Source organism: Astatotilapia calliptera, chromosome 7 (genome assembly GCF_964374335.1).
Source record: "Astatotilapia calliptera chromosome 7, fAstCal68.1, whole genome shotgun sequence".
Taxonomy (NCBI): Eukaryota; Metazoa; Chordata; class Actinopteri; order Cichliformes; family Cichlidae; genus Astatotilapia; species Astatotilapia calliptera.
The window spans coordinates 20,674,678-20,734,617 of NC_137428.1; the positions used below are offsets into that span (position 1 = coordinate 20,674,678).

The 59,940-nt window shown below is 42.9% G+C and overlaps 2 protein-coding genes across 6 annotated transcripts; one reads left to right on the plus strand and one right to left on the minus strand.

The window, feature by feature from the left end:
- Positions 1 to 2,641: 2,641 nt before the first annotated feature.
- On the minus strand, positions 2,642 to 4,132 carry esm1 (endothelial cell-specific molecule 1). The gene is made up of 3 exons (XM_026176911.2): positions 3,620 to 4,132; positions 3,189 to 3,332; positions 2,642 to 3,003 (listed from the first exon to the last, which is right to left on the minus strand). Exons 1-3 carry the CDS (start codon positions 3,924 to 3,926, stop codon positions 2,909 to 2,911), a joined length of 546 nt encoding a protein of 181 aa, XP_026032696.1. The 5' UTR covers positions 3,927 to 4,132; the 3' UTR covers positions 2,642 to 2,908.
- Positions 4,133 to 4,786: 654 nt separating this feature from the next.
- Positions 4,787 to 53,178, plus strand: LOC113025617 (putative E3 ubiquitin-protein ligase HERC1). 5 transcript variants are annotated; one of them, XM_026173550.2, is made up of 80 exons: positions 4,787 to 5,309; positions 8,000 to 9,014; positions 10,002 to 10,097; positions 10,193 to 10,375; positions 10,754 to 10,966; positions 11,441 to 11,539; positions 11,691 to 11,787; positions 11,891 to 12,034; positions 12,174 to 12,301; positions 12,626 to 12,770; positions 12,875 to 13,046; positions 13,226 to 13,360; positions 13,455 to 13,620; positions 14,414 to 14,539; positions 14,956 to 15,177; positions 18,428 to 18,580; positions 18,752 to 18,884; positions 19,123 to 19,326; positions 19,435 to 19,653; positions 20,749 to 20,922; positions 21,103 to 21,220; positions 21,357 to 21,474; positions 21,689 to 21,887; positions 21,997 to 22,297; positions 22,390 to 22,438; positions 22,528 to 22,573; positions 23,049 to 23,302; positions 23,429 to 23,623; positions 23,763 to 23,883; positions 23,973 to 24,213; positions 24,334 to 24,491; positions 24,597 to 24,749; positions 24,849 to 24,946; positions 25,100 to 25,195; positions 26,877 to 27,044; positions 27,157 to 27,396; positions 27,486 to 27,569; positions 27,821 to 28,046; positions 29,171 to 29,459; positions 29,804 to 30,564; positions 30,927 to 31,140; positions 38,466 to 38,635; positions 39,286 to 39,369; positions 40,093 to 40,279; positions 40,371 to 40,498; positions 40,624 to 40,832; positions 41,052 to 41,311; positions 41,430 to 41,482; positions 41,582 to 41,779; positions 42,316 to 42,481; positions 42,583 to 42,832; positions 43,303 to 43,531; positions 43,618 to 43,892; positions 44,393 to 44,520; positions 44,695 to 44,822; positions 45,162 to 45,389; positions 45,646 to 45,773; positions 45,991 to 46,190; positions 46,299 to 46,404; positions 46,529 to 46,660; positions 46,812 to 46,910; positions 47,051 to 47,224; positions 47,313 to 47,597; positions 47,701 to 47,766; positions 47,878 to 48,003; positions 48,096 to 48,234; positions 48,454 to 48,635; positions 48,866 to 49,021; positions 49,114 to 49,236; positions 49,324 to 49,426; positions 49,671 to 49,840; positions 49,930 to 50,068; positions 50,157 to 50,326; positions 50,442 to 50,611; positions 50,841 to 51,006; positions 51,105 to 51,181; positions 51,278 to 51,530; positions 51,689 to 51,841; positions 52,213 to 52,518; positions 52,624 to 53,178. In XM_026173550.2, the coding sequence occupies exons 2-80, from the start codon at positions 8,031 to 8,033 to the stop codon at positions 52,807 to 52,809; spliced, it is 14,424 nt and encodes a 4,807-aa protein (XP_026029335.2). In that variant the 5' UTR covers positions 4,787 to 5,309; positions 8,000 to 8,030; the 3' UTR covers positions 52,810 to 53,178. The 5 variants fall into 5 exon arrangements, with proteins under 5 accessions (XP_026029335.2, XP_026029339.2, XP_080160300.1 ...); XM_026173554.2 differs by lacking the exon at positions 4,787 to 5,309 and having other exon boundaries at positions 7,710 to 9,014; positions 46,532 to 46,660; XM_080304174.1 differs by lacking the exon at positions 4,787 to 5,309 and having other exon boundaries at positions 7,711 to 9,014.
- Positions 53,179 to 59,940: the final 6,762 nt, after the last annotated feature.

Below are 59,940 nucleotides of genomic sequence, written 5' to 3' on the forward strand. Positions count from 1 at the left end.
AGTATTTTCTTGAAATCTTTTTATTGTCCTGGATGTCGTGTAGTTATTTTTTTAAAATCTCCAGCAGAGTTAATGCTGCTTTATGGAGGATTACATATGATAAGTATCTAATCAAGTGCCACATATAATGAATGATCATTAATGCCATGAGGATTCCTTACGATTTTAAAGAGAATTAATTTAAATTTTCATTGAACTGTCATAAGTGTTATTAAAAACATGTATATATATATAAATTATATAAATTATATAAATTATATAAATTATATATATATATATATACACATAAAATATATATGTATATGACTACTTTGACATTTATCTCCGAGTATTACATTATTGTTTTCAAATGCTATCGTGAACTCATATAGTTAAAAAATGTACACAAATGTTGAGCCACCCCTCATTTCTAAATATTTTGCTATAGACAAAGGTGCAGCAATATAATAGAACACATGTAAACATGCACAGGAAGACAGTATATAAGGCTAAAACAGGGTTTGAACAAGTCTTGAAAATCAATATTTGGTATGACCACCGCTTCAGTAATGTTGAGGTCGGGGCTCTGGGGAGGACAATCCACACCTCATAGTGTTCAGTTGTATGTTTTTCTATCCAGGTAAGTTTGTACTGCACTGGCAGCGTGTTTGGAAACATTATTGTGGTGGAAAAAGAAGATGTTGCCAATCTGATGCTTTCCAGATGGTATTGTATGATGGATCAAAATCCATTTTTCTGTTCTCAGTTCCATGAATTCTGATGAGATCGCTAAACCTCTGGCTGAAATACAGCCCCAAACCGTGACAAGGCCTCCACCGTGTTGGTTTCACAAATTTTGTCCCTCTGTCCTGATCCCCTCTGTACATAATGATAATGATTTGAATTCAAAATTTCAGACTTGTTGCCAGTGATTTGTCAGTATAATTTGGCATACCACAGCTTTTTTCCTTTGTTTTCTTGACATCCACCCTTCCACTGAGACTATTTCTAATGAACAGTAGATGATCAAATAAAGGGCTAAATGCATCTCTCAGGTTCTTTCTTCTTTTTTTCTTTTCTTTTTTAAGGACAGACTGCCCACACTGCAGACATATGCTAAGTTTGTTGCTAATACCTCAGTGGGAATCATATTATTTATGCAAACATCACTATTTTATGCCTGTCAAATTGGGTTATTTTTAACATTCATTATGGATTCAGCTAAAAAATGGAAACAAATGAAATGTTTTGTGATAGGCTGCTAATAAAAGCAGCCTGTCTCCACTTGGGAGCAAAAAATAAAGAAATGAGGGGTGGCTAGTACTTTTACACAACACTGTTTGAAGTGCTTTGTATAATCTGCACAGAATTTGTTCCACTGTTTTTCTGTATAATTTTAGGATTTAAATAAAATTGTTAAATCTAAAGTTAGATACCATTTTCTGAAAAGGGTGTATTCTTAATGACGCTCGCTGAATTAAAATTTGTGTCTATCTTCTCTGGTGTTTAAAGAAACCGATGGGTGAAGTGGAGAAGAAAATCCAGTAAATAAACAATATTATAATGTTTGCTTTTCTTGTTTTTGTTACAAAACTAAAAGTCTGTGTCCTTCATTACATAGACTGAGAAACCTTCCTTCTTTGAATCCTCTCTTTCCTCCTCCAGTTTTTCTTTTGCGTTTTTGGATTAAAACGTTTTTCACTGATTGAGAGTTGTGTTCTGCATGGGAAAAAAGCATATTTTCCCATTTTTGAGAGCTAAGAAACTAGGGCACCCAAAAAATGTGAAGTCAAAGATGTCTGTAAAAAGTCTCAGCAATAAAATCCATTTTTGCTCCTGTGTTTGGATACATCATGTCACATCATCATGGGAAACCACACTGGCAGGAATTACTTCTGCTCAAAATATGCACTTCTCATCAGACTTCTTGATAGTTTTGCAAGACCCCTTTCCCTCCCTTAAATAAATGCCAAGGTTTCTATATGCGTGACACTTTGGTCCAAATTTACAACCATATCTGGACAGTAAATTTTCTACACACAAACATGCTCTGGGAATAAGGAGAATGCTCATCTGAGATTAAAAAAAATGATGTCTTGGTTTGTGGAGTTTTTTTTTTTCTGGTGGAACCCAGCCTACTGCAAAAAGAGAAAAACCCAGAGGTATATGAAGAAATGGCAGAGCTCCCTGCTGCAGTAATGTGGCGATAAAGCACACAGCCAAGCAAAGCCTGGAGAGGCTCCTGGCTTACAGTGATTAATCTGCTGTGTCCAAACAACTCTGTCGCCTTGCACAATGTACTTACAGTTAACAACATGAATGGATTCCACTTATTTATGGGCTTATTTGTCCTTTATATTTAATTAGTTTAATCTACAACTGCACAATATGTTAATTACCATGCAATAATTAATGCTTTTACAACATACCCACTCAGTGTTTCATGTCTGGCTCGATTTAACAACCAAGGCAAAATATGTATTGCTAAATTAGGCAATTAAATGATAACCTTAAGTGACAACTTTGGTTTAATTGCAAATGCATTCTCTACCACACCCAGTGTTGTATATGATAATGCCCATTTTGGATCATTGTACAGGTCAATTTTGACAAACAAAGGCACTCTAAGTGACACTGAAGCTAATGGGAAGAGACTGCAGGGTCATTTTCATTAATTTATTGAGGAACAAAGAAAGATCTGGAAAGAATAACATAGTCTGCATATTTCATTAGAAAAGATAATGGTGTCAAACAAAAACCAAGCAAACCAACTAAAAACTCCAAAAGCTGTAACAAAGTGTTTTTTCTTTCTTTCTTTCTTTCTTTTTTTAATTTGTTATCTGGCGTATTCTAATAAAATATATCTTTCAGTTAATTTATAAGTTAATGCTACATTTACACTGAATAGATTCAGTCTTGTCAGCACTTGTCAGCGAGGGTTGAGCCGCTTTGGAGCAGTGGATCTGTTTGTGTTCTGATCTGTGTTCTGCACAGCGTTCACTTCTCCCGAGCCCACCTCAGTCCCTGAGAATACAAGTAAAGGAGACCATTAGCCTTTCAGTTCATGCAAATGATACATCATATTCAGAATTTTAATTTAGTCCACTTGGCAAGACATTCAGCTTCTACTAGCCCATTGAGAAGTTATTACTAATTACACAAAGGCTTCAAACCTTCAACTTTAAATGAAAATAATATTTCTCCTTTACCTGCTTGTGGTTCATTCTTAAGCTTGCGGGCGATTTTGGCAAAGAAGGTGAGGGTGAGACAAGCTCCGGTTTCTCTGTCACATATGCCTCCCTTGCAGTTGCAGGTCTTACGGCACTCAACCCCATAGGTTCCATAGAGACAGTCTGTAAAGAAAGAAAACATTTATTATTTAGTGGATATTGCTACATCATAAACTGCAAGTCTCAGATTATACAAGGTATGATCATCAAGTTAAATATTCAGCAAGGATGTCCGCATCTGCACATGCTCACAGATGTGTGCCGTTATTTGGGAGAATTTCTAAAACCTTGGGTAAAGGCTGTAATAACATAAATGGATACTGGGTTTGGTGCAGTAACATCAGTGTTACCAAACTGCAGCATGCACAAACAGCTCCCAGATTTTGTAAGGTTATTTGATGAGAAAATACCTTTGCAAATTCCATATTCGTCTCCATAGTCGTCTTCATCCTTGTAGAACTCGCAGAATAATCCCGGTCCGCACTTCACTCCGTGCATCCCCGACACTGTGCGGTAGCAGTGCTCCCCTCTGCCGGCTGCACAGACCTGGCAACAGCCGCAGTCATCCAGGACCGTCCGAGAGCACCGCTGCGTCCCGCCACACCGCTCCGCCGTGCATCTGTCGGGGCAGTTCACCGCGTACTTCACACTGGCGCTCCATGCCTCAGCATCATGCACCACGAGTGAACACGACACTGTGATAAGCAGAAAAAACATCACTGCACGGGAAGAAGCGGAATGAGCAGAAAGCTTGAAAGGGGTGATGCTGTCTTTTGGATGAGTGTCCTGGTGAGACTAGAGAAGCTGAGCACCCCTGCGAGACTTAAGCGGAGTGACCTGTGGTTCATCAGGTTGCATGGTTATCTGCAATGAACAACTTTGTTTTGCACATGGCTTGCTCTCGTCAATTTCCTCATTCCGGTGTTGTTGTCCCCCCCTTTTTTGTCAGTCAGTTTTGTCAGTCCCTTTTTTTAGAAATCCGGCTTGGAAGTGGGATTAACTCTGGACCGCCATCCAGGAATTGAAATTCGTGTGAACTGATGTCACAAGTTTAGTTTGGTTTGTTTTTGTCTGAGTGGGAACCCCCAGAGGTCCGATTGCATTAGGTTTGTCGCCACTGATTCAACTTTAGTTTTGTGCTAGTTACTGGGCCTGTAGCTGTGTGAGAACTCTCATTCGTTAACATGTTACACAATTGGAGATACGTCTTTTTAGCCCCCACAACACACGCAAATTAGTTCCTTGAATTCAGATTGCAATGAATTTTATGTGCACCTGAAATCACAGAGGAAATGCTTTCAAAAATAAATTCATATAAATTTACTATAATGTTTAGCTCCTTGTTAAATTTACTGCATTAATATTGTTGAGTTTTATAGTAAGAAAAGGGGAAATTGAAACGATTCTGATGACAAATCTTTGCTCCCTTGTTATTTTTTTTAAGTTAAAAAGAGCTCCTTACGTTTCTATTTTCGTTTAACCTAAAAAGTAAGGCTGGAAAAATACTATTATTGGACATCAAGAGTAGCAATCATTACAAGATACTAGACATAAGCGACTCAGGAGAACAGAAATGAAACGTGAGAAGGAATTAACCTGGTTCCTAGCCACAGGGTCTATACAGATCCTACATTTCCCATAATGCAACAAAGTTTCAGAGGATCATTCGTCTGTGTTTCTTGTTAATTTTCATTTTGCCTAATTAATACTATTAAGTGCATATTTCCCGTCAGTATTGTATCTTTATAAAACTTCTATAATTTATAATAAGATTTTTTTAAGAGCGGTTTAATGGGGTATAATCATTTTTTCTACAACTGTGGTTTAGGGAATTCAATGTGGCTACAGCCTGTCTCTTGTTTATCCACTTTGACTTTTTCTCTGGCCATGCAGATTTTTTATTTTTATTTTTTTAACAAAAACTCAAAGGTGTTAGTGACGTTAACGAGCTTCGCTCCGAGACACACGGTGGCGGTAACGCGTCGACCAAACACCGACTGCCATCGGGGATTAAAAGTCGTCCGAAGAAGAAGAGGGAGAGCGAGGAGAAGGGTGATGATGATATTTGCGTCCAAGGGAGACCTCACTGGGACACAGCAGGTAACGCAAAACATTCACTGGCGGTGTTTTTTACTGTCAATGTGTCTTATATGTCTTTTCATTTTAAAATTACCTTTACGACGTTAGCGACCCACGCGGGGGTTTATTTTACCGGGAGCTGACAGGCACCAAGTGGAGGGGCTTGGTCGGGTTTTGACAGCCATGGAGCAGACTAGCAACTGCACTGCAGCCAGCGTTAGCTCAGCTGTCACCGCAGACGCAGAATAATGTTACCGGTGTTTGTGAATGACACGGCGGAATCTGCGCTTCACGTTTGTCGGTGTTTTTATTGGTGCAGGTCGGTAGCTACTATGTAACAATAAACCAGAGAGCCACGTAGCAGTAACGGTACTAAATGTTGATATAAGCTTTAAAGTGAGAAGCCAGGACTGTGTCATGCTGTTAATTTAAATACTAAATGTCCTACCGGGTTGTCATAAGCGTGGGTGCCCAAGTCATTTATGCTAGAATTATTATTATTAAATTGTATTCTTCATCATCATCATCATCATCATCATTATTATTATTATTATTATTATTATTATTATTATTGTTGTTGTTGTTGTTGTTAATAAATTTAATGTATTTTTAACCGGTAGCTTGTATTATGGTGAACAAATTCTCTTTGTTATCCAGTCCTGGTTTTGGTTAACTGTCATTCAAGTATTCATTATGCTTTTAGTGATGGGGTTGTCCTGGCAACAGCAGCCCAAACGTTCCTTAATTGGGTCGGCAACTTCCTCCAGCTCATTCTCGAAAACTTCCAAACCCCATCGTGCCGAAAGGGCGTCCTAGTGTCAGCTCACCTCATCCAGCAGTCAGTATGAAGGAGGTTGCGTTTAAAGTCTTGATTATTTTCTTGTGCACGGTAGCTGAGCATAAGCTCAGCTACCGTGCACAAAAATGTAGTCTTAAAGTAAAAATTAAAGAATAAAATAATAATAATAATAATTAAGAAAAATGTACAGATTACATTAAAAAAGATTTTTATGTCGGGAAAGTTGTATTGTTTTATGTGAAAAGCATTTGTTTGTTCCATAGAAAACACATTTAGTGAAATTGAAATTGTCAGATTTTTATCATCCTGGTCCAAAGATTTTGTTTTTTTTTGGAAAATATCACTGCCATGCATGGGAGTTACTGATATACTGCTGCCCCCCCCCCCCCAATTGCTTGATCCCACCTATGGCAGTGGCAATTTTATTTGTATAGCACATTTCTATATACTTAAATTCATTGCATTTAATGCAGAAAAAATCAGAAAAAACAAAACCAACAAACTATGTAGGTTTATTGAGCCTTTGTTTTCATTTTAACCAGTTGGGATCTTTGGCCCAAACTAGTATCTGTTCTAAACAATCAGGAATGGAAGAAGTGTTTTGTGTGTATACTCTAGATACTCTAGATAATGTAGATTGACATTTGCTGACTGAAGTCTGAAATGAGCTGCTTGAAATGAGAACAGAGAACTAAATTCACAACGTGTCCTGAATGTTGATATCCTTAAATACCAGACGGTCTGCAGTGTGTGATGGTTACGTCTTACACTGCTGGCAGTTTCTTGTTGTCGTCTGACCATGGAGCTCACTACTATATCAATGCCTGCTGTTATTTTTGGCCAAAGTGGAAACTATATAGCCCCATGGGCCTCAGGGACAGCAAGAGAAATGAGAGTCTGTGACAGGACTATGGATAAATTTGTGGGCTCACATGTTGAGCAACCGTTAGTTTGGTACAGTTAGAACCAGTAGGGTCATCCGATAATCAACATAATGGTAATCAAGATGGCTAATATCACTGTTTTGTTCACCATTAACTAGAAGTATTAGTTCATGTATGTTTAAAATGATTAAAAAATAATACAGTAAATGTACGAGTGGGTATCAGGTCTACTGGTTAACCTGCTTTAGAATATTTAAGATGAGTGTGCATAAGCAGTGTTTCAGGGGAATGTCATGCCTACTAGTGCTATGAATATGACCTTCGTATTGTGACCGTTACAAGGACTGTTGTGGCTTAGCTTCTGTTATGAATGTAATGACTTTCAAGGGGGTGGATGCAGTTAACCAGCTGGTGTCTGATTATCTGCAAAATATTATGAGTAAAATCATTATTTTCCCCACTAGCTGGAAAGCTGCTTGGCTGGAGATGCATCATTTCCAGGCGACAGAAACAGACACGCTCTTATTTTGGTTGGAAAGCCAACAAAAATGCAGCAGATCACTAGGTGAGGATGTGGGGTTAGGGAACCAACTTTAAATGAATGAATTATGAATTTAAATTTGACATGTGCTATTTTGTATTGCATCCCTTTGTGCTTTGTGGCGTAATAACTTGTAAGACAAACACACCCTCCTCATTAGTGTGGGTGTGCTAGTTAGCTGCCATCATAGGGTGCGCTGACCTATTTCAGTGATACCCACCGGGCCTATGGCAATATCCTGGATGTAGTGTATGTTGGACAAGTGCCGACGCTAAGGAGAAACCCGACACCTTCACACTGAATGCACTTGGCAGGAAAACGCATCAGAACACTGGCTTTCTGCAGCAAATGTTGCCTGTAAATTTGTGATGAAGAGAGATGTGCAATTCTTTGTGTTAATCTGTACTGGAGTGGATATGTGTGAATTTTCTATATTAGACTTTCTTTAAGCCTCATCCTCTCTTTTGATATGTTTTTTTTTTTTTAGGTATACATCAGAGTATAGATAATGCTCAGACATGGTGCCTTGTCAGACCCATGTGTTGCTGAAGTGGCAGGAGCACTTCAATAGCTCCTGGGCGGCAGAGGACAGCCTGCAGACAGCCAGGAGGCATGGTGCTGCCGCGCTCTACGATAAGCTCCTTCACAACAAGGAAGTGGTGACCCTCGCCCAACCTGTTCAAGAACTCGCAGGCCCACGCCTTCCGGACTTCGAATGTGAGTCCAGTGCATCTGCGGAGAAGGAAGAGTACCTGTCCTCCCTGCTTCGTAGCCAGCGATGGCTGGCTCACCGCGTGCTGACGCAAACCTCCTACACCGTGGATCTCCACCACAGGCTGGTAGTTCTACAGAGGATCTACTATGCACTTCACAGCAAATACCATGACAAATTCCGTGTGCAGCTGCCCTCCCACTCCAAAGACAGCGGAACTGAATGTGGGCAAATTGAGCCGGCCTCAGAGCCTTTCCTACCAGGGGGAGCATCCAAAATCAAGTCGGGTACAGATGTTCTAATAGAAATGGGTGTCAGGACTGGCTTGAGTCTGCTCTTCTCGCTACTGCAGCAGAACTGGAGATACGCAGCTTCTATTCATCCAGAGTCTGTGCTTTGCAACGATGTGCTCAACACAGCGTCCTCTGTCCTGACTTCGCTGCCACCACTCTCTCTGGCTAATGAGAATAAGATCCCGTCAGTGGGTCTGGACTGTCTGGCACAGGTGGCTGACTTCCTGAAGAAGACATCGGTCAGCAGCGGGAACGGTGGCGCAGACCCGATTGGTCGGAGGCTGGCGCTGGAGCTGCTGCTCGGCCTGGCCATGCAGAGAGGCTCCCTGAAGTTTCTGCTAGAGTGGGTGGAGGTAGCCTTGGCTGCTTCCATGTCCTCTTCCACCCCTACACTGTCTTCCTCTTCCTCCTCCTCCTCCTCACTGAGCTCCCAGCAGTCAGCCGGTGTGGGCTTTGATGTCATCCATCAAACTCTTCTCCAAATGAGGCAATATTCGGTATGCGACTTGTTTTCATATCAGTCTTTGGAGTAATCGTACTTTTTTAATGTTACACTCGGTCACTGATGGTATTTCTTTAATTGCCTGAGATAGATTTGTCCTGCAATCATGTGATATATTGGACATATTAGTTTACAGAAGTTTAAGTACAATCAGTTCACATGCTGTGGCTCTGTTCCACTTTCAGAGTGATTTGAATTAGAGCCACGGTTGCTTCATGCGTTTATTTTTGGTAACTTTCACAGCCTTTCATGAACATACTGATAAAAGCCCCATTGTCTCTAAAGTAGGAAAATGGCTTTTCACGTTCATGCTTCTGTAGGCTGTCCTTTTCAGAAATGAAGTGTGTCATTGAAGCTTGTAGATGGGTTAATGTGCAGATAAGGATTAGGATTGAGTCAGCCTTGCTGTCCTCTATAGATATGCACATTGAGTCATCCTTTAGCAGGTTAATCAGCTTTGTAATATTTCTGTACAAATGGCAACCAGAGATGGCCGTTGCCAATGACTTCATTATATTGCACATTATTTATCACGTAGAGGTGGTCAAATTCAGTCTAAGTATTGGAGTCATAGCTGGTGCAGCTAGGCTGAATTACATTTAATTGGCCTTATCTAACAAAGTGGCTGGTGAGTGTAAAAGATGAAGATTGCTCATTTGTTTCTAGTGAGACAAATACAAGTTGAATACAGCCTGCTGCTTTCTCCACTCACTAGTGTGCCTACAAAGAGCTATGTTGTTGCCTGCTTGTCTTCTGTCTCTGTTTGATCATGCTGTGGCATGTCGCTGTTCTTAAGGAGAGAAATGTTTTTCCTTCTGATACATCAGGTTTTGAAATATTTGGTACCGAAAACAACAGGCTGCAAATACAAGTTCATTTTGTTATAAATCCAAATCTGCATGCAACATTTACATACACTGAATGTCAGGTCAAAGTGAAAACGTACTATGCTGAAGGATCAACAACAACTATTTATTTCTAGGGTTTTCGTGGCGATCCCGTCAATACTCAGGTGCTTAAGAAGGATGCAGATGGACATTGTCGACTCTCCCAGGCAGCTCTCTGCTTATTTGAAGAGGTGAGTGAAGTCTTATTGACATGCATATCGACACTATTAAGAATTCATGGCCGTTTACAGTAACTGACCTGAAAGGCTTCTCTCTACGCCGACAGATTTGTAACCTAGCGTCCTACTGCCTGTGCTCATGTAGCACGGATGCAGCTGCTCCCGGCACTGAGAGCAATACAGTCATGGTGTATGTGTGGGGCAGCAACAGCAGCCATCAGCTGGCAGAGGGGACACTGGAGAAAATCCTGCTGCCAAAACTGACACAGGGCTTCAGTGATGCCCAAATGGTATGACAAGCCACAAGGGTAGGGCTTAAACTAATTCAATGAAATGATTAATGTTCCTATTATTTATTGAAGTTTTTACACTTGATAATCTCTAATTTTGTGGTGGTATTAATAGATTTTCCACATGCCTCACACTTGAGGTGGGTTTTGTCTTTTTAAAAAATGGTTACAGATGTTAAAAATCCCAACTGTGCTAACAAACCAAAAATTCCAAATAAAACAGGTGAAAATGCGGTCTTTGATTTGAGTGCTGTATTGAATGTGTTGTTGTGAGTTTATAAAATTGAAAGCACACCAGAACTACATTAATAAATCATTAGAATTATCTTAGCGTGCCAGTTTACATTTCCTATGCTGTCCACTTTAATCTTCTGTTAGATTGAAGCAGGCCAGTACTGCACCTTCTCTGTGTCTGCGGATGGCTCAGTGAAAGCATGTGGGAAGGGCAGCTATGGCCGTCTGGGCTTGGGGGACTCCAACAACCAGTCTATGCCCAAGAAGCTTGTACTTGAACCACACAGGAACATTAAGAAAGTGTCCTCCTCCAAGGGCTCCGATGGTCACACTTTGGCCATCACTGTCGAGGGAGAGGTAAGAAGTTAGAATGACTATTAGTAAATATTTTAAAGGTTTGCATGCGGGATTTGTGACACTACAACTGCCATATAATATGTATACACTCACTGGAGATTTTATTAGGTACATCTTTCTGGTACCAGGTTGGACTTTTGTCTAGAAACTTGCTTTAACTCTTCATGGCACAGATTCAGCAAGGTGCTGGAAATATTTATCAGAAATATTGTCCATATTACCACCATAGCATCACACATGCATTAATGAGCAGTTGAACAGGTATACCTGATAACATTGTGAAAAAGTGATGGAGCTTTCCCACTTTTCAAAGGCCAGTTTGGTAATATTTTAAACTTCCCACATTTCACACCCACTCAAACATCCGCATGTGTGGGTGATGATTTATACTTGTTGTAATTCACTGTCTTCCACTACCACTGCATTTTAATTAAACCGATTAATAAGGTGTAAATTGTCAAATATTTCTTTCAGGTCTTCAGCTGGGGTGATGGAGAATATGGGAAACTGGGCCATGGCAACAGTGCTACACAAAAGTATCCCAAAATCATACAAGGACCGCTGCTGGGCAAAGTAAGCAGGAAATGGCAGCTTGTAGGGAAAAAAATGTTGGTAAAATGTTATAAGCCAATTGATTTTAGCATAATTATAAATAAATAGTGGTGTTTTTTGTTGTTGTTGTTGTTGTTGTTGTTGTTTTTATTTTATTTTATTTTTTACACAGGTTGTTGTTTGTGTGTCTGCTGGCTACAGACACAGTGCTGCTGTGACTAATGATGGAGAGCTTTATACATGGGGCGAAGGGGACTTTGGCAGACTTGGTACACAGCTTATTTTTCAAATTGCTCGATCTTGTCTCAGCCACTTCAAAGCGATGTCATTCCTCTGGTAGCATAGCAACAACCTCTGATGTCCTGTGTCCAGGTCAAAGTGACAGCCAAAGTCGGAACATGCCCACACTAGTGAAGGATATCAGTGGTGTCGGGCAGGTGGCCTGTGGCAGCTCCCACACCATCGCTGTGGCTCAGGATGGGCGTACTGTGTGGTCCTTTGGAGGAGGGGATAACGGTGAGTGGATGGTATACTGTTCGATTTTAACACAGTTAGTGTAATTTAAGTACTTTCAAAGCAAGATTTCATGTGTGTGACAGTGCCACAGCAGTATATGTTGTGCCCTATCATGCTCAGATATGACTCATCCTTGCAGGTAAACTGGGTCACGGAGACACCAATCGTGTGTATCGGCCCAAGGTCGTAGAATCCCTGCATGGATTCATCATCAGGAAAGTGTGTGCTGGTAGCCAGTCATCTCTGGCCCTAACCTCTGCAGGACAGGTGAGATGAAGTGTTTTTGGTTAGATTTTAATTAATTAAACCACCTATTGTGTGTGAAGTCTTTGAAAAAACACATGATCTAAAACTAATTTGTAGACAAAAAAGAAAAAAACTATTTGGTGAAGGCTTTTATTTTAAAGGGATACACCAAAGTCTTATTAACAAATGTTGCTTTCATTCTCTATTAGCACTTCTTTAGTATAAAGTTGTAGTTCTGACCATTAATTCATTAGTGTTTACCACATAATTACTACAGACAAATATTCTGTAGATGAATCCGTCAGTAATTCATAGATTTAAAAACAAAACATTTTCTTTCTTTAGGTGTTTGCGTGGGGCTGTGGCTCATGTTTAGGATGCGGGTCCTCTGAAACAACAGCTCTGAGGCCCCGGTTGATAGAAGACCTGAGCATCACCAAGATTATTGATATCTCATGTGGAGACAGCCACTGTTTGGCCCTGTCCCACGGTAAGACATCAGCAGCAGCTCACATTCCCTTAACAGATGATTATTACACTTACAATAAAAGAAATGTGCTCCAGCTGCAACGTACCTGGTTTTCTTTTCATCAGAGAACGAAGTGTATGCATGGGGAAATAACACCATGGGCCAGTGTGGGCAGGGTCACACTTCTACACCTATTTCCAAACCCAAGAAAGTGCTTGGTTTAGAGGGCATTTCGATACAGCAAATTACAGCTGGCACTTCTCACAGTCTGGCTTGGACCGCAGTTCCAACTGACAGGTAATCCCTTAGCTAATCATTAAACCAAAGTACAGTGTACCTCTGTTGCTCTGTGCTGTCCACCCGTATGATTTTAATACAGTTTGAAGCAGAATGTAAAGAAATTGGTGGAGAACCAACACTTTTAAACAGAACCGTGTTTCATATTAGTTATTAAATATTTGTGCTTCTGCTTTCAGGCAGCTTGTGGCGTGGCACAGGCCCTTCTGTGTGGACTTGGAGGAGAGTACGTTCACTTATTTACGCAACTTCCTGGAAAGCTATTGTGATGGAATTAGTAACGACACCCCACCAGCTCCCTTCGTTTGTAAAAGGTGTGATATTTACATTCAGTTGGCAAAAACATACTCATCTACCTCAAGGAAATTTCATTCAAACTAAAATTATATGAATTTCTCTGTGCCTCAGGGACCACCATCATTTTATTTTGCTGTGCATGAAGCTGCTGTCCATCCACTTGTCCCTGGCCCACGCTGGAGGCACTGGTGCTATGGTTCTGGGTGCTCAGGGCAGGCCCCTGAGAAACCTACTCTTCAGGCTAATAGACACTGACATGCCAGACTCCATACAACAAGTAAGCGGACTATTTTTTGAAGTATTCCTACAGTGACAGCAGGTTTAATACAGCAGTAGGGTTGTGCTGGTGCTGGTTTATAAACCAGAACATTATGGAGCTCACCAAGAACCCTATTAATCTGAGATTTTCAAGCTTCCTGGTTGAATTTAACCACAAGTCCGTTTCATGAAATATTTTGGCATGGATATTTATTCCGTGCCAGGAGCAGGGGCTGCACTCCAAGACCAGGCTTATATTCTTACCAGTTCCTTTTTCAAGTAATTCAGTTCTTATATATATTTTACTTTATTTTTGTTAACCTGCATTAAAAAAAGAAACACACCGGTACATATTTCCATTCAGTCAAGTACTTTTACTAAACAATTCATTTCAGTTTTATTTCTCTAGCACCAAATCACAGCAACAGTCCATTCATAGTGCTTTATATTGTAAGGTAAAGACCTAAAACATAGAGAGAAAACTCTGTTACCATTATTTTTTTTCTAACTCTTCAAGGGGTATTAAGGACCTTATTATATATTTTGTCTTGTTCTGTGTGTCTGTGTTATATGTGTTATTGCAGGTTTGCAGATGATTGTATATGGCTGTTAAATTGACATCAGTGGTTAGGGCACTATATAAATTCCAGTATACATGTATATAAACTTCATTGGAGAAAAAGTTTTACAAGCTTCCATTCTGTGTAATCAGACATGTGGCCAACGTGTTTATTTATTGAAAGAAGCACTAACTGTTGATCTCATGTATTTTGATGATGATGATGATTGTTACCCTTCCTATCAATCCTCAGGCAGTTTTGAACACGCTGTCTATTGGTGCGGCCCTGCTGTTGCCTCCACTTCGGGAGAGAACGGAGCTGCTCCTCTCACTCCTTCCTCAGGGCCCTCAGAGTTTGAATGTTCTTTCCAAAGGACAGGTATGAAGGTTCTGTTTTAGCAGCGCTGCAGTGACAGGATGTGTATTTTCCACATTTGTGTCTTAGCTCATTAGAAATAGTCTGCTTTGAATTTTTAACCACTGTTTATTTTGTGTATTTAAACTGTTTTAAATAAGAATTCATCCATCACTGCTAGTTTTTCCTGGTTTTAGTAATGACAGTGAACTGGATAGCTAACAAATGGATGGATATTTGGAGCCAGATAACAGTGTCTGCTAAATTGATGTGCTTAGTTGGAGTGTTGCTTGGCAATGTGTTGAAGACTGCTGGAACGCTGTGAAAACAAGTGATAGTGAAATTGTTAAGACTTCTCTGCAGCAATGTTTCTGATAAATTCACATTTAAATTATGAAGAGCTAGACCATCTGTTCTTCTTCACTCTGTGTCTTTTAAAGCGTCTTCAGTTAGACATGGTCCTCAGCAGCCTTCAGGACCAGAGCCACGTAGCCTCTCTTCTAGGTTACAGCAATTTTGGAGAAGTGACAGCCCTGGGGCCTCCAGTGACTCCTTTGTCAGTCCGACAACCCTCTTCATCCAGCTCTGTTGACGCCTGTGACCCTCTGCACTTAGCAGAGGTGCTGCTGAGAACCCTGCTGCTTAGCATAGGATTTTACACGGTAGGAAATAGAGGCATTTGTGTGTGTGTGACTTGTCTGTGAGTTAAATGGGGAAAGATTTCACTTTAGGTTGAATTAGTGCTTTCAGGGTTAATTTTGAACTTTTCTTTCCCATGTCAAATTTTGTTTTCCTAAATTTTGTATTTATGTTTTTTAACTCTGTTACGGATGTTTGTACTGAACTGTTGAGGTAAAGGGAGCATAGCTGAAAGCTTTGAATTTACTAGGCCACCTACATCCCAACCCTCACCTATGGTCATGAAATCTGGGTAAAGATCAAAAGAGTAGGATCACAAATACAAGCGTTTGAAATGAGTGCCCTCTGTAAGGTGGCTGGGCTCAGCCATAGAGAGGAAGGTACTGTAAGAAGCATCCACAGAGATCTTGGAGTACTGCCCCTGCTCCCGTATGTCAAAAGGACACAGATGGTTTAAGAATCTTAGGTTTAGGATTAGTCCTGGGTGCCTCCCTTTGGAGGTGTTCCAGGCACACTCAATCAGGAAGAGACCCCTGGGTAGACCCAGATTATGGATGGATGTTTTAATAAATAAAGACTTTAATCAATAGTGTGTCAGTGGGGTTTGATAAGTAGTTTTGTTTAAAGTTTTAGCAGGTTTTCTGAATATTGTGCACATTTTTACTGTTCAGTCAGACTGTTCCATCCATCCATTTTCTTCCGCTTTTCCGGGGCTGGGTTTAGGGGGCAGCAGCCCAAGCAGAGAAGCCCAGACCTCCCTCTCCCCAGCCACCTCCTCCAGCTTATCCGGGGGAACACCAAGACGTTCCCAGGCCAGCCGACAGATATAATCTCTCCAGCGTGTCCTGGATCTGCCCCGGGGCCTCCTCCTGGTGGGACATGCCCGGAAAACCTCGCCCAGGAGGCGCCCAGGGGCATCCTTGTCAGATGCCCGAACCACCTCAACTGGCTCCTTTCGATGTGGAGGAGCAGCGGCTCTACTCTAAGCCCCTTCCGAATGGCCAAACTTCTCACCCTATCTGTAAAAGAGACGCCAGCCACCCTTCTCAGGAACCCCATTTTCTGGCGCTTGTATTCGTGATCTCGTTCTTTAGGTCACTACCCACAGCTCGTGACCATAGGTGAGGGTAGGGGTGTAGATCGACCGGTAGATTGAGAGCTTCGCTTTTATACTCAGCTCTCTCTTCACCAATCCGTCTGTCGATCTCCTGCTCCCTTCTCCCATCACTTGTGAACAAGACCCCGAGATACTTAAACTCCTCCACTTGGGGCAGGGTCTCATCCCTGACTCGGAGTAGGCACTCCACCCTTTTCCGGCTGAGGACCATCGCCTCAGATTTGGAGGTGCTGATTCTCATTCCCACCGCTTCACACTAGGGCTGCCACAAATGATTATTTTGATAGCCGACTAGTCACTGATTATTTTTGCAATTAGTCGACTAATCAGATCATCATCCATTGGACGTAAAACGTACAGCTTATTGCACCAGCAGCATCTGCTCTTATATAACTATCATTAGCTTACAGCTTTAAGTGTTTAAGGTATGTGCTAACTAAAAATAAAGACAAGATGATAGTTTATTAAATTTTAATGAAATTTGCAGATTGTTTCGGTGAAGTTTAATAAACTCCTTGCTATCTAAAATATAACAGGACACCGGAGTATATTGTGAGCATTTCACACTTCTGATAATCAGTTGTCTGCTTCACGTTTATTCAGCTGTGTAAAAACTATAACTTTAATCTCAGCCAAACCAATTTACTCAGGAACAAATAAAATACTAAAAAAAAGCCAAATAATATCATTTTTAAGTTATCTAAGTGACTTATGTATGTTTAACCTGAGTAGCGAAAGACGGTGGTGGGTTTGAAAACGATTTGCTGGGAGTCCGGTGTTCTCACGGGCTCCAGTGAGCCTTGCCCCCGGCTAGCTATCGAGCTAGTGGGTAACAGACGTCTCCGAAATCATCTGAGCGATTTTGAAAATATGTGGTGTCTTGATAAACTGAGCAGATATTTGAGGTTTACACAGCTACATTCTCACCTGAAAATATGTCAAACGTTTATTTTGTGACCCAGAAAGAATAATAAGAGTAATATTAAAACGAAGTAGCTGCCGTTGGAAACTGAGCAGGGCTGCGCTATGAATTCTGGGACACAGCTTCTTCTTCTTCGGGGTTTAACGGCAGCTGGCATCCTTGTACATGCAGTGCTGCCATCTTCTGTTTCAGTCCGTTATTACACTCTTAAATCCTACTACTTATTCCTGCGTCTTTTGGGATCTAACAAAGCTTCAAACGACGCGCCGACTATTAAATCAGTCGTCGACGATTTTAATAGTTGACGTAATCGTGACTAGTCGACTTCACACCTAGAAATTCTGTCCATAAAAATTATGAACAGAATCGGTGACAAAGGGCAGCCCTGGCGGAGCCCATCACCCACCAGGAACAAGTCCGACTTATTGCCGGCTATGCAGACCAAACTCTTGCAACGGTTGTATAAGGACTGAATGGCCCGTAGCAATGGGCCAGTCACCTCATACTCCCATACTCTGATCTCCACGCACCATTGCAGAGACATGTCAACCCAGATAGCCCTACAACATCCAGAGCCTTCAGGAACTCGGGGCGGACCGCTTGGCCTGTCGGTACCTATCAGCTGCCTCCGGAGTCCCACAGGCTAACCAAGCCCGGTAGGACTCTTTCTTCAGCTTGGTGGCTCCCCTCACCTCTGGTGTCCACAATTTGGTTCGGGGATTACCACCACGACAGGCACAAACTACCTTGCGGCCGCAGCTCAGTGCAGCAGCTTCGGCAATGGAGGTGCTGAACATGGTCCATTCGGACTCAATGTCCCCAGTCTCTCTTGGAATGCTATTGAAGCTCTGCCAGAGGTGTGCGTTGACGATCTCACGGGGGCAACTCCAGACTGAGACAGAGTCCAGCCCCTCTCCAGGAGACTGGTTCCAGAGCCCAGGCCATGCGTTGAGGTGAGCCCGACTATATCTAGCCGGTACCTCTCAACCTCGCACACTAGCTCAGGCTCCTTCCCCACCAGAGAGGTGACATTCCATGTCCCAATTGCCAGTCTTTGTAGCCAGGAATCGGTCCGCCAGGACCTCCGCTCCTGGCCGCCGCCCGACTCATATATATATTTTTCTATGTTTACATTTCATTTCAAATCATCTATTTTTGTATTTAGCTATCTCACACACTGATCCTTTGTTCCCGTTCTTCCTAATGCTTTCTGTTGGTCTTTATCTTCATACAGGAGCAGCAATTTGGGGAACTGGAAAAAAACAGCGACAAGCAGCTTGTTGGCGATAGTCAGGGACAAATGGATCCTCCTTCTCACTTTCACCAGCTGCTTTCTGGACTTCACAAACACCTGCTTGCTCATTGCTACATCAGTTCCAGCCCCGAGGTAAACAAGGAACTCTGCCAAATGTGAAGGAAAATGAGTGGTACCTCATCAGAAATGAGCACTTCAATAGAAAGCGAATGACACATTTCTAAATGTTTCAGGGTACAATGTGCTGGCATACCAAACCTTAGTATTGCAGTTGCATTTAAGTTTGCATTTTTGGCTCTGTAGGATGACAGCAGTGTAGCACTGCTTCGTGAGCATCTTTACCTGCTGCTTCCCTGCGCTACTGAGACCCTCAGGAGATCAACCAAATTGTTAAAGGAGATTGCCCCAGACAAACAAATCATCAAAAAGCTGCAAGGTAAGAAAAATGGCTTTAGTGTTTGGCAAGTGTGCGCTATTTTCACCTAGCTACACCACTTAAAAAGGGATTTTCTGCTGCTCTTTTATTTACAAAAAACACAAAATCACTTCCCTTCTAATCATTTATATATCTGAAAAGTAATTTTTAATCTCTACTTGGCTGCTATATTTATTGTTTATATTTATCATCACTTCAGTTAGTTTAATCCCTTTACTCCTCTCACCTCTTGTCCCAGTGGTGTTATACAATTCAGTGTCTGGCAGCCTGCTGTGCCAAGTAATGTACTCCTTGCTCCTGCTGCCCCTGGGCACAGTTCAACCTTTGCTGAGCCATCTACTGGGCTTGCTGGAGCAGCTCAATGACTTCAACAGGTTGCTGCCAGAGACTGTCTTGCTGGAGGAACAAGAACTAGGAGTGAAAGATCAGAAAACCTGCTCAGGTAAGCTCAATGCCCCTTAGATTTATGCTGGACATTTATTTCTTTAGCATTGTTTGCTGCATTGTTACACTAGACCAATCTAACAATCTCAAGTGATATTTCTTATAGATAAAAGTGAAGAAAACACAAGCATTGGGCCGCAGGAGGAGGAGGAGTGCAGATGGGCCTGGCTGTTGGACCTGGAAAGGTCTGTAGCGCTGGCAGTTGGCCGCTGCCTCGGTGGTATGCTGCAAGGCTCGCCGCTGTCCCTCCAGGAGAAAGTGTCAGAGGTCTGGCTATCAAATGTCCTCTTCAGGAATGGCCTGGAGATGGACTTTGAACAGCTGGGTAGGAAAACATGCTGCTGGCTCTTCAGGTTTTCACATGTGCAAATGCTTCGTAAATCCTTAATGCAAGATTTATTTTGCACCATATTACCATGATCGGTTTGGTAATAATAAAAGCCTTCATTTAGCTGTGCCAAATGGCATTAGTTATTTTTAATAGCTCCAGGCCAAGAGGATATTACAGTCACGGCAATTGTTTTAGTTTTAGGCTACGTTCACACTGCAGGTCTTAATGCTTAATTCCGATTTTTTGATCAAATCCGATTTTTTTGTCTGCTTGTTCACACTACAATTAAAATGCGACAGCAGAACGCGCTCTACTGTGTGAATGCTCAAAGCAGCCCGCATGCGCAAAAGAAGACGTCACACACAACGCGCTCTGTTTAGACCCAGAGCAAACTATATTGTTTGACTGACGGCCCTTAATATAAAGACTTCGGATTTTACGTTTCCCAATTTTTGCTTTAAGTTATTTTGTTATTTACATAATAATGTAAATAACCTAATAATGATCCTTATTGCTGTTTTAGAGGAGCGGTGCTTCAAAGGATAGTTGCAGATTTCTGTCAGAATCTGCAGATTATACAGTACAAATAAAATGTTCACGTTGTCTTCCCAACAGTTTCACTAACATCTACACTGGATGGCCAGGAAGCGTTCGTGATGTCTTCTCGGGCGCTGATAATTGGCGTCTGTCTTGTGTCGGTGATGTAAAAGACGGATTTAATGCGACATGACCGTTCAAACAGCAGTCGCTTTCTAAAACATTGGATATGTATCGGATTCAGTACCACATACGAAAGTGACCCAGATCGGATTTGAAAATATCGGATTTGTGCCGTTCAAACTGTCATACCATGATCGGATATAGGTCGCATAGGGTCAAAAAAATCGGATTTAATGCGCTTCCGCCTGCAGTGTGAACGTAGCCTTATTCACGATAAAAATATATACATTTAAGATACTGTGCCACACAGAAGCCTGACCTTTTTAAATGAAAGGTATCATTATCGTTATTCTTAAAGAACAAAGAAAATAGTCTGAGTTAATCCTGAGCAGTTTTCATTAACATTCTACATGTTGCTTTAATCTGTAGACTCAAGCATGACATGGCTGACCGAGGTAGTGCTGCTGGGCAGTACTGATGCCAGACTCACTGAGCTGAGCTTGACTGAAGAAACCCGGACTTTACTGGAACTGGCACTGGGCTCATCCAGAGGACTTGCAGGTGGCATATGGCAGAAGATGGAGGATTATGCTCACGGCAAAGGTACTTGTGCTTGTTTATGTGTATAATTTTGAAAGTGTATATTGTTAATAATACAGCTTATATTGAACTAACTTCCTATTTTGAGAATCTTGTTTTTAAGATGTATTTAAATTTTGGTTAAATGTGGAAAGTTTTTCTTTGTGTCTTTTTAAAATTGATCTGTATTGATTGCTTTGATAGCAGAATGGGAGAATGGAGGCTCTTCAGGTGATTGTTTGCTGCAAATTGTGTGCCGCTGCTGTCTGGCTGCTCTCCTGAAACACACGGGCCTGCAGAGTGAGGCCTGTTGGCAGGACAGGTCAGTTTACTGAAGCAGTCAAAGATCTATTGGACAACACTGAAGGGGTTTCTAGTATGTCAAACTTTTTCTTCCTGCCTCAGTGTATATTATTGTATAACCTGTTCCACTGTGTTTATCTACTCTGCTGAGACAGCCATGAGCCCTGTGAGATGCTGTTGTATATCTATGAAACAGTTTATAAAATCAGAAGTGCTCTGATGACCCTCAAAAGCAGTTCAAGGATGACACAAGTAGAAGCATCTACTAAACAGGTACCATTACAGTATAATTAAATATATGTAATCCTGATTTCATTTAACAAATTTGTAAACACTTTATCTAAAATGTATGTTTTTGTAAATACTGCTGCATGATTGTGATTAGCTTCATTTCTGTCCATTAATTGATTTTTAACTTATAGTAATCTGATCATTTTTATCAGGTAAAATTACAGATATGTATTTAAAGCATTTACTTAAACTGCAGATCTCTCAGTCTCCTCAAAGTCCTGATGTGGAAAGGCAAGAGCCATGTACCTCAGTGGAGCAGGTGGGGAAGGATAATGAGCAGCAATCAGTAGGACACTGTAGCCGGGAGGTGCAGGTGCCCCCGTCACCCGCAGCAAACCACAACCAGGAAGAGGTTGCAGACGATGACAGATTTGGCAGTCGTGTTTACCTGTCAGGTTAGAAATGCAAACTGTATTTGTTCTTATTCTAATAAACAGCACAGCCACACACACAGAAAGAAATATGACACATCTTATTTTCACACATCTTTCGATGTCCCTGCAGAAGTCCTAGAATCATTCATGGCCACTCGGGAAGCCATGCAAGTGCAGCAGAATGTGACAGTCTACGAGTCATTCGGCACTTCCACCCTTCAGAGCAGCGTGGAGAGCCCAGTCAGCCCTGAGGGAGAGCCTGATTCCAAGCAGCAGTGGGAGAAGAATGGGGAATCTGAGGAAAGCTTGTCTTTCCCTGCTGTCTGCCATCTGGTGGTGTCCCGATGCCTCTTCCTTCTGCTGGGGGTCAGGCCTGCTTGGGTGGAACCCAGCGAAAGGGAGAACGTTCAGGCTGTGAACACTGGAGGGAGGTAAAGACTGTGGTATGCTGTGTGTGTTTGTTTTAGTGTATTTGTGTTCTGTGTTAGCAGTTTTTGCACTAACTGTCCACAACATCTTTCAGGAAATTGTCGGCAGAATCCCTTACAGTCACTGTCAGTGGAAGAAAACAGGTCAATATTGTACTATCAAAATCTTCTAACAGAATTTGGCTTTACAGCTCTTCATCAGTATTAATGTACTGCTCTTATGTCTCATTTAGTCTGATCAGTCCAAAAACACCTCTGGATCTGCAAGGAATAAAATGGGTAGGTGGAAAGTTCAGATCATCTACTGATTATGTTATAACCTACATTTTCAGGCAGTTCTTTTGTACGCTGTCGTTAAGAGATTGTATAGACACTGATTGTTCTACTAAAAACACAAACCCAGACAGCTCAAGTCTGGGTTTGTCAGGTAAATTATTGTCAGGTAACCCTTGGGAAACAAGACCCAAGTGCTCTTTTGCACAAAATGGGACTTGGAGATTTGTATTTTATCATTTTCTTTAAAAATAACATAAGAATTTGTAGCAGGCAGAATAAATAAAGACTGATCACATTAGGCAAAACATTTTGATCAATATGACAGCCTGACTGTTTTAACTGTTCTGCATAATCTAATAATATTGAATAATTTAATAGCTTGTTGCCTGTCAAGTCAAGATAATATCCAGAAAAAGATGTTAAGAGAATGAATGAGATGTTTTATAGTCCTTCATACAAGAGCCTCTCTTTGCTCTAGGTTTACCTCTGTGTTCTTTGGGGATAATGAAAGATGCTTGGGATCGCCTGCGACAGTGCATCAGCCCATCCAGCACCATGTCCCACTACAGCAACAACACTTTGCCTATTCTTAACCAGATGTTTCATTTTGTCTATGGAAGCCTGCCCCATTTATCGCCCTCCTCAACGGTGTTTTCCCCTGGTCAGAGTTGTAGTCAGGCAGATCCAAAGTCTATTACTTTTGCCATTATGCAGCAGCAACAGCGGGCTGAGGTAATTCAAATCTTTCTTTTATATGACAAATTATTAATTGATGCTGTTTGTTGTGGGCCCGAAATGGTGTTCTGTAAGGAACTTGAAAGTCTCTTATGATCTACAAACTCTGTCTGTTTTGATCAGATGCGGCTGGAGGCCTTGTGTCAGATGTCAGCCTTTCTGTCTAAGATGGAAGAAAAGAGCTGTGAATCCACAGCATCCAACCCGTTTCCTGCTTTGCTGCAGTCTGTGCAGCTGCAGTTCCTGTCTGGATGCTTTGCCTTAGGAACACAAATCATTGGCTCCCACTCTGCTAATTATGAGACTCAGCACTACATGGTACATCTTATAGCTATATGGAAAGACGTTTAGAAGTAATGAATATGCTTTCTAATCTGGATGGAGAAGAGAAAGACACTGAAAATTGTAACCATGCTTCATTTGGCTGTCTTTTTCCCCCCCTCTTTTCTCAATGCAGTGTGGCACACATTCAGCTTCTTTGGATACACAGAGAGACTTACAGTCTGCAGCCCACACCTTCTACCAGCAGGTGGTGCGTGTTCTTAAACAGAGAGTCCTGTTTGAAAGAAAACATCCAGGTAGGTTTTTTCTTACACAGTGTTGCAGTGTTTAGGTTTTAATATATATTTGATATTTATATTTAACATATTGTCTCTGTCACACTCAGGTTCTTGCCAGCACCTTCTTCTTGCCACAATGTTTGCACTGAATTTCCGTTACCAGCCTGTGGATCTGGTGCTAGTCATCAAATGTGGCATCCTGGAAATTCTTTCCACGCTGACCAACAACAGCTGTGTGCTGATCAACCAGGGCTGGTTTGCAGCTACAGCGTCTGGATCTATGCTATTGGGTGGAGCCGTGAGGCTCGCTTGTGCCCGCCTGCTTCAGATATTGACTGTAGCTGCAAGGTGAGAATGAAGAGGTTATAAAAACATAAATAAATAAACAAAGTATATATAAATTACTAATTATTTTCTTTTCTTTACCCTTGTCTAAAATTTTCATAAAAATTTAACCTGTGCTTATAGCTCGTGTGAGGATTTGCTGCCTATCGATGTATCCCAGGCCCTTATGGAGGTGATGTGTGAGCAGCTCCAGAACATCTTGTACAATTTCCACCAGCAACAGATAGCAGAGATGGGAACAGCCGAGAAAACCGATGTGGAGTCCTACACAAATCTAGTCGGTGGGGCAAATTTAGAAATAATAAAGGGTGGATATGGCATTTGTAAAACCATTAAATCAAGTCACCCCTCTGAGCATGTTCTTCCTTCTCTTTATGTTGTTTTAGGAGCAGAAAACAGCAAAGTAGTTGAATCCCAGCTTGCAGATTTCTTGGTGTTTCTGAGGCGTGTACTGTCATTAAGAGTAATGAAAAGACTTTCTACATTTATAAGATGGATCGATCCACTCATGGCCATTATTTCACACAAGTGCTCTTTAGGTAAGGCATATTTAAAAAAACAAACAAAAAAATCTGTGTTAATACTGTTAAGACTGCACTTTGCTTTTAAAATGAATATCACAAAACTCTACTCTTCAGGATCTCCACGCTTCCAGAACCTCCGCACTAAGCTTCTGACCTTCCACGTTTTAGAACGACTGTTACCTGCTTGTTCTGAGCCCGTTCACATTGAACAGGTATGATGTAAACATGTAAATATAGTAAATGCAACAATTGAACAAAATAGGTCAAGAATACTTGAGTGTTCTGAACAGTACCAAGTTGGCATGACATGTTAAAGGTGATGAATGCAGGATTACCCACTTGTATTTTTCCCTGTTTTCTTGTAGATTGTTAAACAACTCTTTCAGCTCTTGTCTGTTTATATGTGGGAGGAGCCTCTAAGTCAGAGCAACCATGAAGAAATGCCTGAAAAAGACAAAGGGGTAAGACATTATGAACACCATGTACTGCATTACATATTAATAAAGCAGCAGCTTCTTATCGGCTCATCTTAAGCATGTGCACTTCTCTGTATGTCTCACTTATGTTTTATTATTTGTGTTTTTACTGTGATCTGAAGTGATAGGAGTCATTTTTTGTTTTTTTTAACTGTCCTTTCCCTGCACTGTAGACTGATAACCTTTTGAGAGAAACGGTTACACAAAATAATACTACACACCCTTAAACTTGTGTGTTTTTATTTGCTCGTGTTTTATACTGTCTTGATTTGCAGAAAAGAAATCATGTCTGTTGCATAAACAATCCTCATCTTTGTATTTAAAACATTAGATCACATTTGAGTATTTTTGCAGTCTATTAAATTTTTCATCCAGCCAAACAAAAGCCACATAAAAATGTCAAAAAGTGCCTTCACTTTTTCTCTGTTGAAAATAGCCAAGGATAGCAGTAATCCAAGAGGAAATGCTGTTTACGGCAAAATGAAATGCTTTCCTGGCAGCAATGAAACTGAAAACAGTGGGGCCACTCGATGGAACAGATGGGCCTGTTCTCTGTGGTAGGCTGAGATGAAAAGTGTCAGAGGATAGTAATGTACAAGTAGGATTAATTATCAAAATTATTACATCAGGATTGTGAAATGAATTTTAATAATTCAAATAAAACTAAACTCTGTAATGTTTTATTATTGTATTTATTATTTCATGAAAATGGGATTTTCCTGTCTTTGTTTAATTTCAGTTTAACTTTCAGTCATGTACTTCTAGTTTTTTTTTCAAAATTCTATTTTATTTTATTTTTTTAGAATTAATGTGAGATTTCTGATTTGTCTTAGTGTGTTGTCCACAGCAGTTACCACCCTCTGTATGCAGAAACACTTCATCGTTAACATCTTTTCATTGACACACATTATTTTGCAATATTTGCTTAAGATTACTTTTGCAGAGGAGGTTATGTTTTTAGTAGAGTTTGCGCCTGTGCGTGTCACTCTATGAACACAATAGCTCGAAAACTTTGGAATTCATTCTGATAAAGCTGCAGGGGTGTAGAGGGGTCATGTTAACAGTCCATTGAAACTTCACCTCTTGGTAGAAACGTTTTTTAAAAAGCCTTAAAACTTCCATTCTTCCAAGTGTGATGTGTATTGTCAACATACAGAAAGTACTGTTTAAAGATTTAAAATATCATGTCGCATTTGACTTCTGCGCTCTCCTTGTTGAGGTCAGTGGCTTAATCCGAAGGTCAAAGTTATAATAATGCTATGTAACGTTATATATAAACATTAATTTGGACCTCTGACCTCTTCTTCAAGGTCTGTCTTTAAAGTCTGTGGATCTTTAAGACTATCCGTCAGATTTTACTGCCTCTCTTTGTACTGGCAATGTTTAGGAAATGATACTGGAGTATGTGGTTTCCAAATACCACATTGTAGTTTGCACCACAACAAAAAGATTTGACCTCTGATCTTACTTTTACATTTCACATCTGCCTGTATTTCAAGTTGATCCCAAAATGATTTTTTTTTTACTCCACAACAAACTTCTGTAAGTGCAATTAAGAAGAACAAAGAAAACAACATTAATATATAAATTAAGTGTTTAATACATAACATACATGTTTAATATTTTATCAAATGTTTAATTATGTATCAAATCCATTGTTTCGTAGAATCCTGGCAGCAATGATGAATGTATTCCCATTGGAGATTTTTCCTTTGACCCACACAAACTAATGTGCTGTTCTCTGGAGAGCGGGAACATCCTCTCACATGGTTCTGGAGGGAAAGGCTACGGTTTGGCAACCACTGCCATTAACTCTGGCTGTTTTATATGGAAGGTGAGTACTAGTTTACTCTGTACATGGACCACAATTACACAGTTCAAAGTTTGTTATATTAATTGTAGTTTATAAATTAGAATTTACCACACTATGCCGCTTCTCTCCACAGTTCTACATTACCAAAGAGAATAGAGGCAACGAGGGAACGTGTGTTGGTGTTTCTCGCTGGCCAGTTAGAGATCACAACCACCATACAACTACAGATATGTGGCTGTATCGTGCTTATAGTGGCAACCTTTACCATGGAGGGGAACTGGTGCGCACACTTCCCTCCTTTACACAGGGTGACACCATCACCTGCATCCTGGACATGGAGGCTCATACTGTATCATTTGCTAAGAATGACAAGGTTTGGTCAAATATTTACTGTCAGTATTCCTCAGATTGAGTCCTGTGCTCTTGTTTAATCTTTGTCTGCCTGTTTTCTTTTTCTTTTAGGAGCCAAAGTTGGCATTTGAAAGTGTGGTCGCTAATGAACTATATCCTTGTGTGTTATTCTACAGCAGTAACCCTGGAGAGAAGGTACTCGGTGTACTGCACAGATTTATTATTTATTTGAATCAGATTTATAATAAGCATGGGCAACGTTAAATATCTGGAAACACAAGCAGCTACGCATACAGGCTTTGCCCTAACATCATATTACTGGATAATTGCTGCACTGGGCTATACATGGAAAAAACTTGTGTTGTTTCACATACTGCACAATATGTTTCAAAAATATTTTGTACTGCAAAACCCCCCAAACACGTGAAATTCTGTACTCGTCACAGGTGGCTCTGAGTGATCTCCAGATGAGAGGCATGCCCAGCAGTCTGCTTCCTGGAGACCCTCTCTGCAGCCCCCGGGCTACTGTGCTACTCGAGTCAACAGTGCATCTGCTGCGTCGGCTCCACCAGTGTGACCAGTGGTCCCCGCACATAAACCAGTATATTCATACCCACCTGGAGCTCATTGGTCCCCTGCTGAGAGAGGATAACTCAGGAAACTTCAGTACAGGTCATTTACCCCCTTAAATAGTGATTCTGCCTCTGTTTTCTTTTAGGTTTTTAATCTTTTATTATGATAGGACAGTGGGGAGAAGACAGCGTGCTCAGCGGTCACATGTTTAACTTGCTCGCTTTTAAACACACCTAACTTAGGTTTTCTTTAAAAAGTTAAGTAACACTTTGCTAGTATAGAAAACTCTATTCATCTGTCTGTATTTATCTGTAAGGAGAAAGACTGATGGGCATTAATTCAGATATTACAGTGGTCCCTTATCGCGGGAGTAACGTTCCAAAAATAATGCGCGATAGGTGAAATCCACGAAGTAGCCAACTTTATTTTTTTACAATTATTATAGATGTTTTAAGGCTGTAAAACCCCTCACTACACACTTTATACACTTTTCTCAGACAGGCATGAATATGTTCACACTTTTCTCTCTTGTTCAAACAGTCTCAAAGTTCAAACCGTAGAAAAATAAGTCCAGTATTATAGAATGAAACCAAAGGAACCCGCAGGGACAAAACATTTCGTGGACATTGTTGTGTTTGTTGGGTAGAAAACTTACAAACATACAGTACAGCACTTCAGAGTCACACTGCTAGCAATCGAAGATTGTAAATTTGACAAGTTGAACGCATTCTGTACTGTACAAGAGACACAGCACGAGATTGGCTGTAGACCATTGTCAATCAATCAAGACGCAGAACACAGTGCGCTGGAAAAACCCCAAAAAATAAAAAATAACCATGGAAAAGTCCATACAAAAAAATCCGAGAAACAGCGAGGCCGCAAAAGGTGAACCGCATTATAGCAAGGGACCACTGAATCTGTATACAAATGTAGTGATGTACACCAACTGCAGTATTAATTAATCTTTAAACAAGCTGCTTTCCCCACACTGGTCTATTTATTTATTTCAAAATAATACTAACCCCTTATATTTATGCTTTATTTGTAACTTTTTTGTCCTTATTATCAATATTCACTTGAAGTCCATTTCACTTGTTTAGGATTTTATTTAGGTTTAAGGATTCATGATCAACTTGCAGTGGGATACCAGGAGTGTGTGGCACTTGTTTGCCAAATGGATGTTACGCTTTGTTTTACTGTCAGTGTCTTATGTTCCTCTGCAGGCCTCAGTGCGTCACACAATGAGAAGGAAGAGAACGACAAGGACCTGACTGGTGATCACACAAAGGACGTGCTGTCACACTGTCGGTGTCTGTCTGAGGCCAAGCTGGCTGCTCTTTGCACTGAAGTGTGGCCGGTATTTGCTCTGATTGGAGGAGTCGATGGCGGTCTCCGTGCTGGAGGCCTCTGCCTGCACAAACCCAGCGGGCGTCGAGCTATTCTTCTCGGCATTCTAAAGGAAGGAAGCTCTCTCGCCAAGCTACAGTGGGAAGAAGCAGACCTCTCTGTCAGGTATTACAAAATGAGATCATATTCCCACTTACTTCTGATGAATTTATTTCTCTTTTTCGTAAATGACGATTCTCATTAACCTCCATGAAATGATTCTTATATTTTCTTGTCTTGGTCCTTTCAGCATGTGTATGATTCTACTCTTTCCCTTTCTGTTAGTTTGTTTTTCACTCTCTCTACAGTCTAACATTTTTACTTTATTTTCATCATTTAGCCTGCTGATCTTACTTTTTTTTTCTTGCTTCTTCCTCTTCATTCTTAAATCCATTAATCCCTGTTGAATCCGTCCTGGTATCACTCCATGCTGTATCTGTGGGTTCTTCCCATCCTTCCCAATAACTAAGCTCCATGAATTCTTGGTCACCCAGCGACACGCCGATCATCTCACTGGATCCCTGTGACATATCCTGCTGTGATGTCACCCGCCTGGGAGGCCTCAAACCAACAGTGTTGTTAGATCTGATTTATTTGATGGGGCTACTGGAGGAACAGGGTTGGCTAGGTGCTCACGTGCCCCCGAGAAGGAAGTACTCTGGGGAGAACATCAAAGAATACCTGGATAAAGACATACAAGATGATGTCACGTGGCTGACAGAAAATGAAAGGAAAAGGGAGCAAAAAGATGAGAGTGTCTCGTCACCATCCTCAACCAAAGATGCAGCAAAGATCACTGACCTGCAGGAGTTGACCTCTCAAGCTCAGCCTCTGCAGACATTCCAGACTTCCAGAATGGATGCCTTTGCACTTGAACTTAGGGCACTCAGAGTGTCATACCTTCTCACTGGAGGTTTGAAATCCCTGACTGTCATTTTTAGCTGTGAGAAACTGTCAGATCTGCTTCTAGTGCCAAAACATGAGCCCCCCAACTCCTCGGGGAGTTCCCTGTCCAGTCCAAACTGTGACCAAGCTAAAGCCGGCAGTAAACAGTGGGATGAAAGTGCTGAGCTGAGATCGGTGCTGCAGTATGTGGTGCAGAGCATGGTGAAGTGGGCAGTCAGACACTGCCCCATCAAACAGACTGTGTCTCTTGCTGATTTGGAGAGAGTTCAAGTCATGATATACAAGGGAGCTGTTAAAGGACTGCAGGAGGACAAAGACAACAAGGGTATGTCAATGTTTATATTCACCAGACAGAAAACACTTCATAGAAAATATATAATGCAAAACCTACATGCTATAAATATTTAATCATTAAGCCTTAATAAAAGACCATAGTTACTATGTTAAACAGACTATAGCTACAAGGTAAAAAACTATTGTAGTATGTTAATGATCACTGTTCAGACCTAATATATATTTGTATCTTAACTTTGAATTTTTCTTATGATGACCTTGACCCGGTTCTACTGTTAGACTTGAAGTTTACCCGTGCTTGTCACCACTAATTTGAAAAAATAAATAAATAGAAACATTTGTATAGTAAGAAACTTGGAGTCATAAAAACCTTCACGGTTTCTTTTCCTGCAGAATCAGGCCACCACTTGTCTTCTCAGCCCATCTCCAAGTCCTCGAGCTCTGTGTCCTTGTACAGCGTGGGCTCCGAAGGCACTGCTGTCTTTGGCCAGTCAAACAGAGCCTCTGCCTCATCCTCTAACACAGATTTGGCATCCTCTCTTCCAATAAATCTTCAGGCTGACAGCCTTGATAATTTTAACCCTTTCCTTCCCATCAGCCTCCTCCAGTGAGTATAAATTGTGACAAATATGTTATTTTAACTAGGGATGGGTATCGTTTAGGTTTTATCCGATACCAGTACCAAACCGGTACTTTTGAAACGGTGCCGGTGCTTAAAGAATGGAGAACACAAACTTTGTCCAAAAACCTACCATGTTCAGCTGTATTTTTGTAAAAAGATAACAATGTTAGCCTTTTCTGCAGCTATGGGGCATATATGGCATCACTCTTGGCTGGAAGCAGTGCTTAAACAATGGAAAAAACACAAACTTTATCCAAAAACTTCTCATGTTTAGCTGTTTTCCACTTTTTTATTTTAGCCTTTTTGGCCAGGGTGAAGGGAGTATCTGCCATCAAACAAGAAGACAGCCGCGTGTAACTACGAAGGTGTTTGCTAGTTCACCTTACATGCATTAATGTAATAACGTGGTTAGCCTACTCAACGTAAATTACACACGAACAACATTAAGCTACTCACGCAGAGAAGAATGGCTGCTGCTGCCATCATCATCTGTCATCATTTCTGCTACACTGGCAGGGCTAGGGGCCAGGACTCTCCTCTTCGGGTTCCCTTTCAGTCGATTCACTCGGTACAACACATAAGTATGGGATATCACGCCCTCGCGTGTCCTGGCTGAAGAAACCTTTATTCACGCCTTTACGGCAGATGACGTGTGATGACACGCGCAAGGCCCCGCCCGCACATATAGCCGCTGCCATCACCGTCATCCCTCAGTTCTTACGCTCTTCACCTCGCTGAGAACACCTCTGCTGAGTTGGGCTAGCTAGCTACTGCTAGTTAGCTCCGTTGTCTGCCAACTTGAACCTAGCTTAACTGCCCCTGTTGGTGTTAGCCTCCACCGCCCAGCTGGTGCGTAGGCTGCCCGCGGAGCGCTATTTTCAAGTTTTTCTTGTGCAGCGTTTCGCTTTGCGTTTTGGGAATGGACTCCAAACCGAAGCGAGCAAAGCAGAAATCTTCTGTTCGCCCCTGTCCTCAGGGATGTGGTTTCTCTTTGCACGACAGCGACCAGCACGATGCCTGCCCTGTCTGCCTGGGGATCGTCCACGCTAGGAGAGCGTTGACGGAGCCCGAAGCTTGTGCGTTTTGTCGCCAGCTCCGACGCTCGACCCTGGAAAGACGGGTGACGTTTGTGGAAAGAGTGCTGGGACGCTCGGCTGTCGCACGGCATGACCCTCTTCTTTCCGAGTCTGGAGCCCCGGCTTCGTCCGAGTCCGACGACGAAAATTTTCAGGTCGATGTCCCCGCGATTAGCTGGGCTGACCACATGGAATACGTTGACGGGTTAGCCGATGACGGACCGGAACCATGCAGGAGCGCTGACGGGCTTCAGCCTGGGTTGAAGCCCGCCAGCGCTCCCCAGGAAGACGATGACGTGCTGGACATCGGCCTGGACATCCATGGTTTGTCGGAGGATGAGCAGGAGAGCTCATTGTCGACCCAATATGCCGCCGCTGCTGCGCCGGTCGGCCACGATGACACCTCTCTTTTCTCCCTGTTTCGCCGTGCCGCTGAGAAGCTGCAGGTGGACTGGCCCTCTCCTCCACCAGCTCGGAAGCCGTCGCGGTTTGCGGGTTTTTTCCTTCCACCGGAGCCCGCAACGGCCAAAAACTGCCTCCCCATGTTCCCAGACTTTCTCTGCGAGCTAACAGCGTCATGGGACAAACCTCTGTCTACCCGCGTCACTGTGCCCGGCTATGGACAGTACATGGAATTGGACGGCGCCGAGGGAGCTGGTTTAGCTAACCCACCCCCTATGGAGCCGTCTCTGGCTGCTTATCTGGCCCCGTCCCATAACCATGGTGTCGGTGGCCCCGCAACTCTGCCGTCCAAGCACTGCAGATTCTCGGCCTCGCAGCTGGAGAAGATTTATCGGGCTCAGGCCGGCACCGCTCGAGCCATGAGCTCCGTCACCATGCTCCAGACGTACCAAGCAATGTGCCTGGCGGAGCTTGGATCGCTGGTTCCGGAGGACAGCCCGCTGTCACCTCTTCTTAACGAGGTTAGAGTCACCACGGATTACATCCTCCGTGCGTCTCGCTGTGCAGCGCTCTCCCTGGGCAGAGGGATGGCTTCGACAGTGGTGGCGCAGAGGCACCTGTGGCTGACCCTCTCCGACGTCCCTGATAGAGACAGAGCTGTGTATCTGGACGCACCAGTGTCTGCGGCTGGGTTATTCGGACATTCACTTGAAGCCATTCAGGCTAGATTCGATCTGAGGAAGAAGCAGACGGAAGCTCTGCGCGACATCATCCCCAGACGCCAGCCCCAGCCCAAGCCCACTGCTAGCTCTCACAGGCCCGCCGCTCCTCTGACAGCTGGCAAGAGACCGGCGCCCACTGCTGGAGTGGGAGGGCCGCCGGCGAGAGCACGTACTCCGGCCCGAGCTCCACGCCAGTCGGCCTGGGGCAAAGGCCCTCCCCCGGGCCCCCGACGGGACCCGACGCCCAGGAGGAAGAAGCCTCAGCCCTCCTAGCTGTGATTGCGAGTGGGGAAGGGATCCGGCAGCAGGGAGACGCTGCTCTTACCCCTCTGTTGCCGCACAAGAGGTGCCGCTTAAGTTCTGTTCAGGTTGTCAGCCCCAGAAGGCGCTGCACTTCCCTATCGCGGTCTCCCAAGCACATAACCCCTGCACACGGTTCAGATGTGTTGAATGTTCAAGCGACCACATCGAGTGTTCCCGCTGTTTTTCATTGTTATGCCCCGGAAAAGGTGCACCCAACAAAATGTATAAATGTACATGTTCCCATGTTGCAATCAATAAAGAGTGTTGTTTACTCTCAAACAATCTCAAATGCTCAACCTGCAGGCGAAATGAGCCAGGTCAGGCAGGGGATGCAGTCCCCTGCAGACACACTGGGGGGCGACGGCGCCCCGCCGTCAGTGCTGCAGGCCAGCCGGCTGGCTGCTCACTTCCCTCAGTGGCGCGCTTGCGCCCCCTCTCCGTGGGTGCTGCAAACCGTTGCCATGGGTTACCGGTTGCAGTTCCGGGTCAAGCCGCCTCGTTTCCAAAGAGTCGTGAACACGATTGTCAACCCCGAGGCAGCCTTGGTACTCAGAGAGGAAATACAGGCGCTATTACAGAAGAGAGCAATACGGGTGGTCCCCGCTTCGGAGACGGACAAAGGTTGGTACAGCCGTTATTTTGTCATTCCGAAGAAAGGGGGAGGGCTTCGTCCCATCCTCGACCTGCGAGTCTTGAACACGTACCTGCGAACGTACAGGTTCAGGATGCTAACACTCAGACAGCTCCTGAGTGCAGTCGGCCCGGGAGATTGGTTTGCGACAATCGATCTAACAGATGCTTATTTTCATGTCGCTATACACCCGAAACACAGGCAGTTTCTGAGGTTTGCATTCGAGGGCGTAGCCTACGAATACCTAGTGCTGCCGTTCGGGCTGTCGCTCGCTCCCCGCACCTTTACGAAATGTGCCGAGGCAGCGCTAGCGCCCCTCAGGAAGAGGGGCATCCGCATCTTGGCCTACCTGGACGACTGGGCTCTCGTGGCTTGCTCCAGAGAACAGGCGGAGACGCAGCTGTCGCGGGTTCTGTCACACATTCAGACACTGGGGTTCTCTGTGAACTTTCAGAAGAGCTCGCTAATCCCAGGTCAACAGATCGCTTTTCTCGGTCTGGAAATATGCTCTCTTTCCAGCCGCGCACGGTTGTCAGAGCACAGAGTGGCCGCGTTTCATCGCTGCCTCGCTCAATTTCAGCTGGGACGCAGACTGCGTTTCCAGACGATATTGCGCTTGTTGGGCATGATGGCATCTATGATCGCCGTAGTGCCGCTTGGGCTGTTGAAAATGAGAGCGTTTCAACGCTGGACTCTCTCTCACCGTTTGTGTGCTTCGCGTCACCTCCGGAGGAGGCTGCCGGTGACTGCGTCTTGCATGCTAGCTCTCCGTCCTTGGAGGGAGCCCGGGCTACTGCACCAGGGCTCTCGGATTGGGAGGGTGTTGTTTCGCAAGGTGGTGTCCACAGATGCTTCCCTAAGTGGGTGGGGAGCGCTGTGCGAGGGTGCGTCAGTGAGAGGGATCTGGTCCGCGGCTCAGCGCCAGCTGCACATCAACCACTTAGAGCTGTTAGCAGTGTTCTTAGCTCTAAAGCGTTTCCGTCCAGTCCTGCAGGGCCAGCATGTCTTAGTCAGGACGGACAATTCAACAGTGGTGTCTTATATAAACAGGCAGGGAGGAACACGCTCTCTTCCCCTGTTGCAGCTGTCTCGCTCTCTGCTGTTATGGTGCAGTGTTCATTTTCTGACTCTAAGAGCCACCCATGTCCCGGGCCACCTGAACCTGGGGCCGGACCTTCTCTCCAGGGGGGGTCCTCTGGTGAGAGAATGGAGGTTACACCCTTCAATAGTGGCTCAGATTTGGGATCTATTTGGCGAGGCGCAAATAGATCTTTTTGCTTCCAGGGTGAATGCTCACTGCCCCCTGTACTTCTCCATAATCGACCACGATGCACCCTTGGGCTTGGACGCGCTAGCGCACCAATGGCCAGACGTGCTCCTGTATGCATTTCCCCCAGTGGAAATGATATCTCCAATTCTGGAGAGGGTGCGTCGGCATTCCCTCTCTCTGATCCTGGTGGCCCCTTGGTGGCCCGCGAAGTCGTGGTATGCAGAAATAATCAGCCTGCTTGCAGCAAGTCCTTGGCAGCTTCCTCTCCGCAGGGATCTCCTCTCTCAGGCGGGGGGGGAAGTGTTTCATCCGCGCCCGGATCTGTGGCACCTTCATGCTTACCTGCTGAGAGGTTAAACTTGGTTGCTAAGGGTCTGCCACCTAGTGTGGTAGCGACGATTCAGAGCGCCAGGGCCTCGTCTACTAGGGGCTTGTACGCTTACAAATGGCGAGCCTTCGAGCGATGGTGCCAGGACCGCCACACTCTCCCATTTCAGTGCTCTATTGTGGATGTTTTAACATTCCTGCAGGAGCTGTTGGATAAAGGCCTTTCGTTTTCGACGATCAAGGTTTATTTAGCGGCTATATCTGCTTGTCATATCGGTTTTGACGGGGTGACACCAGGTGCGCATCCCCTCGCCGTGCGTTTTCTGAAAGGGGTTCGCCGGCTGAGGCCCGTGCTTAAGTCCAGTGTCCCGGCTTGGGACTTGTCTTTGGTGCTGGAGGCCCTTTGTGGCCCTCCGTTTGAACCCGTTGAGTCGGTAGATATGAAACTTCTTTCGTATAAGACCGCATTACTTCTCGCTTTGGCCTCGGCGAAGCGAGTGGGGGACCTTCATGCGCTGTCTGTGCATCCTGCCTGCACACAGTTTTCTCCTGATGGCCGCAAGGTCGTATTGCGTCCGAATGCCGCCTATCTTCCCAAGGTCATGCCTGCATCTTATAGTTCAATGGAGTTTGAGTTGCTGAGCTTTTGCTCCCCTCCTTTTGAATCTGAGGAGCAGAGGAGGGTGCATTCTCTTTGTCCGGTGCGTGCGCTACGCACCTACATTGAGCGCACTCGGGATGTGCGTTTGTGTGACCAGTTGTTTGTCTGCTTCGCTAATCCGAATAGGGGTAGAGCTCTGTCCAGACAGAGGCTGTCCCACTGGATTGTAGAAGCTATCTCGCTGGCATACAGCACCGGAGGTTTTGCGTTGCCCCACGGGGTGGGAGCTCATTCCACCAGGGGGATGGCGACCTCATGGGCTCTTTTTAGAGGGGTGCCTGTGGCTGATATTTGTGCAGCGGCTAATTGGGCGTCGCCGCACACTTTTGTGCGGTTTTATCGGTTGGACGTTACAGCCCCTTCGGTGGCTCATGCTGTCCTTTCTGCTGGGTCTACCACTCACTAAGGATGTGGTGGTCCCGTTCCGGTTCGGTGGCTGCTCTGCGGGGCGTGTATATAGGTCCCATACTTATGTGTTGTACCGAGTGAATCGACTGAAAGGGAACGATTAGTTATGTCTATAACTTCTGTTCCCTGAAGGAGAGGAACGAGGTACAACACAGGGTGGCCCCACTGAGCAGTTGGCTCGGTGAAGAGCGGCTATCGAACTGAGGGATGACGGTGATGGCAGCGGCTATATGTGCGGGCGGGGCCTTGCGCGTGTCATCACACGTCATCTGCCGTAAAGGCGTGAATAAAGGTTTCTTCAGCCAGGACACGCGAGGGCGTGATATCCCATACTTATGTGTTGTACCTCGTTCCTCTCCTTCAGGGAACAGAAGTTATAGACATAACTAATCGTTTTTGGGGGATGTTGCTCCGGGTCCGATAACAGGCACCACACCCGCAGTAGATGTGCACGGTGTGAGATCTCGCAGCAAGCTATCAAATACGGTGCATTTCTCGGCTTTTAACAAAATGCTATACGTCGCCAGGTGTTTCATCAGATTCGAGGTGTTACCTCCTTTGCACAGTGTCACAGTATCAGCTTAAAGCACTTGTTGCAGGCTGCTGAGTTTGCATCTTTTGCTGTGAAGTACAGCCAGACTTTTGACCGCTTCGCCTTGGGCATTTTTAATCTGTAGCTCTGCTCTAAAAGAACATGCGTACCTGGGCCCGCCTACTATGCTTGCAAAGGTAAAATGATTGGCTAGAATCCAAAGTGTGTGACATCTCAGGAAAAAAAGCACTGAAATAAAGCACCGAAATGTGCACTGCTTTTCGGTCTGGTTACTATTGTTTATGTCAGAACTGGTGCCATAATGGCACCGGATACCGGTACCCATCCCTAATTTTAACTTGATTTAAAGTGATTGTGTAATCCACATGAAACACCAGGTCTGGTAACTTCTCTGACAAATATCACAATAATTAGTCTTATTGTCAGTCCTCATGTTGTTGCTGATTGCTGCAGACCTGTGTCTTTTGGCAGCAACAGCTATTCTGAAGTCCAGGGAATGGGTGAGTTAGGATGTGTATGGAAAACTGAGTGAGAGATTTTGCCTGCACTCTCTTTAACCAAGGCTGCAGCTCTGCCTGCTTGTTCTTCTTCTAACTCAACCAGCTGACCGTAGTGTCAGTGTTACGTCTGCTTTCAAGAAGCAAACAGAAACACAGCTCTAGTCACATGTGTTAAAACTGCAGATAACATTTAAAGCCCTCACTTCTGCTTGTTTTAACAAGAAGAAGGAGAAGATTTTGACCAAAGACTTCAGAATGATATAGGTTAATATAGATGAATACATAATTAGTTTTACTGTGACTTTCATATATATAGCAGTGAATCAGAATGAATAAAGCTCAACTGATCCTTTCATTTACTTAATATGTTAAATGTCTATTGAAAATGTAACCCTACTGGTGCAGCGCTGCTTCTGCTTTGTCATTACTCTACATGCTGTATCCTCACTTCCTCTAGGCACATGGTGCTAACTCGGTTCCCTACGCTTACGGGACTGGTTAGCACTCCCCCTGTGTTGCACCCTTGCTTCAGCCTTGCCAGCTCTGCTTCTTGTGATGCCTTCACAGAACAGCAGACTAGCTTCATGGAACCCGGTCCCTGCAGCACACAGGCCAGAAGCAGCCTGGGTAAGAATGAGCACAGAGACAATGGTGGGGAGAAAAAACCCACGAGAAAAAAAGTCATCTAATTTAAGAAAAAGATCACATTTTAAGGATTCTGATCAATAATGGAGTGTGTAAAAGAAAATGTCTTAGTGTCTCAGAGGTTTATTCAAAGGAACACAGTAGATCAGTAGTAACTGAGTTGGAATCGTCTGTCTTATGCATGGTTATAAATGTTTAGCCTTTGGTCACAGCAGACTTGCTGCTCAAAACAGCATGTGTTTTGCTCTGCTGTTAGTCAGATATTAATACTATCAAATGCATGCACTCACATGCTTGAATGGCACCTTTGTTTTTCATTGTCATTTATGTTGGTGGCATTCTGAGCTAGGTCCTTTAGACTAAAGGTCTCCTCTGTGTTTCATATCATGGGATAGAGTTGGATTAAAGGGCTAGTTGACTTGCAACTTTAATCATTTATTTTTACAAGCCTGCAAGAAAGTGGAGTTCTTTACATAAGATGAGGAGGCCTTTCATAATCTAAACTTGTAAGAGGCAGCATAAATAAATAAAAACAATTGCTAAATTACACATATACTTCCCGAAATGGAGCTGTGGGCTTGTTTTTGTTTTCTGTTCTTTTGTGCACTTTTTCTTATCTCCTCAATCACCAGAACGGACACAAATGTTTGTCACCAGTCGGTTGCTAGAAATGGGATTCTCTATGAGACATATCTACTGGGCCATGGAGGCAGCAGGTACTGCTTTGTGTAGTGTGTCTGATGCCACAACATTTTTGCTTCATGTGCTTTATCTTCTTAATAGCTGTCCTTTTACTGCATGTTTCAACCTTCCTGTAGTATCTAAAATAGGATAAGTGTCGTTTTGATTGAGAAAATTCTTTTTTCTTTGATAAGAAGTTCAGTTTTCTAGTTTTGGGATTTTCGTGTTGCTGTTCATTGGTGGACATCAACTGAGACTTTCCAGTTTTTCAACTGGGTTTTTGTGAACAATCCACACCTCAGTGGCTCCCCACCTTAGCATTACAATTTACTGATCGGTTTAAGATTCTCTTCACCACTTGTGGAAAAGTTTTTGCACAGTTCACTTTCTTTAATTTGCAGTATTTCATAAAAATCTCATCTTCACAGAAGATTTGCTTTCATAAAAATGGACCAATTCACAATATTTTGTTCTCATATGGTACACATACATTATGAGCATGTAAGCAACTTAAAGTATACGAATATTGTCACATTTTTGGCACCACCTTTTTTTTCATCTAAATTTTAGACCTTCACCCTTTATATCACAGATTTCACTCTCTTGTCACACTTGCGTGTGTCAGATGTGCCTGGTGATCTCAGACTATAAACAGTAGTGGTCGCATGGTGATATCTGACATGAATTAGCAATGCAGCACTCTGCGATGCATCTTTTCCTTTTGAACTGACAGTTCAACTTCCCTGTGGTTCCCCCAGATGTAGCAGGTGACTTGGACTCACAAACCATTGAGGTGTTGGCCAGCTGGATGCTAGAGCACCCTCTGACTGAGGAGCAGCAAGTAGCTGAGTCACCAAGACCAGAGGGGGCTCCTGAGACTCCGTCCCCAGATGGGCCAGAGACAGTTCAGTGCCCCGAGCGCCCCACCAGTCACACCACTGAAAGGTGAGGGATCCAATGAACATACACTCAGTACACTCAGTACATTCAGTACATTTAATGAGTACACTGACAGCCTCAGTTATTTCATTTACAGCCTGTTGCCTGGGCTCGACTGGATTGAAAGGGAGAACTTCTTGGATGTCCACCTCACTAGGAACAGACCTCCTCCGGCCCGGCGGCAACGCTCAGGCCCCACTCAGAGGACCTCGTTCCGAAGGGCAGGTCAGACACAGAGGAAAATCAAAATGAAATGCAAAACATTTAAACTATGTTCAAAGATCAGCTGCGGACAACAGTTCCTTTTAATATATTGTATTTTCAATTCTAACAAAACCTTTTATTTTCAGACTTGCCATCACCCAGCCCCCTGCCCCAGTTGTATCAACAGCACACAGCTGTCAGTGATTGGCCGGAGCAGGTAGAGTTTCACCCTTACTCTGCTGAGGAAGAGTCAGAGCTTGGCTACATGGATGATCCATACCATGAAGAAAGTTACGAGGACCTCCTCACCCCTTCATTCTTCAGCTTGGAGAGAGACACACTGCAGATAGTGGAGGTGACACATAAGCACTTAATGTGCATGAAAAAATATCATTTTAATCTATCTCAGTCTCTTTAAAGACTTTAATAAATATAAGTGACTGAATTGATATGCAGTTAGTCCAGTTAAACAAAGATTTGACTTTAATGCTTTTTGACAGTCCAAGTCCACATGCATAACTTTTTAGGCTCTTCTCTTACTGTCCTTACATGCATTTTACTATGCCCCTTTTAGGCTGGAGAGGAACACAGTCAGATGGTTAAATGTGAGCTGTGCAACACCCTCACCTTGCAGTTTAACAATCACATAAAGCGACGACACCCAGGCTGTGGGCAGAGTGCTGCACGTAAGGGCTATGACAGCACTGGGGCCTACGTGGATGTTTGGTTCAAAGGGGAATGTGGCTCCAACTTCCCCTTCTACCTCCTCTGCAGCACCTGCAGGGAAAAGTACCTGGCTGCAAATCCAAGCAATCCAAACTCCAAATATGAAAGGTACAGGAGATAATGTACAGATGGGAAATGGTAGACTCATGGAACATGCTCCACATGTATTTTGGATTTACTCTTTTTCTCACTTTTCATCATTGTTGTGTCCTACTTTTTGCTTTAGGGTTAAAGGCCTGACATCAGATTTAATTGGCCAGATGGACAGCACATCTGATGGTATGGAAGGTATTTTTTATCTAGCGTGAGGTACAACAGAACAATTATCTTTGACTTTATAATGAATATACAATATGAATGGTCCTTCTGCTTGTGTAGATGACTGGGAGATGAGCCACCAAGATGAGTATGACACAGAGAAACTGACAGGACTGGAAGATTTTGGGCTCCTGCTCAGACCACTCGGTTTGACTGAGAAGAAGTTGGTACCAGACCCCATTGCCTTTACAGAGCCAGATCCACTTGGAGCGCTAGTTTACAGTTCAGCTTGTCCTTCAAGAGCACCTGTTCCCAAAGGTATTATTTCATTTTGTTTTGTTATACAAAGAACCAAGTGCTGTAGTTTTTTAAGTTAAAACAGAATTACAGAACCTTGATGCATAAAATGATGTCTTTTAACAGGTACAGAACTGAAAAACAAAATGATAAAAAACAAAAACGTGTCTGCAGACTTGTACATAAACTGCCAGGCATTCACAAAGAATCAAGCCATAAAGACTCAGAAGCTTACTGTCCACTGTTTTTTATATTTTGGTGAATGGTTTGCTAAGTTTTTCGACTTGTAACACACGCCCACATTCCTTCTGTGCATGTTGGCAGCAAGACCCCAGGATCAAAACCTAGTTTTATTCACTGCTGGGTGGTGATTCATCGCTCACTTATCATAGCGCGACATCTGAAACACAAACAGTACTTCCAGCTGTCTGTTTGGATCTAGGATTGTGAATATCTTGCACACCCACACTACATAAGTGTTCTTAGGTTTTACCGTTCCATTCAAAATCATGTTTTTCCTTTTAATTAAAATGTTTTTACGTATTTCTTCCCAATAGGGAATGCCCTTGTCGAGCAGAAGACCTCTTTGAGCCTCGGACAGCAGGCAGTATCACTGAGGGACTCTCATGATAGACTGAAAGCATTAAGGAGAGTCACATCCACAGCCCAGATTCTGCTTGCTTACAGCATCGTGATGAGAGCGCTGTCCCAGACTGCCTCAAGGTTAGTATGATTATAAAATCAACAACATTTTCTGTATTCTTTTTTAAAATTTATTCTTTTGCTGAGTAGTTTCATGAGTCCTTTCCTATTGTCATCTTCAGTGCATCAGTGAGTAGCCAGTCTAATGGACTTGAGTCCTTGGGTCTGGCAGACATCCGTATTCTGGTGCGTTTGATGACTTTAGCGGCAGGTGGCAGGGCTCACACCTGGGTGGACGGTCGGTCCAGTATGAGAGGGCTGGCGACAGATGGCAGCAACTCCACCTGCCTCACTTTTCTTACCTCAGCCATTGGCAGCGTGGTGTCCCACAGTCCTACTGCTTACAGAGAGCTGGTGGAGATATGCACTCAGGTTAGTTTTCTCCTGTCAGTCTGCTGATTATAGATAATTCAGGTTTCTGAGTTCTAAAAGCTTGATAAAGTCATGTGATCTTGTTTAAAATCAGGTTCAGTTGAGTCTTATGTGCAATTTTGGTGTGTAGAAGGTTTAAGTAATTATAGCCTCCATGGACATCCAGTAAAGGATGTCCTCTTTAAATCTTTATTGATGATCTAGCTGAGTGTTGTCTATAGATAAAGATAACTCAAGTTATACGAGAAAAGTAAAAAATTTGTGTCCCAGTATTTTGCATGAGTCACCAAAAAACGGAAAACAAATACAAATGCTAAACTTAATCCTATTTTTTTATTTCATAACTACAACACTTTACTCTTGTTTGACTGAACACAAACATCAAAACAATATTTGTTTATTAATATGGTTTGCCTGAACTTCAAGTAATTCTAAAAACGTGAACGTATGTTTAACGTTATTTCTGTTAGGACCTGATGGCAGCAGCTACAGGGGTTAATATTGGAGCCATCAGTGACCCACAGCAAAGAGCATGCCTGAATGCCAGCTTAACAGCTGCAAACCCGGGAGCCCAGCAGCAGAGGGACTATCATGACCAGACGCCGCCAACGTTCCTGGTCACACAAAGTCTGGTGTCCCTGCTCACTGAAAAGAGCCATCACTGTTACACCCCAGACAAAGCTGAACACGAGACTAATGGTGAGAGAGAGCCTGTTTGTTGTACTGGATGCACTGCGTGTAATGATTTAATGCACTGTTACTAAAATAGCTCTCCTCTGGCTCAGATGCAGGAAACCAGGGGGGCTCTTCCTCTTTGACTCCCTCCTCTTTGCCACACCTCAGTGCCAAAGTTGGCCCTCTGGAGCTGGCAAATGCATTGGCAGCATGTGTCCTCTCTGCTCGGCTAACCAGTAAACACCGCCAGTGGGCAGCACAACAGCTGGTGCAGGCTTTGGCTGCCACAGGAAGGGACAGTTCTCATCGACCTCAAACATACAGCGACTTGGCTGGTGACCTGCGGAAATGCCCCCTTAAGAGACTGGAAGGACATTATAACAAGGTGAGTCATATGTGCATCCTTTTTTTGTTGTTGTTGTTTTTTGTGTGTTGTGTAAGACGTGTTTTGTGGTTTGTTTTGCTGGAAAGATTGCGTTTTAATCTTCTCTATTACCATAGGCCTGTTGCTAAAAAAAAAAACAACCACCACTTAGAATATAAATGATTACACTCACAGCTGTAACTATGACTTTATAATACCTTACACTGCTTGGGATCTTGCATTTCCCAGGTAAATGTGAAGTATATAGTAAAATGAGTTTGCATGTTCTCCCTCTGCCTGTGTGGGTTCACTTCCAGGTACCCACATCAAAGACATGCTCAGTGGTTGATTAGTAATTCTGTCTCTGTGTGTTAACCCTGTGATGAACCTGCCTCTCGCCCTGTGATAGCAGGGATAGAGTCGATCCTCTTGTGGCCTTGAATTAGATAAGCAGTTAAGAAGATAGATGGATGAGTGGATGTAAATTAAAAGTACATTTACACTGTTTCTCTTCTGTTTAGGTGGCCAGCTGTTCCTGGAGCAGTGAGCAGAGTTTGTTGGCTACATGTTCTCAGGACAAAGTGGTACAGCTATGGAGCATTAGCCACAACACCGTGGAGCTACAGACCACCTTCTCCTGTATTACCAGGTTATACTTTTTTGTAGTTTTGCATTTTATACACAGATTTCTCATTTTAACTACCAAATCTAACAAAGCCTTAATTTACATTTCAAAGTCTAATATACTTGCTCATAAAGTTTTAATTATACTGAATGGACTGGTGTTGCTGTAACGTGTCCTTTTTCCCGTTGATACTTGCAGTAAGACAGACCGATCAAGCAGTGAGAGGGCTGGCAGATGTCATCTCATGTCTCCTGTGTACTGGAGTACAGGGGGGAACTTTTTGGCTGCCCCCGAGAACAAACACATCAACATCATGAACATTAGAGGTAGTTCCTACAAGTCTTTTGTTTTTCAGATTTTACAGTTACTTGCAGCTAATAATAAAAACGTAAAATTTATATTTATGTTCTGTAATAATGTCAGATTAATGAAGAACTCTTTCTTTCAGTACTCTGCATTTTATATTAAAATTAAAAGAATAAAATAACTATATCATAATAATAAAAAAAATTAAGAATTAAATTAATAGAGAAAATGTAGAGAAAATTCTCACTTTCTGCAGATGAATATGACACGACTGACAATATCAAGGTACATTATTCTGTGACCTGTCAAACAAAAACACAGACTTTAGCCCATGTGACTGTGTTTCTGCTGCTTTTTAGGATCGCTCTGTCACGTGGAGAACCAGGGTTCTCGGGTCACTGCTCTTTGCTGGGCTCAGGCCTTCAGTTTGTGGGTGCTTGACCAGTCTGCAGCCTGTAAGAATAGACCCGCTGAGAGCCTGTTGGTGGGACGGCTGGATGGCTCACTGTGCTGGCTGCAGGTCACAATGCAGGAAACAGACCTGCTTGTGAGGAGCACTGAACTCACTGCCTGCCACAGGAACGAGGGTAAGGAGAGTCTTACACGCAACTGTTGCTGCTTAAAAACAAAGCTGGTGACCAAAATTGAATCAATATATTAACAGGTGTTGAATCTGAGACACAGCTAAACTGTTCCTGCTTTAATGCTATGCTAACTGCCTGCTTGCTCTAAATTCACAAATATAAATTATGAAGACTTACAGACTTAAGAGTGATATCTATCAAATATTCTTAGTAAACTCTCATCATGCAGAGACGTGCAATAACCTCATATGTCTTCTAGCTTCCCAGTGTGTAGCCTGGCACAGTGAGGACAAAGCGTTTGCAGCGGGCTATCCCAGTGGGAAGATCCTGTTGTCCACAACAGAAACTTATGAGAACGAGCAGCCTGTAGTGCTGTCTCTCTTCCAGGTTTGCCATCCACACTCACTCTAACTGCGATGTATTAGTGAGCACTGCAGAAAATTTGGTCTCGATATTGTGGCAGTTTTATGGGGGGGGGGGTTCTCTTTTAAAAAAATATAAAATAATCTGTCATGTTTTTTCTCTTTTGCTGTGCCACATGATTTCACTTTCCTAACATGAGATGCTTACTGACTGCTCATCTGCCCTGCTCTTTACGATATAGGACAGCGTGTGCTCCTTAAAGTGGGACCCCACAGGACACTTGCTGCTCTGTTTGGGGAGGTCAGAGGTAGTAAAGGTACTGGGACGCTCTGGGAGCTCCTGGGTGACCCTCCACAATCTCTTCCACACCAGTACTGTTAACATTGCCGAATGGTGTCCACTCCCTGGAAGAGCACCTGATCCCAGACTAATGCTGGCCGCGTATGTTTAATACAGTTTTGTAACATTTTAGAGAAGAAGAAGAAGAAAAATTCATGTAGGTTTCATGCTGATCATTGATTTCTGTCTTCCTTCTGTGTGGTTCGACAGAGGTTGTCAGAATGGCTCTGTGTATGTCTGGACACTACCACAGGGGGGCACTGTTGTATCGTTGCCCAGCATGTTGAACAGCCAGGAGAGAGACACTGAGACCAAGGTGAGTTTGGATCTGCTGCTAAAGCTCTTTGGTGCTGTTAATTTTATTTCGTTGCTTTCATAAAGTCACCTGTTTGTGTAATCAATTTTATCTTATGAAATCATCTTTCTTCTTCTCTTTACAGCAGGATAGTGCAAAGTGTGCATTTGTACTTCATGGCCACATTATGGCTGTGAAGTCCCTTTCATTTTGTTCCAGTGGATTAGCTCTAGTGTCTGGCGGGATAGGGGGTCTACTCAACATCTGGTCCTTACAGGTCAGAAAAAAAGATTATTTCTGTTTGCCCCTTAAATTAGTGCCAACATCCCTAATTATTAAGTCCATCTGCTTTGTGTGGTAACGAAGGAACTGCTTGCCGTGATTCACTGCAAAATTGTAATCCATGTGTTTCTTTCTGCTTGTTACAGGATGGTTCGGTGCTACAAACTGTTACCGGTTTGGGTTCAGCTGTCAGCACTACGTGGATACCAAACATGGGGGTTGCTGCCTGTTTTGGAAGGTCAAAGGTAATATGAATCCCTCAAAGCCCTAATGTGTGGCTAGTATATCTCATTTATTTCTATATTTATAATAACGTTAACATCTGTAATCATTTTAATTCCCTCAGTACTGCTTGGGTAAAAATATCTGTTCTGTCATTTCCCAGGATGTTTTGTTGATCTGCTGCACCCCTGACTGGATCAACCAAAATCACGTGCTAGCTTCCTGTCGTATGGTCCTCAGAAGCCAAAACGTTTCGGGTCTAAATCGGGCACCTTGTTTGGCTGTCTTCCTGGAGAGGCTGCCCCTGCTGCTGCAGCAGCAGTACAACTATGAGCGGGTAATTTATTTAAACTGCATGTTGAAGCTATATTGGAGCTGTTTCATGTTCTGCAACTGAGACATGACTTCGAATGTCTTCTCTGCAGACCCATGTGGGAGCTGGCGACCAGCTCGTCCACAGTGCCTTCTTGCAGAGCCTGGCCTCCTTGACAGTTGGGTTGTACTTGGAGAAACACCTGTGCTGTTACCCACACCCGCCACACCACACTTACCCCGATGCTCACTCCTGCCCTCCAGAGTGGACCTGGCTAGTCACTTACGCCACCACAGTGCGCAGCGCTGAGGCTATAGCCAGTGGCACTGCCTTCCCTGAAGCCTTCATTGTTTCAGCATTTCAGGATGTGCAGGACAATAAAATTGCCAAGGCACTGGTGAGCAGGGACATTCTGTTTGATGCTGTTGCTTTGTCTCTATTATATTATAGTCTCTCTTGTATTGACTTCTTGCAACTTTATGCTCTCCTTTGTCCTTTAGGACAATAGCAAGTGGAGTTTCAGGATGGATGAGCAGCTGATGTCGTGGGCCACCAGTAGACCGGAGGTAATAGTTGTGCCATTCTTAAAAACAATTCAGGTGTGAAGGAAACGAAAAAGACAAACATTAGGCTGTTCGATTGACTGAAAGTGCTGTGTGCCCTCCTGTGTCTCTAAGGATTGGCAACATGGGGGAAAGACTGAGGTGTATCTGTGGGGCAATGGACGTTTCGGGCAGCTGGCTGGAATGGGAACCAATCTTATGATGCCTACACTGGCACCCTCTCTGTTACAGACACAGCAGGTACTGTTTCACTCAGGGTGCAGTCTTTGTTCCTGATTGCTGCTCTTTTATAATGCTACTTCACTTTTTTGGGCGATTCAACTGTCTTTCAGGTTGTGTGTGGTCAGAACTGTACCTTTCTGCTCCAGTCCAATGGGACTGTACTGGCTGTAGGAGAAGGACAATATGGCAGACTGGGCCAAGGGAATTCTGATGATCTCTATGTTCCAACTATTATCTCTGTTTTTCAAGGTAAAGTATTCCCAAAGGGGGTAAGAACCAGTCGGCGCTGGTCTGCTTTTGAATCTCTCAGTGTTTTGGTTTTTTGTTCGGGGTTTTTTGTCCTCAAGAGATTGGAAGGAAAACTAGTTTCCTTGTAGTACTGCAGTTGGATGTATTCGCTTGTAATTAGGCTTAACTGTTAATTTCCTCTAATTTGTATCAGTCTAATTTACACTTGTCTGTGGGCAGGGTACGTGGTGACACAGCTGGCGACATCTTGTGGGTCAGACGGACACTCGATGGCCCTGACTGAGACTGGGGAGGTATTCAGCTGGGGAGACGGAGATTTTGGAAAACTGGGTCATGGCAGCAGTGAAAGACAGAGGAGACCCAAACAGATAGAGGCGTTGCAAGGAGAAGAGGTCGTTCAGGTATCGAGGAAGTCTTTGCACCAAACTTGTCATGTGATATTTTAATGTTTTTTTCAATAAAGCTAATCATGAGTTTATTGTATTTTATTAAATGCAGCCACTGTTTGATTGCAGTGCTTCTTACTTTGTAGCTTTAAAAAAATGAATATTTTCAAAGTTCACTGACTGAGTGAATTTAAACACAAATATTTGTTGTCATAGATGAATTAAACACAGCTTTGCTTTGTTAGCTCGCTTGTGGCTTCAAGCATTCTGCTGTGGTTACAGCAGATGGGAAGTTGTTCACCTTCGGTAGTGGTGAATCTGGCCGTCTGGGTCAAAGGTCGACATCTAACAAAATGCTACCTGAAAGGGTGGCTGCACTAGAGGGATATCATGTTGGACAGGTAAATCATGGACAGCATTGGCTTTGAATGTAAAAGACTTTAAATGTCAATTTTTATACTGAAAAAAATCAAACTTTGGTTACGTTTCTCAGGTGTCATGTGGTCTCAGTCACACTTTGGTGGTGTCTCTTGATGGCATGGTTGTGTGGGCATTTGGAGATGGAGATCATGGTAAATTGGGAACTGGTTCTTCCACAGCAAAATACTACCCTCAGGTAGGTCAGCGCTACCAAAGATTCACTTTTAGGAATCCTGGAAGGACAAAAAGTTTATGTTTGTGTTATTTTTTTTCCTGTTTGTAGAAAGTTGAGCAACTTTGCAATAAGAGAATTAAGAAGGTCTGTTGTGGAACTCAGTTCTCTGTGGCCTTGGCCTGTGATGGACATGTCTACACATTTGGTCAAGGTACATTTTACTGTCAAATTCAAACATGTTATGTAAACCCAACAGTGTTTGCATTATTGGTTGAAATATTCTTTGCAAGCTTCCCTAAATCCCCAAAAGTTGATTCTGTGCATCTGGATGTTTTCAGTGGGAGACTGAAAATGCTTCCTTACCTGAATGATTGAGCGTACATCAAAAAAAATTTAAATTTCCTGCTACCAAGGAAACTAAAACTTACAAAAAAAAATTGCATTACTTTTTTCAGAGCGTGCGATTGGCCTGCCGGACTCCATGCTGAAGAACAAATCCTGCCCCCAGGTGGTGCCGTCCCTGGAAGGACTGTTTATAGAAGACATTGCTGTGGGCTCTGACCATGTGCTCGCCATGTCCTCCACTGGAGACGTCTATGCCTGGGGCTGCAACAGCAATGGACAGGTAATCGGCGTGCTCTGAAAATGACAGGCTATGCTTACATTGCAGATTTTAACATCTTGCCATGTTGTGTTTTAATGCGTGTGTTCCAGCTTGGCCTCGGGCACACCAACTCAGTGAAAGAGCCCACGCTTGTCGCAGCCCTCCAGGGTAAAAACATCAGGCAGATCTCTGCTGGCCGCTGCCACAGTTCGGCGTGGACCACCCCCTCTACCTCGATGAAGAACTCAGGTACAGACACATACGGCGTTACATTGCACACACTATGATGGATGAATGGAAACACACCTGGTACTGCATGTTTTACTTTTATCTCCAGGTGGCTCTGGAAATTTCCAGTTAGGCTTTCCACAGTCAGTCCCTCCCCAGTACACCACTCTGAAAGACTGTAGCCCTGATGTTCTCAGCATGCGCCTCAGGGTACTCTACCACTTTTCTGATCTCATGTACAAATCCTGGAGGCTGCTCAACCTGGACACCAAAAATCCGGTACCTGTAATCCCCTTTTTTGCTCTTTTTTAATGTGTTAAAAGAGTAATAAATACTTCCTGGCAATAATTGTGCATCTGTTCCTTTTTATTGTCCCTTCCATCCTTATATGCAGGTGTCCACTTCGCGCTATAATTCAGGAACAACAGCCATTATACGAGGGGAGCTCAGAGGCCTTCTATCACCCAAGGTCAACACTCTGCCTCTTGTGCGCTCGATTGGCAGAACAATGACCCAGGGCAAAACATATGGGCCTCAGATCACTGTAAAACGGCTTTCCACAAGGTAAGAATGACCATGACATTCAGCGTGTTGGCAGCATGTGAATGTCTTCAGGAGCCAGCTGGTGGAAAAACAGGACTTGGCCAGAACAGCTTGCTGTGTTTCCAATTGGCCGGCCAGGATTAATAATGGAATTTCAGGGCTTTTGTTTGGCACCTTTGTTGTTTTGACCTGTTACTTGTTCTGTGTGCCCATTAAAACGTCATATTCCCTCACTCTTACTCCTCTGCAGAGGGCGTTCGAGCAAACCCATCTTCGTGCAGATCGCAAAACAAGTGGTGAGCCTGAATCCTCTGGAGCTGCGGCTGCCGTCACGAGCCTGGAAGGTCAAGCTGGTAGGAGAGGGAGCTGACGATGCTGGCGGAGTGTTTGATGATACCATCACCGAGATGTGCCAGGTGGGGATGAAAGCCGCACATTAACATCAGCGATTGCTAATAATGCAGGCTGGAACGTTCTTTACTTTAACTGATAAATGGTAATGTGTTTACACCAGGAGCTGGAGTCTGGTGTGGTGGATCTTCTGATTCATACTCCCAATAGCTTTGCAGATGTGGGCAGTAACACTGACAGGTGCACATTTAAAATAAAAAAAATAAAAACATTTCTGAGTGTTTTAGAAGTGTAACAGAACACACAGCCTCTTGTACTAACTGAGTATCTTCACAGGTTCCTGCTTAATCCAGCGGCGCACTCGGATGATCACATGGTCCAGTTTCGCTTCTTGGGTATCTTGATGGCAGTGGCCATGCGCACTAAGAAACCTCTGGACCTTCATCTGGCTCCTTGGGTGTGGAAGCAGCTTTGCTCGATGCCACTCGGGGGAGCTGACTTGGAGGAGGTGGACCTGCTCACCTACCGCAACCTCCAAGGCATCCTTCACCTCGAAAACAGTGAAATCACTGAGGACAATTTCCATGTGGTAAGATATTGTGTGAACTGGGTTATTGCAGAATGAATTAATATTAATGTTTCCTTTACGCCTTCCTCCTGAGCTTTGTGTTTTTTTTCCAAGTCCTTTATTTCTCAACCCTTCACCTTATTCCCATTATTATTCCTCTGTGTTATCTCCCTCTGAAGATGATCCCACTGGATTCATTCATGGCCCACAGTGCAGATGGAAGGCTGGTACCTGTAGTTCCCGGAGGTCAAAACATCTCTCTGACCTTTGGCAACCGGACTGAATATGTGGAGAGAGCTCTGGAATACAGACTGCATGAGATGGATTCCCAGGTTTGAAGTGTTGTGGGATGATTTGGCTGTGACTGGCAAAAATGTAGTCAAGTGTTAACATGAAAAAAATGTATCTGAGCATGCAGCCTGCAATCATACTGATCAGGTCGCTTATTTTATGCCTATAGTTAAGAGTAAATGTTTCATGTTACAAAAACTTTTGAGTAGAGTTTTGTATTTCATTTATTTAGTACATTTTTGTTTCAGTTTATTTGTGTTTGCTTGTTTCATTTTAGTTTAATTCTGCTTCATTTTTTGTGCCCCGGTCTGCCCGCCAGCTTCCATTAGTGCTCGCTGCTCACCCTGTTTGTTGTTCTTGTTGTTCTCGTCCCTCAGAAGTATCAAAGCTGAGCTTGTTCTGTTATGTCCAGGTGGCAGCAGTGAGAGAGGGCATGTCTACCATCATCCCGTTGCCCCTCGTCTCCCTGCTGACGGCACAGCAGCTCGAGCAGCTGGTCTGCGGCCTGCCAGAAGTCTCCGTCGAGATGCTAAAGAAGCTGGTGCGTTACCGCGATATCACCGAGAGCCACCAGCTCATTTGCTGGCTCTGGCAGAGCTTGGAGGAGTTCACGAATGAGGAGCGGGTGCTTTTCCTACGCTTCGTCTCTGGCAGGTCCAGGCTGCCCTCCAACCTGACTGATATCCCGCAGAAGTTCCAGATCATCAAGGTGGATAGGGTAAGGAGATCACAACCAGGTGACGAAGCTGGTTACATGAACAAATACCAAGAGTAAGATTATTAAGGTTTGCTTTTTTTTTTTCTCTCTGCTGCTCATATTTAGCCCATCAACGGACTTCCAACCGCTCAGACCTGTTTCTTCCTTCTTCGCCTGCCCCCTTACACGAGCCAGGCCATCCTCGCCGAGCGCCTGCGTTACTCCCTTCACAACTGCCCCTCCATTGACATGGACAACTACATGCTGACTCACAATACCGACCCAGCAGACAGCTCTGACACCGAGGACTGAAGCAGAAAGCTCCAGACTCCAACGGGGTGGTGAATGTTTTTCTCCGATGCCATGCACATTATGCACTGAACACAGATTTTTATTCACCAGACTTATACGGTTGTGATGTTTATATGTTGGTTAATTTAAAGATATGCGTAGATTTGAGTTTCTTTTCCAGCTGTGACAGATGTTGTAATTATTGCAGTGCTTATTCTGAATCAAAACTACTACAGGGAAAACAGTAAGATTTTTTTTAAAAATCTACGTGAATAAGCCACAGTTAAGGAGTTAAGGTGCCTGTTGTTCGAAAATGTGTAATAATTTATTGACCTCTGAAACATACTGTAATCAGTAAAACTGTAAAATAAAGAGTGTTTAAATAAGGAATATGTTGTCTAAATAACATTTTCAAGTTGAAGTAATGTAGGAATAAAAAACAAAAGATCAAATGTACAGATTCAGATTTTGAAATGCACATATGATGTATTAATTAAGTGAAAACAAACTGGTTTATCTTTGTTGTCTTTAAATGCACTTTAAAAAGTTTGGAGATCAGTACAAATGTTAAATGTAGATGCAAAATATAATGTGATGTGTAGAATTGACATATACCATTTGCGATAGAATTTTAAAAATAGTTTTAAAGATAAAAAGACATTTTCTGAAAGTTTGATCTTTAAGAGAAAATCAGAGGTCCAGAGTAAAGTGGTATTTAGAATCCCCATATATTCCCTGTAAAAAGCTCTATATGGGAATATTATCACTTTGAGCTTCAGATCAATTTATTGACGTTGAAGAAAAGGTCAGAGGTCAAATGTGAGATGATATTTTAAATCTTTAAACAGTACTTTCTATATGTTGACAATACCCACCAAACTTTAAGTTATAAGGCTTTTTTGGGTAAATTTTTAATCAATAAATAATTTAACTGACATTGAACGTTTGTGGATGCAAGTCGAATTTTAATAGCTTTAAATCCCTACAGGTTTACGTTTTATCACAATTCATCCAAAACCTTTGGAGCTGTTTACAGGCAGAGTGTTACGCATGCACGTGAATGCCACCAAAAACCAAACCTCTTTTGTAGCAGTAAATATCTACATATGCCAATGCAATATAAATCAAGTACAAATAAATAAATGGATACAAATACATACATGCATGATTGTGATTGTGAGTTATGTAACCTATTCCAAGGTAACTGACTGACAGCTCTGCTAAACTGCACTGAGACCGATGTGTTTAATCAGATTAGATTATTAGATTAGGATAACAAACTTCATTTTTTAAACAGAATTGAGAAACAATTTCCACCGCCCGTTACAAGAAGAACTCCAAAGCTCTGAATAAAGCTACACATTTGTAACAGAATCTAGCTGAAAACACAGTTTCAAGTGTAGTCAGTCAACTTTCTCTAAAACAAACAAATCCTGTGAAGAATTATGGGGCATTAAAAAAGTACAATAAGAAACAAAAAGTAGTTCCAGTGAGGGTTTCTGCTGAAAATGATGCACCTAAAAATATTTTTATAAAAATCTTCTTTAACTGTTTATCACACAGAAAATGTTTTTTCTGTGTAAGGCCCAAATATCAATGGCATCAAACTGGTTCGGTCATTACAACAAGACAAGAGTCCAGACAAGTTAGTGACTTAAACTGTGTTTTCAGCTAGATTCTCACAATACTAACTGTAAGCACGCTGATCTCTGGCCATTTGTAATAAATAGTGAGAAAAACAGTGCCACTATAGAGGATGGTGCATCTGTGTCTGCGTGATGAACCAGTTTTTCTTAGGACAGAATAATCTCTGGGATAAAGATGATGTGAAGTAAACAATAAATGCCAATGGGGGAGCTAGAATACTAAAATGTGTGCTATTTCCTGCAGTCATTTCTATTGCAAGCTAAAACACAAGTAACTCAAAAGAAACACAAAATTACTGATTGCTCTCACATTTACTGGTGCGCTAGCGGATGGTCATATTAAACCCGCCCACAGTTTCAAACAATTGAGCTCAACATGCCCGAACCTCTTTATTTTTCAATTTTTAAATGTTTGGTCCGTATGATGTCAGTGAGAGTAGATATCCCTAATTTGGTCATCACAGGCACACAGCCTTGGCTGTGAACACAGACAGTTGGTTGATTGAGCAGCATCACCAAAGCTGCTTCATTAAAAAATCCAAGAATTAAAAACAAACAAACAGCTGGGAATGAAAGTGTAATGGTTCCTTTTAAAAGTGTTGGCAAGGTTTATGGACAAAGCACACCACAGCCCAGGTATGGTAGGTCCAGGTATTGTTTGTTGCATGTTTACTAGGCTGAGTCAGTCTGCTTCTTCAAGCAAACTGGCCACAGTGCCCTGAAACAAGTCCAAAATTTGGACAGGTAGGTATTAGATTGATGTAGACAGGATAGATATTAGACTGCAAGACATAACAGAGACAAGTCACTATAGGTCAGATTGGAGATGGATGAATAACTCAAGGGGAAGCAGACTTCATGACTCTCAGAATTCAAAAGTAAAAAAGCAGAAAATAGCTGACAGATGTGCGTGATCTGAATTCTTCCACCTTTGCAGAAAATAATGCGTTAATGTGGGACTGCATACGAGAATAAAAAACAGATTGAAAAAATATGGTCATTTCTTTCATTTTCATTTGCATTAACCTCTACTTGAGAAAAAAAATAACAGAGAAAGCAACAGCTTCCCGATTGTACAAAAAAAAGAGATCTTAATCCGGTTCCCTTGGGTCTAATGTTGTCCTGAGTCAGCACAGCTGGTGCGTCTGCAATCTGTCTGTGCTGGTGTGAGGTACGTCTGCTCTGACCTTATTACCCATCTGTTTTCCCTGTGTGCTGTGTGGCCAATAAGGCACAATTCAAGTCAGCAGCCCTGCAGCTGAGAGGGGGAGCGTTTCTCATGAGAAGCCTCGCCAGATATAAATAAAAGCGCCATCTATCAACATAACAGGTCCGCAAATTTGAGAAGGCAGGGCAGGAAAAAAACAAAAACCAAAAAAGCACCAAGGACTTGTTTCACAGATTTGCTGCAGTTGTAGTACTCTAATGGATATTCCTGTGTGGAGGTAGATGTCATTTCAGGTATTTTGTATTTAATTCTCTTTGCAGATGGTTGTAGAGGCCGGGGTCATTTAGGGAAACCCAAAAGGACATTAGACAAGTAATCACAAATGAACATATCCTGTCTGGAATTACAAGCTGGAACAATGTAATCTTAGCCAAAAGGGGATTATCTGGATATGAAAGGTACTCTGAACTCTGTGCCGAAAGAAACAATTTATCTTACTCTATGTTATAAACCAAAAAGCTAAAACATGAGAACTACTGGCAGGTGATGTGACATAATTGGAAACTGGTTCCTTGCTTAGATAACCCGGCTAAACTTTGCAAATGCAGGACAGTGTTCCCCCATCCACTTCATATAAATTGCTTCTGATATCTTTTAGGTATGATAAGGTGGAGCAACACAAGATTGGAAAGGTGGTTTTAGTGGTTGTCGTGTTTTTTCTAAATGTTCTTAATCAAACATTGTAGACATGCAGTACTGCCTATCACCACTGGAGGGCAGTCTGATTGTTGCACTTCCCACTGCATCTACCAAGTTCAAGAAATCAATTCGAATCAGGGGAGATCATTAACACACACACACTAACACAGATCCTGCATAGCTGATGATGCATTATCACTGTTAGCTAATATCTGTCACTGTGTTTCTGCTAATTTGATCAGTACAAATAGATGACAACCTGGATGAGCTAAAATGACTCCAGTGACAGACCTTTTCAAACCTGAGCAACAGTAGCACACAGAGCTCTGTGGATTCATGCACTTCTAGTTATGGTCAAACCTTTTTTTTTCCCTACTAGCCATAAGTGCAGATGGATTTAGTCTGCATCATGAAATTATTTAAAAAGAAAGAACCGCTTGCATGTCACCGCTCTAATTAGGTCACCTACATTTGTTTCCGCCCAGGTGCAAACAAAACATGTACGCCGAGTTTCAAAAGGAACCCTTGGATATCTCCCAATTTAGCCACATTTTTCATCCATCGCAAATCACAAAAGGGAAGCCAAGACTGTTTTTTTTTTCTTTTACTCTGCCAACTCTGTCATCCACAAATCGATTGTTTGATTTCAAATCCACACTGGTGGTGCACAGAGGCAAAACTACAGTTTAAAAAACTGCATTATGAAAATAGCAATTTGGAAACAGAGAGATTTGTCTTGCATTTCTCCCTTTACTGTCACTGCCGCCAACCATGCACTTCATATGCCTTAAAAATAGAAGCCATTTGCTTAAACCAGTGCACCACCACAGATTAGCTGTTGTGTGGATATTTGACCCTTTAAACTACTTTAAACAAACAGTTCAGCAATTTTACAGACTGTGCTGAGGTTTTTCTATCTGTTTGCTTCCCAGGAACCAGACCTTGTAATTTTTAAAGTGTTCTTGAGTAATAGTTCTCCTGGGTTTCTGAAGATCTTTTTGAATTTTTCTTTGGACTTTGGCTGCTTTTTCACTCACTCTCAGTCTAATCTAGAGAGAGGTACAACAGTGAGTGTTTACAACCAACTGTAAAACCCGGTAGAGACTGTGTCACGGTTTGGGACTGCATTTTAGCTAGTGGTGTTTGGGATATGGTGGATTTTATGAATGCAAAAAAGCACCATTACATTGTGAAACACCTGGAAAGCACCCGATTGGCAACTGGCAACTACATTTTTCAGCACGATCCCAAACACTTCACCAGTGTGCACACCTTGGATAGACAGAGTCTGCACCTCAACATTACTGAAGCAGTTCATATTTACAGGGAATGAACAAGAGGCAGCCAACATCAAAAGAAGAGCTTTGAATGTCCTCCAGGAAGCCTGGAGAAGTATTATTGAAGTCTACTCAAAGGAATTACAAGGAAGCTAGCAGCGTTCATGGTGGGTGGCTTAAGACAAAATTAATATACTAAAATCATTATTTTTCTTTGTTTTCTTTTTTACAAAATAGTTGATGTACAAAAGACATCAGAGGACCACCAAAACTGGGAGGTAACTTTATCATTACCTTTTTATGTGTCTTTTCACAGTGTTTTTAGTGCAAGTGTGTGAGACACGTTAACAGTAATTTTGAAGCTTAACCAAGTTATGTGTACACATCATATTTTCTGCTCTGTTAGACTGAGGTGGCAAAGGATGTTTAATAGATTTTATTTTCATTTATAATAAAAAAAATCATGCCTCTGGAGAACAGAGCAGGTACCCATCCTGAATTTTTAATTAGTCAAAGGCTGGTGTGACCTATATAGTCTCACTGAAGCAAAACAGGAGTGACTGGTCATCTGATCCTCCACCCACTAACACCCCCTCCTGTTCCCCTCCAAAATCAGAGAAGCCCATTTCATCTCGGTAGTGAATGAATGGAGGGCTGCTTTGAAAACAAGGGCACTTGGGTGCGGGTCAATGAATCGCTGAGTTAATGTGCTGATGTGACGTGTGCCTGGGCTTGTTTGAGTGTACAGGCTGACACCCTCTCTTCTCTCATTACAGGACAGGACAGACAAGGTGTGACCCGTGTCCCTCTGAGATACTTAAGACTCTGGTACGGTTTCAATCAGTGATGTCATGTGTGTGTACTTGTCTGGTTGCCAAATTACAGTCGGGATGTTGTGATATGTGCCAAATAGGTGACAGGAAGGAACTGAACACATGCACAAAGGTGTTATCTGTCATTTCAGACCCATGATTTGATAAATACTGCATCTGTGCAGTAGCTGTGTATTTTGCAAATACACCCATTACCTGGACCATTCTTAGTTAGACAAATAATGCTGCTCCTGACCTTTGTCATAAAGTTACAGCCAGCATGAGCTGGTGTAGTTTAGCCTAAAGATGGGAAACAAACTTCACCAAAAGCATGGAAAGATATGCGCTTGTGTGTAAATAGTTTAGGGGATGTAAAGTCAGTCAAATACACACTCTGATTTATAGAAACAGAACAACTCAACAACATGACACAGTCCAAAGTGCTGACCTTTTATCAAAAGCCCAGTGCCGTTGAGAACCTGCAGGAGACACAAGACCAGATCTAAGGGCCCACCCACTTATCCTGATAAATTGTAGCATTCGTTGAATCGGCATGGGTTAATTTGCAGCTTGTCATCTTTAACATTTGTCTGTAAACATATTGGACACGTTATGAAGTTTGCATTAAATGCGATAACATGCTCAACAATGTTTCCCAAACTTGTTGTGTCCCAAAAACTGCAGTTATTTAGCCAATTGAGGCAGCATCCATGCTAAACTGCCAAATTTACTGTGGACCAAAGGTTTAGAGTCTTTACAGTCTGATAGCAAAATATATGTGGTCTCGAGAGATAATTTATCCAGGGTGGTGGGTTTGTTTTATAGAAAACCCTTTTAAATTTAAGGAATAGAGGAGTAGAGTGAAACATTATTTAGGGTGTAGCCACTTTGGCTAACAGGTAGGAATCAACTAGGCTGCTAGCTTAATTCAGCTAATCAACTAGCTAATATTTACTGCTGTCGACTGAGGAGTTGGTGCTCTCATGAAAACGCCCTTTTTATGGCAGTTTCCCTCGAATGGCCTGCGGAGTGACAAGCCAAGGTGTGTCAGGGAACTTAAGGAGGATTTAAGTGACACAAGGTGGGAACCTGGTGAGACTGCTCCGATTAATAATTCAACAGTGTCTGAAGGGGCAACACAATCTCCTCGTACTACTGAACCTTTCTGGAATGAACCAAAATACGACTCTAAAACAGGTATCAAGTGTAGCTGTTTAATTCATTGGGTTAAGTAGATTTTAAATGGCTATTTTTAAAGTGCTGGTTTGGTGTGAATAGCAGTATCATTCTATCAGTCCAGCACTTTGGTCTTGCCTAACAGATGCTGAAAAGCAAATTCAATGAAACTTTATGTTCTCAGGCTTTTTCAGCCTTTTCTGCATCTCGTCCTTTAGTGACACAGAGGAAATAGTCGACTAAGACGATGATTCTGGCACGCCACATCTTCACCACCATCGGTCCTTTGATTTTTTTCCCCTAATAACCTTGAGTGCGTCTGCTCTTACACTGCGAGCCTCTCAACATTTCTCAGTACCACTACGCTGGCTTCA

Coding starts and splice junctions, on each gene's coding strand:
- esm1 (XM_026176911.2), bottom strand. CDS start 3,926: ATGTTTTTTCTGCTTATCACAGTGTCGTGTTCACTCGTGGTGCATGAT. Junction 3,333..3,619: donor CGAATATGGAATTTGCAAAG/GTATTTTCTCAT, acceptor CTTTCTTTACAG/ACTGTCTCTATGGAACCTAT. Junction 3,004..3,188: donor TAAGAATGAACCACAAGCAG/GTAAAGGAGAAA, acceptor TTGTATTCTCAG/GGACTGAGGTGGGCTCGGGA.
- LOC113025617 (XM_026173550.2), top strand. CDS start 8,031: ATGGTGCCTTGTCAGACCCATGTGTTGCTGAAGTGGCAGGAGCACTTC. Junction 27,570..27,820: donor GCAGTAACCCTGGAGAGAAG/GTACTCGGTGTA, acceptor TACTCGTCACAG/GTGGCTCTGAGTGATCTCCA. Junction 29,460..29,803: donor GAAGCAGACCTCTCTGTCAG/GTATTACAAAAT, acceptor CCAATAACTAAG/CTCCATGAATTCTTGGTCAC.